Source organism: Rhinolophus ferrumequinum, chromosome 19 (genome assembly GCF_004115265.2).
Source record: "Rhinolophus ferrumequinum isolate MPI-CBG mRhiFer1 chromosome 19, mRhiFer1_v1.p, whole genome shotgun sequence".
In the NCBI taxonomy this organism is placed as follows: Eukaryota; Metazoa; Chordata; class Mammalia; order Chiroptera; family Rhinolophidae; genus Rhinolophus; species Rhinolophus ferrumequinum.
The window spans coordinates 50,764,850-50,836,938 of NC_046302.1; the positions used below are offsets into that span (position 1 = coordinate 50,764,850).

The following is a 72,089-nucleotide window of genomic DNA, read 5'->3' on the forward strand; positions in this document are numbered from 1 at the left end:
AAATATATACACATGTATTTAAATTCCTATTTTAAAAAGGATCATATTGCATATATCATGTTAAACTTAATTTTTGTATTCAATATATTTTGGATATATTTCTGTATCCATAAGCATTTTCTATAAAAACAATTCTTAAGAGCAGCACAGTATTCATTTACAGAATGCAGCAGGATTTACATAAATCATTCCTCATTGTGTATTTTTCACTTGGTTTTCTTAAAAAAATTTTAATGTATCAGATGATGATTTGAGATAATATTTGAGGGTTACTTTCACCATTAACTCCTCATATCTACCTTCTAGGCTTTCTATATACTGTCTTCATAAGCAAAGATTATACACGAGGTACAAAGATATTGCTGAGCTATGTCAATGGATTTTCCAGACAATAGCCTTGAAAATCAAACTTTTACTTGCATATAACTGAATTGAAAGAGATTAGGCTCTTTGAGTTTCTAAAATGTGGCACTAAATATGCAGGGTACAAACCATGAGAGAAGCAGAATATGTGGTGAATTTGGTACACATATGGACACATTTCTGTTAAGTATGTATAGAGGATGGAAACAGCTTAAGCACAGACTTCAGATCAGCTTTAGTAGATATGCCAAAGAATATTCCAAAGGGGGGTTTTCAATATATACTTCCACCAGCAATAGACGAGAAGTTCCTGTTGAAATGTCTTGCATAATTTTCTATTGGGTTGTTTTTCTTTGTATTACCGATTTGTAGAACTACTTCATATATTCAGAATAACAAATCTTTGTTATGCATATTTATTGAAAATATTTTCTACTGGTCTGTAGTTTGTCTTTTTGCTCTCTTGAAGATGTCTCTTCAAGATGATCAGTTCTTAATTTTAATGAAGTCAATTTATCAATCATTTTTTAAATACCATTTTTGTTCAAAAAATTTTTGTCTAAACCAAAATTAGCAAAGTTAACAAAGGTATTCTCCTTTGTTATCTTCTAGAAGTTTTAGTGTTTAATTATTTTCTTTAAGACCTATAGTTTATCTGGAACTTATTTTTGTGAATGCTGTAAAATACAGGTAAAACTTCATTTTTCAAGAAAAATATGGTTACCCAGTTGGTCCAGAACCATTTATTGAAAAGCCTCCCTCCTCTTCCTCCACTCAGTGGTGCCAATGGTTTAAATCGAGATCAAATTGGTTGACCTGCGTCCGGCTTCTCTCTTCTGTTCTATTGGTCTATCTGCCTATTCTTGTATTAATGTCACTCCCTTAATTACTGCAGCTTTAGAATTTGGCGTCTGCTAATATAATGTTGCAAGTTTGTTTTTATACTTCAGGATTGTCTTCTTGGCCCTCTTTATTTTTATAAACATTTTAGAATCAGCCTGTCAGTTTACATATACACATAAAAAAACTTGCTGGATTTTGTTTGGAACGGCAAAAAGCTCTGGAAAAAAATTTTGAGAATTGGCATATTTACAATGTTAGTTTTCCAATCCATAAATATGATCTGTCCTCCCCTTTTAAGTTTTCTTTTATTTTTCTAAAAAAAATAAAGAAATTGTGTTCTGCAATTTTAAGAAATTATGTTCTGCAATTTTCTGTAAGGAGGTCTTGCACTTGCTTTCATTTTGGGTCTTTTTATAAATATCATCAGTCTTTATATTTTCTAATTCAGCAGTGCAAATGCCAGGGCAGACTATGAGATTCAGAGTCATGGGGAAGCCTGGTGGGGAGAACACATTTCTGTGTAGTCACGGTTCTGTTTTGATTTATTTGTTGTGCTTTTCTCTTGTAGTGGTGGTTATTTTCCAAAGCCTTGAGGTAGTTTCAGGATTTTCTGCGGCCAGGCATCCAATCAATTCTTGACTATAATGACCCTCTTTTATTCACCAATCCATAACAAAGCCTCTCTCGGAATTCACTCTTCTAAAACTTTGCTGATGATGTGTATCTTGGTAAAACTTCTCGTACCCCTGGTTTTCAAGGCCACTTTGGCCAGGCAACTACTCACTCTAAAGACATGTCTTGTCATGTCATGAAATCCCCCTTAATGGGCTTTCTACCCTTATACCCAAATTAATTTCTAGGTTCCATTGTCACACTGCCACCAGTCTGCAGCAACAAAGGAGCTTCCATAGAAAGCCACTCTCTGATGGTCTTGCCAACTCAGCATCTTCCCTCCACTTCTAGCCTCTATTTTCATGTCTAAGCAGGGTATGCAGGGTCAAGGTCACTGCTCCTTGTGATAATGATTTGCAAGTGAACTCTGGCTGTCTTTCCTTGACATTTCGGGTACTCACCTAACTCTTCCCTAGCACTGGTGGTGATGTAGTTTTCCTCATTAACATTTTAATGTAATTTCTCTGAACATTATATTGGAGATGGGATGAGGGGGTGAGAATTAAATTGGTATTTTCAAGCCTCATGTATTTCCACAGCTTCAAAACTGCTTTTCTAGTCAGTACATCAGAATAGAGTGAGCTATAGCTTCAAAAACTCTTCCACCTTCTTCTGGTGTTGAATTTCCTTAATGTGGACAAACTGTCTTACAAAATTAGAGGGACATCCAAGTACAAGTTTCTCTTGGAAAGTGATGCTGATACACTGATTCACGTTAAGAAATAATTACAAATATCACTGCTTTTGTGGTAAGAATGGCTTTTGTTAGTGATAAAGGGGTCAAAACACAGGGAGAATTTGGAGGGCATCAGGCATTTGAATAGGAAGGGGTGAGGAAGAGGGGTGCATGTTCACTTGTTTCCGAAGTCTAGTCTTGGTAGTGAGTCTGATTTTCTCTGAATCCATAGGTATGTGTGTGTGTGTGTGTGTGTGTGTGTGTGTGTGAGTGTGTGTGTGTGCATGTGCAATGAGGGATGCAACTACCTTCAAGTAGCTCATTATATTAAGCCACACGACCAGTAATTCTTACCCTTTCTAACCTGGCACTTCACCTGTGGCCAGGGCATCAGTAAGATGAGAACTGATTATCTGCCAACAAAGGCAGATGGAAATAAAGAATAACAATGGTTCATTCATCAGTGACGCTGGCTTTAACATGAGGGATGCCTCCTCATTCAGAACACAGACTCTGAATCTCCATGCTCCATTGTCACAGGGCAATGACTGGATTTAACAACAAAGGTAAAGTGACACTAATTTTGTGAGATGGGATTCTCACTGTCTATACAGATCATGGTGTAATACAAAAATGAAAGTATGTTTTTCAAAAGATAATTTGGGAAATGTCCTGGTGTGCATGAAGGATATTTATAGTCATGGCCAACCAAAAATACTATTTGGGCAACAATTAATTAAGTATATATATTTTAAATGCTTACCAGGTTTCTTATGGTGTTGAATGTAAAAAGCTTGCTTTCAGTGCTGAGGAAAAGATCTTGTAGCAGTGACAATATAAAATTATATATAATAAGTGGAAAATTCTATGAAATGAATGAGGAAAGAATATTATCAAGCAAAAAATGAATATGAAGTTACGATAATATGGAAGATAATGGAAATGGTGAGATTTGAGGTGGACCTTGAGTAATAGGTAAAATGTAAATAAAAAAATATTATAGGTAGAGTCCTCATTAATCATGGATTTTCCAGGACTATCTCAATCTGTTACTATAATAATAAAAACTATATTTATTAAACGCCTGTTATGGTAGGTCCACTTATATGTGGATTTCCCCCCAATAAATATGTCTGATATTGTAAGTGTATTTTCTATTTCCTATGATTTTATTAATAACATTTTTTCTTTAGATTACTTTATTATAAGAATATAGTATAGAATACATGTAACATACAAAATATGTGTTAACCGACAGTTTATATTATCTGTAAGGCTTTCAGTCAACAGTAGGCTATTAGCAGTTAAGTTTTGGGGAGTCAACAGTTATATGTGGATTTTTGAATACATGTGGTCAATGCCTCTAACCCCTGTGATGTTCAAGGGTCAGCTGTATATAGTACTAAGTATTTTACATTTGTTACCTATAATCCTCTCGACTGTAAGTTTGGAAAATGTTCCCCATTTTCCAAACGAGCAAAGCAAGACATAGAGAGGCTGAATGACTTGCTGAAGGTCACCTGGGTCCAAGGTGAGAAGCTGAGGCCTTCCCACTACACCACACCTCCTGTGTTCTGCCAGCAAGAGTGTACTGCCCAGAAGACATGCCCTGATGTTCAGTTCAGAGTATGTGGTCTCTGCCTCGTATGTGGGTTGGCAGTGTTTCTCTAGAGTTGCACATGGCCATGTGTTATTGACAAACCATCCTTATGTCGCAAGCTTATCATGAGATCTGGGACTTGAGTCACTTCATCTTTCAGGTGCACCACTTGAACCTTAGCTACTGATGGCCCTGGGAGTGGAGAAGGCCCGGGCATCTGGCCTCTGTCCCGGAGGGAAGGCAGCGTTGTCTTAAGTTCTCTGTGCTGCTTGGGCCCTCTTGCCTCTGGCTCACGCTCATGTTCACGTCCTCCCTGTGTTCTGTTCTGCTGGCTCTAATTCCTGACGCAGCCTACAGCCTGCCCTCCATCCAGGGTCCCACAGTTTAGATGAGCATCTAAAAGAGAGTCTTTAGAATGTTTTGCTTCTGTGGACTGTTGGGTTTCCATCCTCATGATTAAGTAGTAAGAGGAGTAATAGACACCATGCATGGCACTGCTCTATGCTTCCAGCTGAGCAGGGAGCACAGCCTTCCTGGCTTCCTGAGCTGGACAGGGAAGCCCATTTGATGTCCCTTTCCTCTTCATGCAGTCTGGAAGAGGGAGGGACTTTTCATGCAATGCTGTCACTGCTGCTGCTGCTGTTATTGCCAACCTCTCCCTTGGGGGTTGAGCCAATGGGAAGTCTGAGGTATTTTCCTTGAACCTTGGCAGAAGCGAGATGGGAGGAGTGAGAAGTCTTAGGAGGAGGAGGCAAGAGGAACTGGAGTCCAGCAGTGAAGGCCTCCGAACTGCAGTGGGAGGAGGTAAGTGGCATTCTTTTGCATGCTGGGTTATTCTCGGCTTCTCGGGATTCTCAGACTCCCGCAAATTGATGGGCAGCCCCTGGAGCTATCTGTGGGAACAGTCATCTTCCTTTGAAGTAGCAGCTTGGCCTCTAGCATCTGGGCCCCTGACAGTCAGACACCCCCTTGCTGGGTAAAACCATAGCCTCCTGCACTTCCTCGAAGGCATTGAAAGCTCCCCTATCCGATCTCTATTCTGAGCAGTGATGCTGTAGAGGGATCTCTGACATCAGAAGGACCTATCACACTGGCCAACATATTGGATATAGGAAAACCAGCTTTGTTCTTTACCTGATGTGAAAGTGTCTGCCAACTGCTGAGCAAATCCTGACACGTATAAAAGATAACTTATACAATGAGTGTATTTAGTGCTTGTGTCTGTGCTTTCTATCCCTGGGAGTCATGATGCTGCTGAATAAATATGTGTGAATGAATGAAATGAATGGATATTTACAAGCTAGTTCCCCTCCCCTTTTTTTTTAATAGCAGATGATCTAAAACCCTGGGGACAAATTATATGTCAACACCCAGGTCAAAAACAAAAGCTAGAGACCACAATGTCATAATGATAATAGTTCTCAAAAAAAGTCTGCTAGCTGTGAGACACTCCCTGTTGGTGAGATTTTCATTATTATCAATGATACTTAGCAACTTTAACAGCAAAGGTGAGAGGCTTGAGTTTGTTATTGCTGTTTTTAGTAATAACAGGCACTTTTGAGTACCTGATAAGTTTATTCAGAATCAAACAAAGGTTCTCCAAAAAGTGCAAAGCTGGGTACAGCTGAGCTTTAGAGTATCTCTGTGCTTAATTGCCTTCTACAATAATTTATAAGCTGGATACCCCTGCTTGTGTTTTGTGCTCAATAACAATGAAGTAAAGAGTGGGCTTCTCATGGGACACAAGGAGAGAAAAAAGGACTATTTATATTTGTGAGGCCCTAACATCTGGGGTGGTTGGAACACAAATGGTAACAACAGGAAAGCATGCATTTAATCACAGTTGTATCTGGAAGATTTTGACCCAAAGTCTGTGGCAGGGTTTTCAATGCTAATATATATGTAGAGGAATTTATATTTATATTGATAAAAAAATCACTTTGATTCCTCCACAAGGATTAAGTAAAACTATTCTGGAAGTTTTTCTTATAAAGAGGTGTCAAGTCTCCCAGTTGTCTGAAAACTGCTTCAGAGATATTTATAGGGTGGAATGAAACACTAAGTCCCTCACCCAGGAAGTGTGCTGTTTTAGTCATGTTTAATGAGTGAAGACGGGGTTTGAGTTTGCTACACAGCAAATATGGATTCCCTCCTTTATTCTCTGAGAACTAATCAGCTTTTGTGTTCCTCTCTGAACTTGGTTGTATTGCCACAGGTAACGCTGACTAGAAAACCAGTAAAGAGATACAAACTCCACAAGTGACATTTTGTAGGCACAGGCCTGCTGTCTGAGAATGATTCTCGGAGGAGCCAAGACCCCAGTCAGCGCTAACGCTGCTCATGAGGGCCGTTCAAAGAGAGGCTGGAGCAAGGACAATGGCAGTGGATGTGGATTTCCGCTCCGAGCCCCTCCCCCCAGCCCAGCCGACCTCCCTGACTTCTGTCCTTCCAATGTCTTTATAGTTTCCCTGGGCCCCACAGGGCTTAAACTGAGGTGTTGAATTGAGATGGCATTTCAGGCCATAGGTAGAAGTTTTCCATTTTTCCGCCCTTATTTCTCCTGATATGATGCAAAACACTGTTTTCTTCACTCCTCCTGTTCTTCTCATTTCCCCCTTGTTTTCGATTTTTCTTTTTCCTTTTCCTGTGAGAAGTCGTGAGAAATTTTTGGGTTACAGGAAGCATGAATAGGGACTAAAATTTGGGATAAAATAAGAATGATCCTAGTTTCTTTCTGTTGGTGTCCTTGGTATATAATTAGCCTGTTTTAATGGCCGATGCTGGAGTTTGTTGGGTAGGCTGAGCAAAATTCACTTGGCAATAGCATCATTTTAAAAGAGGAGTTAGGGAGGCAAACTATGCTTAATAGATCTGCATTTTGGAGAACTTTTAAAACGCTTTTCAACTATTGACAAGAATTACATAACCTCATGAATAAAAAGGTATCAAGTTCTCTATGTAAGGCCATTATAATGGCTTACCAATATGTTATTACCCATCACCAAAGGGGGAAACAGATAATAACAGCATTTATTGCGATAAATATTAGGGAGTTACACATGAATCTTTGAGGTTTAGAAGTAGAGGATGCTTTTTTTCTAGCATCAATGCATATGGATGTTATGTCATGGAAACATGCCTTAGGGGATACAAAGTAAAGACTAGAGATATTTTCTCACACATGTTGTTACCTGTTTTAGTTTCAAGTATGAACACCACTGCATACCAGGTCCTATAAAATCATTACCTTTTGTGTGTGTGTGTGTGTGTGTGTGTGTGTAATGTTTCACCAAACTGGTTAGGAAGACTTTTTTTTTTGTATAGCATACAGTGACTTGCCATTTCTGTCCATGGGATATGGAACACCAGCTTGTGAGTGCTTTGTTCTCAGACTCACCTGTGGGACCCACAGAGGGATCCAGGGACAACCCTGAGATGTAACAAGAAGCTCAACCTGGTCCTTTGTTAAAGCTTTTTAAAGCCATTCATTCTTATATGACATAATGGACTTGGGTCTCCACTCTGTCCCAGTTGGAGTCAAGGTGAAGGATAAACAGAGGTCCCCTGCTGAGTATTTTCTGAGGAGCTGGAAAGGAGATTCTGTGAGATTAGAAACCATTAATTATTGAGGGCAGTTAAGCCGGTCACTGTGTCTTCCTCCCAGGCTTCTGTCCTACATTTTAGATTCTGCCAGTTGTTTCCAGAGTCCTGAGGTGGACAGTGTGTGTGTGTATGTGTGCGTGTGTGTGTGGGTGTGTGTGTGTGTGTTGTGTGAGAAGAAATAGAAAAACTTACAAGGACCTTCATTTCTTTGTAGTTTGTATTACTGTGAATTCAAAGCCTTCTTTTTCTAAATTCTCTACCTCCTCCCACATGAGTCACCATCACCATTTTGAAAGTTTCTGTTCAATGTTAAGAGTTGGAAACACAGAAAGTTGTTCTTTCTTTCTAAATTCTGTCCCAGTCATTACAACATGTGTACCCTTGGATAAAAGACTGAATAGCTTTGAATCTCAATTTTCAGCTGCAAAATAGGAATAATAGTAATAAAATAAATAGAGATAATATATCAATGCTTGTGAGGGTTGACAGAGGCTAACTTGCTATTATCTTTTTCTAGATTTTATTGGTACAGTAGTTTTCAGTTATAAAGTCAGATTTAGGTCTGTCAAGAAATCAACTGTGTGGTTTGCCAAAGCCTTTAACCTCCTACTTGACCTCCAGAGTGCCATTTAATGCTTTAGGGTATGGGTTGGCAAACCTTAGCTCTTGGTCCAAACCTAGCTGATTTTGTAAATAAAGTGTTATTGGAACACGACCATTTCCTTTTGTTTACTTTTTTGCTATGTCCGCTTTCATGCTACAAGTGAAAAACTGAGTCACAGATGGCTGTATGGCCCACAACCCCCATATTTTTGTCATCTGTCCCCGTACAGAAAAATTTTGCCAACTTCTCCTCTTGAGAGTTTCTGATGCAAAACATTCTCTAAACCAATACACTGCATTTCTACTAAGTAAAATACCAGTAGTGCTCCCCTTCAAGTTCACAGTCTAGTTTGCCTTCCTGATAAGTTTTACTTTCTGAAGGATCCTTTCCTGTTTGCTTGTTTATCTCTAAACTGCTCTCTCAACTATAAGCAGCTTTACCAGGAGGGTGTGTTGTCTTCATATTTTAATAATCATTTCTTCATACGTGGTGTCACTGTCACATTGCCACATTCTCATAGCACTTGGTCTCTCTCTCTCTCTCTCTCTCTCTCTCTCTCTCTCTCTCTCTTTCTCTCTGTTGCACACACACACACTTCCTACAACTGCCATTACCAACTTTGACCTATATAGTAGACAACAAAAGCATGATCCGTGTGACCTTAAAATGTTCACAAATATAAACCCCTAGAAAATTTTAATACTACCATGACCATGACTTATCCCAAATGACTAACTGTGCCCAGAGCCAGACACCATCCACAACGATTAGCTCTTTTTTCTCGGAAATTTGTAGACTTCCTGACTGGTGAAAAGTGGCACATGGGAGTTAAATTTCATAGTGAACAATTTTTAAATTTTTTTTTGCTTTCTAGAACAGAGAAGTTAGTATAAAGTAAAGCTGAAAGTCATGAAGTCATTTTTTAAAAGATGCTCCCTGATTCACTGAAACTTTCAGAAATCTAACCGCTGTCTAGCAACTGGTTGTAAATAACAGTGACTTATCATCCAGTCTCAAATCTTGTGTATCTGGCCCCTGGAAAAGGAGTATCTGACTGTGGAAAGATGCTTCAGGGACAGTTCTTTATGGCCTGATCCCCTCCATAGACCAGATCCTGATATTATCTGGATCTCTAGTACACATAACATAGAGCTGAAAAGAAAACGTACTTGGAAACCCCCGTGTCTGTGTGATGGGCCCACTCCCTCCCACCACCTCCCTCTCTCCAGGAAGAACCAACATGATGAGGCTTCCACTTCCTGCCTTGGAAGAAAGCCTGCCTCTGCAAAGGCATTCCCATGGGGTCCAAATACACTTAACACAAAGATAAGAACGTGGCCTTGTGGTCAGGGCCCAAGAACTTGTGGTCAGGGTCCAAGGGTTTTACTATTAAGCCCTAAATATTTAAGAAAGATTTCAGAGGGATGTCAAGACTTGAGTGGAAACATCACTGAATGTGGACCTACTTCTGGTCAGTGTCTATCAAGTAATTTTGATTATGATGCCCAAAAACATTGTAATTGATTATATGCGAGTGCTCACATGAGATAATACTTGCCCTTGCTGTGAGCAGTACGCTGTGATCTGTTTTATTCCATGCATCTGCTCTGATGTATCCTATCCTATATTATCACATTTTACTATATTGAAGTAAAAAAAAATACTGGTATCCATCCATTAAATTTATTTCATATCCTCCAGTGGATTGTAACCTGCTGTTTGAAAAACAGCGTTCTAGGTGACATGAACATTACTGACTCTTGCCTACTAAAGCTGATGGCTGAGAAGCAGTATGTATTTTTCATTACACAGAAACACGACAAAGGGCCATAACGAGAGCACTCTAGCCTCTCTGGGCATACTCATTTTTTTGTTTTTTCTTCCACAACTGATTATTTTCAAATTCTGATTCCCTTTTATTTCATTACCTAACTTTGTTCTTACTTTCTTTTCCTCCTATTCTTAATATATATATATATACACATATATTTCTGCCTTGGACCTCTAGTTCCATTGGTCACTTGAAGCGTGCCATGTTCCTTATGACCCTGGAACACTTGCCTGGGTAGCTCAGCCCTTTCTGCCCCTCCAGCCGTGAGCAAGTCCACCTTGTCTCACAGGTCTGGGTTTCTCTGAGACATATTTCCCGCTCCCTCTAGTACTCAGTGAACTCTATTCCTTGGTTGATCAGACATCGCCCCCTGTGGCACTTTCTATGCTGCCGTGTGATTACTCGTATATTGTCTCCCATCCCAGACTTTGGGCCCACTGGAGGCAGGGACTGTGTCTTCCTTTGTGCCCGTATAGTGTGGCACAGGGCCCAGCATCTCACCAACCCTCGATGAAAATTTGTTACACCAATGAGTGGATGAATGAAACCACAGAGTGGAAGGGGAAAAGGTGGAGGATTTGAATGGGTACCTTTATTAAAATAAGTTCTATTATAGTTAATGTTCTTCTTTGGCTTTGTGCTCAATGCCAACATGTTCACGGAATTTCCCTCTGATACAATGGTAATGCTTTCTCTTCTCTCTGGCGATACAGTCTTTGTACCCTGATTCACATCTCACCTGCCCAAGGCATTCCTCTATTATTAGTCTGATTTACAGATGGTTATATTCACCAGTGTGTGTGTCAGGTGCTAAGAGACATGACGGCCCACTTGATATGCTTATGGGATGAAAGGAAACGGGAGGACATCATATATGTTAAGAATCCTAGTTTCCGGCACATTCATGAACAAGCTACATGTGTTAAGGATCTGACTTTCATGGTTGTCCTTGGCATGGTTTTGAACTGTCAGCTGGCTATCTCAGCCAGTTCACATGGTAGTTGATAAATATAAGCAAAAACCCGCCCATTCTTCAGCAGATCAAATATCAAAGAGGAATTAGTTTTCCTTATTATGGCATTTTCATTTTAGATTTTACATTGATTTAATTGGATTAATCCTATGTCTATGGGACATAATTTATTGTATCAACACTTAGTTAGTTTAACTTTAATACAGTTGATGGACTTCAGCTAACTTAACATGGGACAGGCTACTTCTCAGAATACTCACCACCAACAGGAGATCCTTTTGTCCCCTTTTATCTCTGTAATTTCATTTATTGAAGAATTATTTTTAGTGTCTACTCTGCTGGGATAGAGGTTATTGTAGTGACACAATAGATGTATCTAGACATGGCATTCATGGGGCCGAGAGTGTAAAGGAGAGACAAACATTTAATAAATACATGGATACATAGTCAGGAACTCATAAATGTTGAAGCGAAGGCATCTGAGTAAAGAAGGGAGGACCTAACTTAGATTAGGGTTTGAGGAAGCATCTTTGAAAAAGTGACATTTATGCCAAGGTCCTAGTTTTCATTCCTGGTGGTGGAAACCTGAAGACTTTGTGGAGGAAAAAGCTCACTCTTCTGAGTAATTTCAAGATCAGCATGTTGGAGCTTAGTCATGTATTCAGTTCCTAGGGACATTATAACAGATTAACACACACTTCATGGCTTAAAGCAACACAAATGTATTCTCGTACAGTACTGAGGGTCCAGATTCTGAAACGAAAGCAGCAACAGGCCAACGCTCCGTCTGAAAGCTCTAGGGAAATTCCGGATTTGCCTCTTCCAGCTTCTGGTGGCTCCAGACTTCCTTGCCTTGTACATGCATCATTCCACTGTCTGCCTCTGTTATCATGTGACTTCTTCCCACGTCTCTGTCTGAAATCTCACTCTTCTTTGTCTCATACGGTCATCCATCATGGGTCTCAGGGCCCAAGTGGGCAATTCAGGGTGATTTCATCATGAGAGCTTTCACTGAATAAAATCTACAAAGACAGACCGTGTTTATAATTAAGGTCATAGTCACACGTACTGGGGGTTAAAAGTTAGATATCTTGTTAGAGGAATACAATTCAACCCACCAGAGGAGGCAGGAGGAGCGTGGAGAATGGGTGGGCAGATCACGCAGGGCCTTGTAGGCACTATTAAGAACATAGGAAAGCCTGTGAAGTAACATGATGCACCTATATCTAAAGACAATGATTCTGCATGACGGAGAGAACAGATTGGGGAGAGCAAGAGTGCAAGAGGTGAGAGGAGGGCGGAAACTATTGCAAGAGCTGAGAAATAATAAGTGGACAAACCTCAGATCTGTTTTGGAGGAAGAGTTGTAGCACTTGGCAATGGACGGCATAAATATGGGAAAGATGGAGCAGTCAACGATCACTCTCAAGTTTCATACTAGAAAAACTGGGCCAATGGAAGTTCCTTTTATACTGAGATTGAGATGGGGAAGACTGGAGAGGAAGACTAGGTTTGAGGAAAGTTCATGAGGGCAGATTTTAAGGTGAGAAGTTTGAGATGCCTGTGAGAAGTCAAGTATCCATTGGAATATAGAAATTAAAGGAGCAGTTAGGTCTGGAAATATAAATTTGGGAGTCCTCAGTGGTGGATGGCCTTGGAAGTAATGGAAAAGGTGAAATTTCCTGGAGTGAGAGTGGGAAGAAAAGAGGGATCAACCTTCAGAGCATGAAGGGAACAGGAGGAGGCAGCAAAGGAGACTAAAAGGACGTGGTATATGCTCCACTTGACTTTCATCAACCTCAGAAGAAAACATCCGTGGAGCAGTGGTGAGGGCAGGAGACTAAGAGTCAGAGGCCTGAGTTAGTTTTGTAGATGTATCTGACACTCACTTGTTCTGTGATTTTAAGCATTTGCTCTCTTTACAATCTAATGCTGTGAACACCATGACTTTTTAAAATAGGCATGTAAAATAAGGGTTTTCTTAATCTTCACCTTTTCATGTACAAACATTTAAGAGAAGAGTCACTTAATGTGATGACTTATTTCACTGCATTCAGCAATACATTCTAGATTCATTTTTATTTCTCAATGATCATGTATTTGGTCACAAAACAGGAGTTACACAAATATAACAAAAGGACATTTTAAATTAAACATTGACTTACTCTTATGCCCATAACATAAGCAGATAATTGTGAGTTAAGAGGTTGATAGGATTTGTTTAAGGTTAGGTCATATACTGATTTTTAGATTGCATCAGAAATACAATGGGGGGTGTGTCTAGCTACTGTGCTATTGTGTTAAACATATTCCGTCACCTTGGGGTTGGGGTGAACTGGGTTAGTCACAGACTCACTTTGTAATTGTTTGTGCAAAGAATAGAAGGATGGGTGAAAATCCTGTTCTACAAAGAGACCAGGCACCTTCACTAACACCATATAATCCTCCGCTTTTCATTATCAAAACATTCACAGAATTTTTCTGAATTGTTACAGGAAGTTGTTGAAAGATTTGTGTATCTTCCATGCAGCATTGTGCTTCAAATTTTCCTGCTATTACTTTTTTTTTTTTTAAAAAAAAAACAAGCTTAAATAATATGCTAACAAGTGGAAACAACTAAGGCATCTTTCAGAAAGTAATTTGGTCACTAGAATAAATTGTTCTATAGGGTTTCTGTTGTTATTACTAAAATATTTTAAAATCGTCAACCTAAAAGCATTTTATGTTTGAGCTAGTCTAATTTTTAAAATTTAAAAATTGATAAATAATCTACTTGAAATTTATGAGTGGGTCTAAAAATAGGCTTTCTTTCTTTTTTTGTTTAATTTTTTTATTACGTGTGTTTTTCCTGGACACATCAGATCCAAGTCAAGTAATTATGTCAATCTAGGAGGGCGCAGCTCACAGTGACCCACGTGGGGATTGAACCGGCAACCTTGTTGTTAAGAGCACTGCGCTCTAACCAACTAAGCTAACCGGCCACCCCCTTGGCTTCCTTTATTTTAAAACAATCCTGGTGAAGTCACAGCCAGAAGCTAAATTTGGTAATATTCAAACTCATCGGATGCTTGGCCTAAAGGATGATTAGTGGTCCAAAATTTAAGTAGTTGATGTTAAGGTGTTATGGGAATATAAAGAATTTATGAAGTACCTTAAATAATAGGAAGTCAGAGAAGGAGTTTACGGGCGAAAAACCCATAATCTAGGTGAGTTGTAGCTTTCTGTGACACCTTTGATTTGGGTTTAGTCAGGCAGATATTAGTGGCCATTGGGCAAAGAATACTTTTCTTTGTTAAAGATCATGTCCTGTGAACGTACGCTCACTAATTTTTTTTTTTTTTTACTAAATTAAAGACTAATTTTTGGTGACTTAAATCCTAACATCTCACCATGACAATGCTGTGAGAATTCCATGACTTGGAATTCCTGGGACATATTCCAGGCCAAGGAAACCAGAAAAGAACAAGTTTGTCCTGTGTCTCTAAATGGGTCACTATAAAGAATTGCATTATAATACAATTACAATTGGGAAGTATTTCCCATGTTATGAAAACAGAAACTCTGCATGCCATTTATATGGTATGAACTAAATTGAAGGCAGGCCCGAGAGTGAAACTTACCCAACCTTCAGGGTAAAAGAGAAGAATTCTCCTAAGAGTTGGACTCCTCTGAGTTCTGACTCTTGTGATACGCTTAGAGGAACTATTTTCAATTACTTACAGCCTTGGTTCCCAACATCTGGAACAGAATCATGTGAAGGCAGGTGGGATTTGGTTAGCCAATCTAGGAAGAGGCTACCTACCTCTCTATTCTTTTCTAGCTCGTCCCCCCAATTGCTTGTGTGTAGGGTTTCTAATCCAAATTTATTTTCTCTCAGATTCATATTCAAGTAAACATTGAGTGACTGAATGGTTTGGGCCTTTCTCGAAGGAAGTCAGCCTGTGCTTTTTGAGTTCTGGCTGTCCCCATCCATTTCTACATCCCGAGGTACAGTTTCCTGCTTTTCCCAACCTGCTGATTAAAGGTCCTGAGAAACCTTTATTCTAATCTTCCAGGAGGGGCTGTACCAGAGCACCAAGGCTTATCCTCCTTAAGTAACACATGACTTAATGTTTTTAAAAGCTCAGATATTAATATTACTATACTCTGTAGTGGGATGTTTTTCTTGAAAAATAAATCTAAAATTCCTGTGGAAAAATGAAATAAGTGAAAACAGTCAAGAACGTTTTGAAAACAAGAAGCAGTTTTGAGGGAATTGCCATATCAAATACTGGCGTATACTTTTATGAAACAGTTTTAATTAACAAAAAAATAAATGGGCAGATTAATGAAACAGAATACAGCTCAGAAATTGACTGTTACCTAGTTAAAATTTAGCCTGTGATGAAGGGGAATTGCACATATTTGAGGGAAAGAGAGTTTAAAGACATAACAGTAGGATAATTGATTAACTATTATGATTATTATTAAATATGTAGATTGTCACTTCATACCAAAAAAATTATGGAAAGAAACAAAATAAAACAAACCAAGATAGCAGAGAAAAGACATGAGAAATTAGGTGCTGGATCTCAGAGAAGGAGTTTTTAAACATAAGAGCACTAGAAGAAATCATATATTTTTAACTACATAAAAATTTAAAATCTGAGTGGGGAGGAGGGAGGAATGCGGTGGAGCACGAAGGATTTTTAGGGCACTGATACCGCTCTGTGATATTATATTGGTGGCCATATGTCATCCATTTGTCCAAACCCATAGAATGTACACCACCAAGAGTGAACCCTAATGTAAATTATGGACTCTGGATGATAATGTCATGGCAGTGTAGGTTTATCAGTTGTAACAAATGTCCCACTCTGGTGAGGAAATTGATAATGGGCGAGGGTATGCATGTGTTGGGGTAGGAGGTATGTGGGTAATCTCTTTACCTTCCACTCAATTTTGCTGTGGACTTAAAATTGCTCTAAAAGTAAAGTCTATTGAAAGGTAAACAATGTATGTGTGTGTGTATGTGTGTGTATGAGAGTGTGTGTGTATGTGTGTGTGAGTGTGTGTGTATGTGTGAATTGCCTGTTCATGTCTTTTCTACATTTTTTTTTATCAAGTTTGGTATTTTGTGCTCCTCATGTTTAAGAATTCTTTGCATATTAGAGCTATAAGCCTGTGTCTGTTGTGAATATTGTCTCCAGTTTCACGTGGTTTTGGTGTGTTCTGACATGCACAAATTCTAATTTTTATTTTGTAGTCAAATTTGTTAATCTTTTATTTTCTCTGGATTTTGAGTCATAGTTAGAAAAACCTTTTCCTTCAGAGATGTTAAAGAGGAATACTTCTATGGTTTTATTTCTTACATTAGATCCCTAATTCATTTGGAGTTTATTTCTATTTATATGGGGTGGTACATGGATCTAATTTTGTCTTTTTCTAAATGGCTATTCAGTTGTCCTAGAGTTGTTTATTTAAATATCCATCTTTATCCTATTGATTTGAGATGTTGCCTTTATCATATTTTCACTTTCCACAGGTTTTTGAGTATAACTCCAGACTTTTCATTGATTTTTATGTGTTAATTTTATACCTGTTAATTCACAGAATTATTTAGCTGTTTGGTTTGCTTTTATCATTAATTATCTGTGGTTTTCTTACAACATTTGCAAATACAGATAATTTTGCTTGTTTTTTGACCCACTCTTATTCTCCTGATTGATTTGCTAAAAAATTCAGTGCAATGCTGTGTGGTAGCCGAGCTAGTAGTCATCTTTTGTTTTTTTAAGTGTTTAAAAATTTTTTTATCGTGAATGGGTGTTGAATTGTGTCAATGGCTTTTTCATCATATGTTGAGATAACCATATGAAGCAGTTCCCGCTGTTTCTTATTTGAAAAAACATAAACTTAGTCCTAATTTTTTCACATCGTAAAATGGGAGATTTAGACTTAATGCTCTCTAAAGTTTCCTTTAGCTCCTTATATATCCATCTGCTAATAAAGAATTTGATTTATGTTTAGCTCCCAAGCCACTGAATTTACAGATTTAATTAAAATTTATGTGGACATTTTAAAATTACACTGCAAGTACAAGCGTATTGCTAGAAAATAGTTTTAAAGCACCCATTGAGAACAATAATTTTAAAGGATAAAATAAAAGCTGATAGAAAAGCAAAATACATCATTTACGTTTAACTTTGCCACTGCAACTTATTAAAGGTAAAGTTTAATAAATCTAAAGACTTAATATATTTATTTTTCATAAAAGATAATGATATTCAAGACGAAGTGAAAAAATAATTCAGGTTATCAAATGGGACAAATTATTGCATAAGTAGAAATTCTGAGTTGGAAAGTGAGCTCTAATTTGCTTCTTAAGAAATTAGAATTAGATTATATTTGGGAAACCTCCCTGTCTCAGTATGTTCATAAATATTATAGGACTAAAAGAGTTGAAATTAAAAAGGTCATTAATAAGCAATAGTGGTGACTCAGTTCTGCAGGGATTACCATTCATTGATCTGTTATGATCATGACAAGGTGATGAAACGGCATGGCACAAATAAGTGGAAACCAATAAGGCCTCCACGATTTGTAATTCTGATGAGAAGAGGTCTTCGAAAGTTCCAATGAGTGCATTCACTGGAATGTCCGAGGAGAATACTATATCACAGTATTGATTGCCAAGTGAAAGGGAGGGTTATTCATTTCAAAAGTAAAAGAGAAGGAGAAGAAGAAAGTGGAGAAGGTAGAGCAAGAAGAGAAGACAGGCTAAATATTTACATGTAAATAAGAAATGTAGACTAATTGAATTCTTTTGTGCCCTGCCCATAGTGAAACAACAAAGAACACATCAAGAAATAAAAATAGACCTAACATGCAAAGCATTTAGAATGACTTAACCATGACACAACATGCAATTAAGCGATGGAACTTGCTACTACAAGATTTTATTCAAATAGATAACTTAGATAGGTTAGAAGGATTAGATATGGGAAGCACAGTTTATATTAAAATTTCAATGACTGCAATTCAGAACAAACAAACAAAACGCCAAACAAATGAAACACAAATGACTTCAGCTTCCAGGGAATATCGTAATATATTTTAGGATGTGCAAGAAATTTCCCTTGTGCAATGATTTATTGCTATTCTTATATATGAATTTTAATAATTACCTCTAAATATAGTGCTGCTGAATAAAAGGCAGAAATATGGTTTGAAATCATTGCTTGTCAAAGAGGTAGGTCATAAATGGAATAAGTCATAAATGTATCATAACAATTAATTTTTCCCCTCGCAATTGTGTAAAGAGAAGCTTCAGGGCGGAAAAGGTGAAAGAAATCTTGTCAGTGAATAGAAGACAGTTTAATGTGGTGAGAATTTTGGAGGCCTGCTGATTTTCATGCCAATTTTCCTACCACCCTCTCACCTCTTGCTTCTGCCTCTCTGCATCCTCGTTACGCCTATCCTGTCAATGTAAGAATTTCCCAAGGAGTCTTCCCAATGAGTTTTTCTTCTTCTCGCTCTGGGCTCTGTCTGGGAATCTTATTCATGGTTTTAATTATGACCTACGTGTGCAAGGTCCCCAGATTAGCGTCTCTATCACCGACCAATTTCTTTTTATCTACAGACCTGAATTTCCAGCTCCTTTTTCCAATTGGGTGTCCCAGGGACACCTCAAATCCAATACACCCAAAGCAGAACTTATTATTTCTCCCACTCTGTCAGGCATACTTCTACTGCCGAATTCTCTGTCCTTGTAAATGACAGCGTCATCGTCCCAAACAGCACAAGTCCTCCATACCTCGACGTTGCCTTAGGAGATATTTGCCAGCTATTCGTACATTAATTTCCATGGGCTTTTACTTAAGTTGTTCTTTAATCTGGAATGCTTTTTATCTTGATTTTCCAAGATCCAGATCAAAAGCTTGCTCATTTGTGAGGTCTGCTTAAGATTGCTCCTTCCGATAAATTATTTTTTCCTCGGTGCTCTCGTTGGCTTGCCTTTCTGTCATAACACTTATTTTACTCTAGGTCATTTCATTCGTTCAATAACATGTATTAAGTTTGAGTATAGTAAGTATCAGATGCTATCACATACATGAGGGAAGAAAGAGGAATAAGTCTTGGTTTCTGGCCTGAAGGATCTTTTAGTATTTAAAATATAGGCAACATATATACAGCCTTACAGTAGTGGGCACCTACATGTTAAATTTGATTAAATATTTTTTAACCTTCAAAAAGTGGGGGAAAAAAGTTGTTTAGGTAGCTGGAGAGCTACCACAAATAAAAACTTTCTGTGATTGGCAGTCACCACATCAAAGCTATGTGGAAAAAATATCCCTTTTCTTGTAGAATGAACATGAGTATGACTCTGAGAAAGCAGTGCTTGTTCCACTAAATACTGGGGTTTCCGCTGATTAGTTATGAAATTAATCCCCAGGAAGGTTGGACTTCCACATTTTTGAGCAGAGAATGATTTTGGGTCTAGATAGACCATTTCGTTTTATTTCCCAGCCTCCTGCTGGGAAAGGTGAACATTTTTGTTCACTTTATGTCATGTTTTAGGGCTCGTGGTTCATTAGTGGTTCATAATAATGGGAGACTAGACTTCAGGTAAAGCCTTCATATCACTGTTAGTGATGGATATTTCAGTGGTAATAATGAAGTAGGAATATTTTTCTGTGAGTCCCCCAAATGATGTAGATGATGTTGGATCTGCCGGCAGTTTCTGGGTGTGGGCCGGGACCGTGCCTTGTGAAGCCGAAGAATGGAAACACGGACCAGGGAGAGGCAAAGAGTTGTAAAAGAAGAGTTTATTAGAGGCAGGAGAAGAGGTTGCAGCTCTCGAGTGGGAGGGGGTCCCGAACATGGCTGCCCAGTGACTGAGGCAAAAGCTCTTATTTTTATACCTTCCCTTGCCTGCTTGGGGAAGGGGGTTGGGGCCTTCTAATGGAATTCATCTGTCAGGTTTGTCCTGTTTGCTCATCCTGAAGGGATTAATGAAATAAACCATTCCTATCTGTCAGATCTGCTCCTTTGTCTGGCCAAAAGGGGTTTGAGATAATTTATTAACCTCAAGGCGTGGTCTCATATTTTTGTCCTGGAGTGAAGGAGACATTCCAGAACCTGGAGTTTCAGGATATTGCTCCTTTTTGTTTATTCCACCAGGGACCCCTCCATCTACCTAGCAACATGCTAACTAACCTGTCTCGATAGTAGAGAAAATGGGTCATATGATGGTTTGGTACTCCCCCAAAGTACCTATTTATAATTGTTCATTTAATTGAGGCAAGGAACCTACAAGAAAGATGTTTATGCATGGGCATCTGTGGGTAGAGTGGGTGAATGAAGAGACCCAGAAGAATCTGTTATTCACTTGGTCCCAAGGATAAGCATCAGCCAAAGAAACTGTGTAGATGACAAGCTCTGGAAGATGTAGGTGCAGAAAGTGTCTCTGCTAGATCCTGGCAATAACGTATAAGAGGGCGAAAGGAACTTCCTTCCCTTTTCTTAATGGGACCAAATGAAGGTGCTGACCTCCTGCTTGGCTTCTGTGAGGGCAGCAGGGAATAGTATTCTTGTGGGGGGACACTGGCGCTCTCTCCTTGAGCACCAGCTGCAGTGACAAAGATGAGGGAGCCTCAAGAATCCTGGAGACCGAGGACACTGGTACCAGAACAGAAGAGAAATGTGGAAGGCCCATGTGGTGGCTGTAGGGAAGAGCAAACTTGTTTACTTGGGAACCTTCAAACATCACAGCAAGCGTCAGTCCTGGGTAAGTAAGTGAGGACAAGAAACAGCCAAATTTAGTTTATTACAATTCGTGCTCATGTACGGATGTGACCTGTGGAAATTTGGGTTATCGTTGTATAGCAAGGAAGAAGAATGTCTACGACACGCTGGTTCCCATGGCTGAGTTTCCTTCTCGGACTTTTGTCACTTTGGCATTGGTTAGCTGTGCATGAACTATTGTAAACACAGTAGTGGGAGGGTTTTCTGAATTAAAGTGGAGAAGAAAACAATGGTGAGAAGAGCTTTAATTATGGTTGACTGGTACTTCCAGGAGGATTATCCAGTTTGTGTGTCACTCAGGTCCCTTGCCTTTTACCTACCAGCCATTTCACCACATGAAGGTTCTTTATCTGTACAATAGATAGATAATAGCAAGGACATGGAATGAAAAATATTTCAGTTTGCTCTAGTCCATGATTATTGCAATCAGAATACAGAGTACAGAAAATCCATTTGCAAGCTTACATTTTCCATATCAACAACAACCTTCTCCATCAGAAAATTTACTACAACTACTAACTCAAGATTAACTTTCATGGATTATTTATAACTTTATTTCCCTCTATTATTACATTACTCATTCACCATTCATGGAAGTGAGCAATAGCTATTTGATTTGATTTTGGATAAACTAGCAGGATCCTTCTTTCTGGGAAAGAGGCAAAACTAGACAAAATTGACAAGCAACTGTAAGATGACAGTACCTTCAGATTCCAATAGCTTTTCACAATAGATGACCCAGTCATCTGGGTAAGCATTAGCTAAACCTTGGGAAACATTCAGCTAGAAGAACCAGGCTTGCTGTTGCTTCTGTGCACAGCAGGTGCAGGTGGGTGCAACTTATAGCTCAACGATGTGATGCCAGCATCGAGGCTGGAATGCTTGCTCCTGGATGGCATGTTCTAAATGCAAAGGTGTCAACAACCAACTGTCCTAACCTACCTTTGCCTACACCTGGCCATTTTTCAAGGGGAAAACCCACTACAGTGAACTCTAGCCTGTACTATAGCAGGGAGGGTCTGGGTGTTGCAGACGTGGTTTTCCATTGCCAGATCAGAAGGGTGGAGAAGAGGCTGGCAGGGTAACAAGAATGAACTAACACCCCAGCTCCTCTCTGAAGCTGCTTAGTACAGGTAAGCCTCCAGAGAAGCCACGTGAGGTTACTAACCCGACAGACATGTCTCTGGAAAATTCCAAGTCAGAGAAAACTGAGAAGACAAGGGAGTGGGGGAAGGATGAAGAACTGTACAAAGAGAAGTCAGCCAAAATAATTCGGGGTCCAGATGGACATCTGAGTTTGAGGAATGATGAAAATAGTGTAATAAATTCTATTTTAGGTCCCCATGCCAAGCACGTTTACACAGGAGAGGGCTGAAAGAAATGAGACTACAAGAGCCCAGTGACAAATTGCAATAAAACAGTGCTGTAAACTCAGAGCCACTGCTGTCTTGCTTTAGTCTGGTTAGGCTCCCTCTCACTGGCAGTGGGTATGTTGTGAGGCAGGCTGGTGAATACTGCAGACCCTGACAGTCATTTGTCTGGCGACATTGCACCTACTGGCACTGTAAAGAACAGAGAGGAGCAAACTATGTCTTCATATCTGATTCACACACAAATTGAATGAACCCAGTAACTACCACCTTAGTCAGATACTACTTTGAAACCTGGTGCAAAGGCGAAATGCTTATAAACTTCGTTAAGGACAGCACTTACTCTGAGTCATAGGGGAACCATCCCAGAAGCTAGGTTTACACATCATTAAGCAGGTGCTTGGGCAGGGTGTAGACGGCAACTAGGGACAGCCTTTAGAACCTAATTCCAAGGTTTTTAGATAAAAAATCAGTTTCGAAATGCTCACTTGGTTTCATTAGGTCATTGTAAGTCAAGCTCCACCTCACCTCCTTTGTCACGTTCCTAAGTGGATGCGGAAAACATTTTCTGTGATCACTTTGAGCAAGGAGAACAGATGCTCGTCACTGTTTCTGTGTCCCAGATGCTGGTGTGACTTTATTATTATTATTATCATTATTATTATTATTATTTATTATTGTTTGAAACAGCTTTTTTTTTTTCATTCAAGCTTTACCAAATGGACTGTTCAAAAAGCAGATACAAGAGCAAGAAAATGTCACAGGCAATCAAACTTGTTCTGTCTTGTACAGTGGTTTTCTTTTTGAAAAGAATACACATGTGAACTTCTAATTTAAACATTTTCCATTTGTTTCCATTTTATTTCCCTTTTCTTTAAAGTTAGAAACAATAGATACATTATTGATTCGCATATTCAAATAGGCTGCAGTGAGAGGTGAGCTCACTACTGAATGTTGAGAAAAACAAAAAATGGCCGATGATCATGTGAGCAGATGCCTGAAATCTCTCCAGGTCCCGTCTCTGGAGGGATTGGTCTTCTGGGTATCACCACCAGCCAGGAATTCTTGTCAGGTTTTGGGGCTGCTGGGACCCCTGGTCTCTGCTGTGCACTCTGTTGTCTGTCAGTCCTGGTTTTATTTGGCGTTTCATTCTTTACCTCACTGCCACTCACTGTTTTTCCTTGGCTCAGGGTCCCAGCCCATCCTCCATCAAAACCTGCTCTCAGGAATAGATCAATTAGTGACATACAATGCACTGTGATCCTATCTCTGAGACATCTTATTTCTTTATATGTTTTGATTGTCTTTAAAACTACGAGATATAACTTGGATACACAAAAATGCATTCAATACATGCCTGTGGTTTAACAAATAGAACATTGCCACATCCTCGGAAGCCTTCCTTCCCCATCCTTTTACCGACAAAATCTCTCCTCCCCACTAGAGGAAAGTAGAGGCAATCATTTCCTTAACATAACCTGCCCACCTATGTAAGTCTCCTTAAAAATACAATTTTGCTTGGCTTGATCTTCTCGTAAAGGAAACTGTACTCTGTATTCTTTTGTTCCTGACTGATTTGGTTCCTAAGCCTTACCGACAACTGTAGCATGGGATCCCATGACTCCATGGCTCATGATTTTGGGTGTCAGTGAGCAGATGAGGGCATATTTTGGGTGTCAGGAATACATTCTGTGTCTTAAGACAGTGAGAATTGAATGACTGGGTGTTGGTGTATAGCGTTTTGAGGTACCCTCGGTAAGCAATAGTGTCAGGGAAAGCTCTGGGAACAGTGACTAAGGGGTTTCCAGGATGCGGGACTTTCAGTGCTAAAAGCAGGAACGTCCCAGGCAAACTGGGTCACATTAATTACCTTGCTGTCTACTCTTCACTCTGAGCTTCCACTCACAACTGCTCATTACTCCAAAAAGCTCTTGTCACTCCTCCTGTAATGAAAAACCTTCTGAGGCCGCCATTGTAGTATTTGCCTCAGAGGAATGGAACTATCACACTAAAGGGATAGCAGCAGTAAAATCCCAGATTCCAGAAAGGAAAATGCTATATACAAATGGCTGAAGTGATCCAGCTTCTCATGTTTCAGGATAACAACATCTAATACAATATAACAGGGACAAAGTGTGCAGGCAGGCGGGGATTGAAATTATTGAGGGTCTGTTGTGCACCAAATACCGTGCTGGTGACTATATACTCACATACACATACGCATACATAAAATACATACATTCATGTATGTTAAATGAAAATCCAATTGATCTGAATTCTTATTTTATGGATGAGAGAATAGGGGCCCAGAGAAACTAAGTTACTCGCTCAAGGTCACACAGCTGGTAGAGTTGCCAAGCTGGGAATTCACTGCCATCTAGTACTTTATCCTTCATCTATTTCAAGTTTATATATGATCTCAGGAGTGAGGAGTCAAAATAAGACCGAAGAACTTATCATGGAGCACAGCGTCTCCACCCCACCCCCCCCACTCTGCCTCCCACTTAACAGGCACAGAAACTCTCAGATGCTTTTTACAAAACAAAACAAAACAAACAAAAAACCCCACTTTATTGAGGTACGATTGATTTGTGGTGATGGTTTCATGAGTGTATCCTTGCCTCCAAACCCAACTGCTTTTAATGCTCCTTCTTGTATCTTCCTCCAGACTTGTAAATAACGTGCCAATGCTGCTCTGTTTTGCCTTTCACTTTCAGAGACTATCTATAGACTTCCTTCGGATAATGTCTCTTGGATACTCTGTTCCCTGCCCCACCTCCTCCAATCTCCTCCTAATACCCCTACAGAGACACATCATAAGCTTTGTTTAGCTCAATACGTAATATTTAAATCATTACAACTAAGGGAATATTATCCACAGCTGAACTGTAAAGTGTGGCATGGTATACATTTCGCTGTACAATCTTTGTTTTCTCTGGAGTTAATAATTATAATTTTTTCTCATTTTTTGTTGTTGATTTAGTTTTCAATGTCCGCATCACTAACGTGTTCCCCCTCTGATGAAGGTAGAGATCTCTCCATGTGTTCAAAATGTTCAAATATGTCTGTCCCTCTGATAACATATTCACCTTAGAGATCTTCAAATGGTCAGGATATTCCACTTTAGGATTAAACAATACGAAGGCGGGAGGAGCAGATGCTTGTAGGAGAAGTGTGTAAGGTACAGTCAGAAACACTACGTAAAGTGAAACTGTACTCCTCCTGAAACAGCTCAGTTACCTCCTCAAATACAGTGATCCCCAATTCCCAGCCAGAGTAGCAAGTCCCCCACCCCTGTTCTCAGCTCCCTTCACTTCTCTAGAACTACACTGAAGCCCCTCTGTGATAGTTAAATTTATACATGCGAGAGTATGAAACCTTGAAGGTGAGGCTCTGCCGTATTCCTCCTTAGATACCAGAGTCAGAGGAGGAATTAAACAAATAACAATAACAAAAATCAGTGACTGAATTAGAAAAGCATACCTTTCCATATAAGAAAATACCAGCTGTACCACAATGTATGAAAGTCTACATATGCTACATGAAAATACTACGTGATGTTCATGTCAAACTAAATAAAATTTAATGCTGAAAATTGATTCATTAAAAAAAAATCTATTTTGACTACTTTGAATTGAATCTGTAGCTAATATTCTACCCATTTCTTTTAATTTGCTCTATAAAGGGCCTGAATGCAATTCTATCTTAATGACATTATTTAAAACTCCCAGGGTCATCACAAAAGGAAGAAGGGAGTGTCTGAGTCAGAGGCTTTATATTTCAGAGTAATGCAAGGAACTCTTTCAGACTCACCCAACCAGCTGCTAACTTCCTCTATGAAGAGAGTAAGGTAAATATTTCTGAAGCCCACAACTTAAAGTCTGGCCAGACACTTTGAAAGAGAGAGAGAGAGAGAGAGAGAGAGAGAGAGAGAGAGAGAAAGAGAGAGAGAGAAAGAGAGAAATGAGTCATGGCTTCTTGTCTGTATTTGAGAGTCTAAACTCCTCAAACAATATCAAAATTGTTGCTTGGTCCTGTTCTCTGCTTCTCTGTCTTATGACTTGTCTATGGCTGGCTTTCTGTGGTGTTATAGAGAGAGTGGCAGGCACCATTCTGGGCAGGGGACCAGAGATCAGTCTAACACTTCATGTTCCATATTGGAATAGATGAATAGCATTTGGGGAATTCTGTGCAAATCTAGGTTTTATATTTACAGTGTTCTTATTTAAGGCCTTATGGGTTGAAATAGACTAATTTTTGAGATTAGAATGGAACTCTATTTTAATTGCATAATTAAGTGCTCATCTGATTAGGGATTTATCAAAATTTGAAGCGATGTTATTAATAGAAATGGAAAGACTTGAAACTACTTCTATAGAGGAGTAATTCTATAGCATCTCATTTAACTTACATGGTGAGAATAAAAATTAAATATGTTCAATAGTAGTTATTCATGTTTTCACCCATATGTGTATATTGGTTTGGTAAATACAGGAGTTTTTTTTTTTTTTTTTTAGTAATGTACCATGAAGTATGATTGTTTTTCCTTGTACAGACAAAACATTTTGATCAAACATTTAGGCACATAATTTATCAATTAAATATAATAAGCTTGTGTCCATGAAATATTATCATTATAATTTTATGTTTTATTGAATGTGTTTTGTCCCTGGTTTTTCTTATGCTTTATTTAAAAAAATTATTTTTCTTTCTTTTTATTAGACTTAAAAAAATGCTCTAGTGAGAGCATATTTATTCTTTTGTTTTGACATAAACAGTTGGTTGACTATAGGAAGAAAGAAGTAAGCCATTTCTTGGATTGAAATGTACCTTAAGTAAGCAAGTAAGCTTCTGGCTTCTGTGGACTTCTACATCCTGAAGTCTGACGTTTGGGATTTAAAAACCTTCACAAGTTGTATTAACTTGAAAACTATAAATTAATTACATATCTCTATATTAAGCTAAAATGTTTATGTAAGGGACATAGGAATATGGTATATTTTTAGTGCTATGAAAAATTAATCGAAAGCCAAGTTCTTAAGATATGAAAAGAATTTTCCTTCATTGCTATGTCTGGACAATGGCATAACAAATAGTATCATACTGACATCTTTCCTGTATCTTAACATAATTTATTTCCCTTTTCACTTTTCTTAAGTTGTTTAACTAGGACCCAAAGCATCAGGTACTTGTTGATGGCTTGTTTGAATTTTGTTTATTTCTGTTGGTGTTTTGCTTATTTTTCTTAAAAAAAAGTTGCTGTGGAAAATAATTATAGGAGAAAGAAAGATCACAGTTGTGGTACCAAGTTAATATTTGTTTATCTGTCACCTGATGGAAACCTAGTGTGTAAAACAATTAAGTCGACCTTGAATATAGTTATCTATTTGCCAATGGCATTCAGACTTATATCAGATGAGAAGAAAAGAATCTTGCTTTCATTTCTGGTACTTACAGTGTAACTTAATAAAGATTATAAGAATCATGTGAGGTGAACATACTTTTTGGTATTTATTTTCAAAGTGCATGAACATGTCTTTACAGGAACGCTTAAAGATATATTATCTCATGCCACTTATTATTTTAAAGCCAGTGCTTGAGAATTTATAATGGCCTAGGAATGTCTCAGTTCATGTTTCTCTGTAATGATTATTTTTCTAGTATGGTTTCTGTTCCATAAAACTTACTGAAGTGACAAAAACATATACTTGATTGGCTGAATACACAAATTCCTGTGTAGCTTCTCTTCTCTTCAATACAATTATAGTTTTGTGAAAAGTCACCAGGATGATTAAAAGATTAGAAAATGAAAATTTGTGGTTATTGCTTAGAAAGTGATTTAAATAATGATTTTGAAAGGTTTTTCTTTCACCCCAAGGGGTAAAATAGGAAAACATAAAATTTTAAAGCAACGTAATAAATGGAAGCTTGACCAAAAAAGAAAAAAAAATGTGTAACAAAAAGTGTTTTTGGGCTTTGGGGTGTGATATTTCCAGACCCCATTGGACCAACTAGGCAGGTTCCTAAACAAGGTCATTTAAAAATCTTTCAGGTCTTATAGTAAAGATACGAGTCCACATTATGTAAAATATATTAAAATATACCCACAGTCTTCCATTAAATATAATTTTCACTGTAAGTAGTTGGAAAGGATTATTATGATTTTGCATTTAAAGTTACTGTCTTAAGAGTGATTAATTTCATTTGCTATGATGTTCAGCAATCAACATGACATGTTGGAAACTGTTCCAAGAAAATCTAGCATATAATTTCTCCATAAAATTACAGAGCTTTGTATGACTGCTAAACTTAATATAAAAGTTATCGTATGTGTCAGTTTAATGAATTTACTTGTGTACTCATTAATTTCAATCCTGTCATTCCTTTTTTCACCTTTTAGAAGCAATACTCCTTTTTCAGATGTAAAATATGATTTTGAGTCCCTGAAAAAGTTTGGGGCCTTTGAAACTGCCAATATTGCTCACTGGATTTGATATGAAATCAGTTAAAAATTTTCTGGATGGCTATTAGAATAACATAAGTGTTCTTTCTTGGAGTAAATGGTGTGCGGAGTGAGAATAATTTTCTGGCTGGGGGAATAGCTGAGAAGAAGGACATGTAGTGAATTAAAGGAGCTGAACTGGACTTTAAACAGCCTCATTTACGGTCTCATCCTCAGGGATGCTCTCAGGGCTTGGAATTCCGAAGTGCAGAATGTAGGTTCCTCAGGAACACTCTGGAAATGTGCAATTTGTTACCTTCCAGGACAGAACAGATTATTACCATTTTCTAGAGAATAATGGATGTAGCAATTTTAATTCATTGACCATCTACAATGGGTCAGACATGATATAGAGTTGTTTCTCAATTTTTTTTTAACTGAAGCTCCCGTTTGATAAAATAAAAATTAAAAACTTATTTTGAAAAAAAACTTAGTTTTAATTTTGAAAGCCATTAAGTTTTTATGACTTCAACAAAGTTAACACAAAGGCAATTTTAGAATATTCTTCTTTCCAACCATCCCAATCCCTCACCCCAAATGCCCTGATGTTTTGGTATGGTGCTATTACAGGTGTAAGAGTGGAAGGACTTATGTTTTCCTGTCCTGTAAACTGATCATCTCATTGAATAACATGAAACTTTAAAGCTCAGAGAAGTTAAAGCCTTGACCCAGGTCACACAACTATTAGCAACAGGGTTGGGATTAAGACTGGGTCCCTTAGGGGTCCACAACTCTTGGATCCTGGCACACCATCAAGAGTAGTATCACAGAACATTCAAGGAGCATAATTTGGAGTATCCATGTTAATTCACTTAGTCTGGGACAACCCTGTCTGTGAAGTTGGGATCAGTTTGAGTATTGTGGAGAAGGTCTGCAAAGAAATACAAAAACAGATTCCTGAAGAATTTCACGGTGGGGGCAATGCTCTGTATTTTGTCCTGGATTCTAAATTTGCTATTATACCCTCGATTCTCTAGTAAGACAGAGACCTCTATGTTGGGAAGTCTGCATGTTTGTGATACATAACACCTATGTGAATCACATTCCTACTCCAAAAATAATAATAAAGTGGTTTCAAAAAGAATACATACATGTATAGGACCAGGGATGCAGAATATTTGAAATTAACATGTTGCTAAAAAATGTTAGGATGTACGATTACTTTAAGAATGTGTATGGAGGCTATAGTGCAGAGAAGGGATAAGGAAATGATGTGGTAAATTTCCACATGGTTAACTTTTTAAAAATTACCAGTTTAAAAAGCAAGCATGAAAGCCCCTTTAATAGACTGACTTTGCTCTATTTCACTTGGAAAGCCGAAGTGATTTGAGAAGAGGCCCCATGAGCGTGTCTGCTTAGGACTTGAAAATGGAACAAAGGCCACTGATGATAGAAATGCCACATCAAGGGGAAGAGGGGGTCTGTCCTGGATACGAGGGCATGGCGGAAGCATAGAAACATCACTAAAGAATATCAATGTGAAAAAAGGAATGTGTCATAATATTTTTGCCAGAAGAAATCGTTTTAGCATGTTGGTAACAAAGATACTGGACTAAAGGAACTTTTTCTATATGTTCTAAGTTATTTGATGGTTACATCCAAGGGTGAAGAAATGGAGCTTCAAATTTAAAAAGTAAAAGACTAGAAAAACCATCAAATCCATTTCCTCGTTGTTCTCTAGGCTGCACTCCACTTCACGATGGCCTCCCTTGCGGCAGCGAATGCAGAATTTTCCATCAACTTGTTCCAAGAGATGGATAACAATCAAGCAAGTGGAAATGTGTTCTTTTCCTCTCTGAGCATCTTCACTGCCCTGGCCATGATCCGTTTGGGCGCGCGAGGTGACTGTGCTTCTCAGATTGATAAGGTCAGTTTTGGTTGTGGCTTCTGCAGTTAATCCTTGGGGCAAATTGTTTTCCCCAAGAGAGTATTTTATGGCACTGGTCCCACGTAAATGGAGACCTTGCGATGAGCCCCTCTCCAAGTGTGAAGAAGGCACACAGCTCAGAGCACTTGGTTTTCAGCTGGGGGATAGCAGGCATATTTTCAGAACTGCAGCTTTGGTTCTTCTCCTTAGTCCAGTGGTTCTCGAAGTGTGTGTCCCGAAACGTGTTAGAAATGCCAAAGCTTGGGCCCCCACCCAGACCCACTGAATCACAAACCCTGGGGATGGAGCCCAGCAATCTGTGTTTTAATAAACTGTCCAGGTGCACACGAAGGCTTGAGACCCACTGCCCGAGTAGACATGGGTGAGAAAGAAGAGCTCCAAGGAGATTCCAATGAAGTCCTAGTTTAAACAGTAGTGACCTGGGCACAAGTGACATAATAGTATATGGTCACCAGCACCTTTAGAAAGTATATATTACTTTACTCTTGTGGAGTGCCCTGAGCCAGGCTGCATGGGGAAGTGAAATGGTCACAGGTTACCTCCCTTCTCTTAGGAATTTGTCATCAAAATTCAGAAGCGGGAGAGACACCGGATCCAGGCTGCATGTGGAGGGCGTTGTCACCCCTTCGTGCCCACTGGTTCCTCCCATTAAGTTTGTTCATAAGTGAGGACAAGAGGAGCCTGTCCCTGCTGTCGCCTTTGACACCTAAGTACATGCTGAAGATTTGTGTAGATAATTTAAGCTAGAAGAATGCGTTTCTCTCTCTGGACAGCTCAGTGAGTATTTGTTGCTAAAGAACAACCACAGAGTCTAGGAACGCCATTTCCCAAGAGCTGGAGTTGTTCACAACCACAGTGCAGGGAACCTTCACTTTAATGAGATGATAAGAACAGCCAACAGTCAGGCTTTGGGATAAGCTCTACTGATATCTTATAAATCCTCCCAATGACACAGAAGTAGGTAACATTATCGCGATTTTAAGAAGGGGTTGCCATGCCATCTCCGTGCTAGTAAACGACAGAGCTGCAGTTCAAACTCACTGTGATCTTCTAAAACAGGGTTTCTTAACCTCAGTCCTACTGACATTTCAGGCCAGATAATTCTTTGCTTTGAAGGGCTGTTCTGTGCATCGTAGGAGGTTTATTAGCATCCCTGGGCTCTCCCTACGAGATACCATTAGTGCGCCTCTTCTCAGTTGTGACAATCAAAAGTGTCTCCAGCCTCTGCCAGGTGTCCCCCAGGAGTCAGAAACAAGCCCCCCAACTGAGAACCATTTGCCGTAAAGCTACCGAAAGGAAATGCAGCCCAAAGTGCATTATTGCAAAGCCTTAGTTATTTTGAAGTTGGTACTTTGATAAATAAATATAAAGCCTTTGGGGAAAAAAATCTAGCAACTAATAAAACGGTATCCATTCATTAATAAAAATACATAACATTTTAGGATCAAGTGAGGTACTTGGTGTCACAGAAACAAAACACTGGCACGGGAATTAGAAGATTAGTTTCGATTTCTGACCTTGGGAAAACGATTTCATCTCTGTGGGCCTCAGTGTCCTTACTCGTAGACTATGGGGGTTGATTTGATAGTATCCAATTTAAAAAAATAGTTTAAAGATTGTTCCTATTCTGTAAGTTAGACAACGATGTGTAAGCTCTACACCTATGACAAAAACTCACCTTTAGCACAACAGAAGACACAGCTATTTCTTATTGTGGGATTTCAGGTCAGGGTCTGTCACTGGTTATTGCTCGGTTTGCCTCCTTGCCCCACCGGTGCCTGGTGGAGCAGGGGTCAGCAGCTCATGGGAGATGGGTCTCGGGGAATTCAAGGAGCTTCTATTCTGCTGGAGTGTTCTTTCACAGTCACTTTTGATAACTCTTTCTATTATAATCACCTATAAGACATATTCAAGAGGGAAAAATGGCAACTACAGACACATTCATATAATTTACTTGTACAAATTTTTAGTCTGCAAAATACTCTCTTGGAATTTAATTTTCAGCCCTGCCCACCCTATTTCAGTTAGTTTCTCATTGCAATACCATGGCTTGACACCATGGCTCGTGCATGTATATTTTAGATAAATCCACTCGTACTCAATTCAGTTATAACTTATGGCATCCATCTTTTTGTATCTTCTAAGCACTACCATGGACAAATCGTCTGTTTTCTTTTTGGTGCTCCAATGGTCATTGTTGGGCCAATACAGATCCCTTTAAATTTTTCCTATTTGAAAAATCCTTCCAGATGACTATGAAATATCTTTGTTTATGGGCAACTAAATGTTCTAGACCTGTCTTGAATTTTTCCGGCTCAAAGAAAGGTCAGCCACTCACTATGAAGCCCTGATTCCTTTACCATAAAATATTATTAAAGCCTAGAATAGGCATGTGTGACCTTCAATGGAGTAATACGGAAAGTGCTTTCCATTTGAGTGAAAGAACCAGAAAAGTATATTTATTTACAAGGTCATGTGTTAACGTTCATATTTTTTTCTCTAAAAAATAATTGTTTTTACCAAAAACATTTGAAAAAGCAATTATAATATATTACTTGTTCTACCACTTCTGTGAGAAGAAATAACAGTTTTATAATTTGGCAAGACTACACAGAAGCCCAGTGGGAAGCAGATGGTTCATAGTCTCCTTTTTTTTTTTTACCCTTAATCCTAATATCCTGAAATTTATTACATTGTGTAGGCCCATGATTTTCCTTTTTTGTTTTGCCATCATCTGAATTTGTTACCAGTTATAGAAAAGAAAAAGAAATTCTGATTTTCTCACATAAGGACATCAGAGGACATCAGAGGACTCCTAGCATTTCAAATTACGATAAATATGTTCTTTGAAATTTTATTTAATATCTATCACATTTGAATATTTACTAGTATCATTATTGATCTTTTGTAATGGTAGTTTATTGTTGAATGTATAATTTCTTAACATTTTTAAAAATATTAAAATAGATATGTATTACCTGGGTATTATACCAGTTCAGTTTACTGAAAGTTAATTAGGAATGTTCAGAAAGATAACCAAGTTAATACAAAAATAGATTAAAATTAGAAATAATTAAAGAATTGTGTTAAGTATCTATATGTGTTAAATCTTTTTTCAAAATTAAGAAGAATGATTTCTGGAGATTCATATAATTTTTATAACATTGTCTGGGTTCCACAAGAGTTAGCTCAGAAAAGAGGTTAGGATGTTTAAACTTTACCATGGTATTTTATGTTACAAGTATATCCGTACATCCCCAAATGCCAATATATCCAATGGTTATTTATTAATACTTTAGGACTTTGTTTTTGAAAAAAGAAAACTGTAGGACATTTTAAAATTTGATATCACTTAGGAGGAATTTTGGTCAAAAAGGAGAGTTTTTTCTTTCTTTTTTTTTGGCCTCAGAAGACTTCACATTAATTAATACGTTTTTTTAACAAGGTAGTGAGTCAAAGGTTTAAAACTCTGAGAAGCAGACATCTTTTAAAAGATTCTTCCACAAAGCCATTTATATTTTACTAAGATAACATCACACAATAATTAATATGACTTCAAACATTTTCTCAGCCTTCCCTTGGTTAAATCTTTTCCACTGAACTGTTTCAAAGATCATAGAACCACCTCTAGCCCCTCATCTTGGGAAGGAAAGATACAAAGGGACCACCCAAGTTCAAGATTAGTGGACACAATCTGGCCAGTGCCTCTCTCCCTCTCCATCTTATATTGAGGTGACTGATGGTGACAACTTCCTTTTACAACCCTTCTGTTTTCATTTTGTGTCCTCTGAGAGGTTGAACTTCATCTAGTTTCTAAGACAAATGTTACAAAGCAGCAAGAATGAAAAAACTATAATGACATAGTCCAAATTATAAGGACTCATGCTTTTATTTGCTCCCCTTGTAACAACAAAATAAATAATTCCATGGAAATGGGAGGTCCTCGTTGAAACTGCCTCTCTTAATGACGAGTTACCAATGCCGTTGTTCACCAACAGAGGAGTCATAGTCACAATGAAATCGACCACAAAAGTGTGAAGCAGAATTGTTTAAGGACCCTGGCGTATGCTACCCCTCAACTCTGTCAATTGGAAAGAGATAACTACATTATTCTTTAAGGCATTGGAAATCTTCCGGTTTCGTCAAGGCAAAATGAGAAAGAGGGCTGATCTTTTTCATGCTCTGTAACATCATAGTACTGGAGGGAGAAAATGACACCCAGGCTGCTAAAAATGGGGCCTTGATGCCCACAAAGACCCCAGCTGTGAATTTTAGATTGACTACTAATTTGTATGTCAACTTGGCCTTTTTGTGTTATCTCTCACTCCGTCTTATAGTATTTTTTCAGATTCAGAGGATGTAGACATTGAGGTAGGTTCCAATTTTCTGTGACCTATTAATAGTGACACTCGTGGCCTTTTAAAGTTCTAATATCTCTTTCTGAGCTGTTCCATTTTCCCTGACTAATAAATGGTGCTGTTGATTAGGGTTCTGAAGCCCTGATTTCAGAAGCCCCCAACAGAGCTACTGATAGCAACATTGACTTGTTTAATTAAATTCCCATAGGTAAATTTTTTACCCAGTGTTAGAATGTCCTTCTCCCCTTCTGCCTATCCCCACTCCCCACTAGGGATGTGGATCAACTATAGCACATATGGGCCCTTAATGAAAACCTACATCTTTCTATAGAAAATCCAACCAATAAGATTGTAGGAACACAAACTGAGACAAATCCCTATTGCCAGGCAGTTATTTAGATCATTCATCCAATTGGTTGGAGGAACATAAGTTAAATGAGTCCTACTTTAGCTTCATACTTAGGATTTCCCAGAGAATCAATAAGCCCTTCTCCCTTTTATGCCTTGGTGTGCATGTAGGTAGCCCTCATCTTGCCTCCCACATGATTAAACAAAGTTTTCGTTTTTTCACTTGACCTCTTTTTTCAATCCTTGTCCAGATTTAATCAGTGGTAATGATTAAATTGCTCCCCCAGGAGGAGCCAACTAAAGTTATTAAACACATTTCATTTGTAGCCATTGATTTATTAACTCTCCCAGTGTATGATGCTTTCCCCCAATGAACCAACCATCGGCTTTAACCAAGTCAGTAGGGCGGCTGCAAGTTTCTTACCTGCCTTTCTGCCTCTGTCACTCACACACACACACACACACACACACACACACACACACACCCCAGGAAGTCTCCTTCCGTGTTTGACTTCCCTGGTCCCTTGTGTTCAGCACGACCTGCTAACTGCTTTCCTTATCCCTGTTTACAGATGCTTCATTTCAATGCTGCGTCAGGACATGGAAATGCCTCTAATACTCAGGTAAACACAGCGTGTTCTTTTCGGAAAAGAGACTGTGGGACTAAATTTAGCAAAATTACTGTCTCTCTGACATATTTAATTATGTTCTCTATTCTTTTAAAGCAAAAGAGCATGTCTCATTAAGATTTCTGTATCGTGGGTATTTCAAATATAATTTTTGAGAATGTACTTGTTAATTATTCATTTACCAATATTTCACTTGTGTGTCATGTCAGCTAGACTTTGGCAAGATAGCATGGAACTACATGTTTTGCTTTTATCTTTACTCTTCACAGCCAATTTACATTGCTGAAATGAATTATGTAGTAGACATATTAGGCAAATTCATTATTTTCTGTTAATAATTTTATTCTAAGGTTAATAATTGAGTGTAGTAAATTCTTTAATTAACTTAGATCATAGACACTATTATGAGAAAGGGTAAGAAATTGTAGATGTATGTGGCATTGTTTGCTGCTTTTATCGTGTTAATATTTTTTAGTTCTTTTCTGGTACATGTTTTATTTTCTATGTAAACTAGGGTATGCCTATCATTGCAGCCCAAGAATACAATTTTATAATTTTTTTTCATAACAGCAAAGACTCCAATCTCAGCTGACAAGAATTCTCTCTGACATAAACACATTCCACAAGGATTATGAACTTAGCATTGCCAATGGGCTTTTTACAGAGACTGTGTTTGACATTCACAAGGTAAGTTCAGCCTCCTGTCTCAGGTTATTTCCACTCTGGACCTGAGTCTTGCTCTATCCAGCATCTGAATATAGACTTGCATCTTTCTACTGAGTTATACAAAGGTGATTTTTTGTTTTTATTGTCACTACTAATTAGGTTCCTAGGTGTCTTCAAAATATCATCATAGTTTTCAAAGAACAACTTTACTCCACCCAAGTGATCCACATATTCAGGCTCCAAACCAGAAGAGAACTTGTCTCTGAGCAGTGATGTGGAACTGTCATTAGGGTGGGAGGGGCAGACAGCCCATTTGGGGTTATCCACGGGCAAGAGGAAAAAGTCTGTCCATTTTCCCTCTGAGCTTTGTGTCTACTGAGACAGTTTTGTATCTCCAGTGCTGAGTTCACTTTCTTTTTTCTCAGCTATGCCCTTTATTCTCTCTTTCCAGCACTAACCAACTTATCTTTTCAGTAAGATCATTTATAACAGAATCCCTGGTGAGTGACATAGCCAGGTAAGGCCAGCCATTGGCAGAGGAGCAGTTCAGACTTGACACAGAGGTAGGGAATGGGGTCTTGGGGTCAGCAGACTCAATTTTGGTATTACTATGTGGTGTTTGTATTTCAATTCATTCATCATTGTAGCCTGCTCACCGAAAGAGCCATGAGACCTAGAATGTACTCTATATGCTGCTATGCTCAACCCATACTTTAGAACCATCATTGCCATGACAACCAGAAGCCGGTTAGTACTATTCAAGCAGACGCAGTGGCCATGATTCTCAGGGCATGTTTGTTCTTCCTTTGAATTCTCCTTTTCTCGGGCAACTGTGAACCTCTGGAATAATCTCCACTTGCGTCTTTCCAGCTTTCTGGTTCCACCCAACCATTATTGTTTCCTCTGTCTGTCACCCACTCAAATTCTTTGTCCCTTTCCAGCACCACTCCCAAATTGTTTGGCAGCCTGCCAATTGTGAAGCATTGGGCCACTTTGTTTTTCAATGTTCCCAAAAGAATCTTATGCAAGCATTACAGTGGCCACCTGCATGTGCAACCCCACATTTTGTGTCTCTGGTTCCATGCATACTGCTGTGGCCCTGAGGACCGCTAACTCTGTCCAAATGGAAGTAGATGAGTCTATCATACTACTGCTTATGGCAGACTTCCATGCTCCCTTTCCTGGTACTCTGTGTGTACAGAACAATGAACCTGGAAGCACAGTAGAGGTGAGATCAGATCAAGAACATGGAAGTGGAGGCACTGAAAGTTTGCTCATCCTTTAGCAACATGAAGATGATGATGATGACACATGAAGTTTGTAAAGCACTTGGTTCTTACAAAAGCTATCTACTTGATCTTCATTAATTATATACGAAACTGAAGGTTAACATGTGGAACAAAAGAGTGGGACTTTACCAACATGTTTTTAATGTAACTAGTACTCTTTCTACTATAACTTGATGACCATCAGATATTTGCAAAAGTGAGAGATGAGTAACTAGTCTAAGCGTCATGATTCCATAATGGAGATTTCATCATTGAAAGTCATTTGTTCTTTAATTAAAAAAAAATAAAAAAGAGAGGAGACCTCATCAAAATGGCAGCATGAGGTGAGCCTCTTGAAATCTTCCCTGGAATTTACAACAAGGGAACAACTATAACTCCACAAAGGACTCCCTGAGCAGCAGACAGGCAAGACTAAGAGGTTCACTACTGAAAACATCTAAATGTGGGCAAATTGCTCGAGTGGGGGAAGAGGGAAGAGAGAAGTGCAGAGATGGGGCCGTGTGGGTGCAGGACGCAGACCTGGCTCAGTGCTCCGAGCTCGCTGCATCCCGGAACTACCGCAGCTGCGGGAGAGGGAAGAACTCAGACTGCTAGGGCTCCGCTTATGGCCCACAGGGCTGAGGGGGCAGCATATAACACGGCTGAACCTAACGCTCACGGCAGAGACCTCGGAGCAAAGACTGAGGGAAGAAGGCTGAAACGGTGATTTAAGCCCTCACTGCCGAGCAGAGAATGGAAGACTTAGGCACTGAGACTAGCCGCCTCCTTCCCACACTCCCAGAGCATGCCCTGCCTCACCTGCCCAGTACTAGAAGCAGAATAGCAGCATGTCAGAGCAAAAAAAAAACCAGAATATTTGCAGTTCTGAGAACTGGTCCACAGACACGGACTTGCAGCCCAACTAGTTCCGGCAAAGGGGAGGGATCCATGGAAGCAGGACTAGCTGTGGTGGTGGTCACTGCCATTGCTCTGGGCCACCTCTCACAACCCACCTTGCTCCTGTCCCCACCTATCTGGATGGATCCCTGCACCCTAAATGTAAATGGACTGAACTCACCAATAAAAAGGCACAGAGTAGTAGATTGGCTCAAAATACTAAACCCAACCGTATGGTGTCTCCAAGACACATCTCAGCTACAAGGACAAGCATAGACTCAAAGTGAAAGGATGGAAATTGACACTACAAGCAAATGGTATCCAGAGAAAATCAGGTGTAGTCATACTGATATCAGATGAAACAGACTTCAGTGTGAAAAAGGTAACAAGAGGCAAAGATGGACATTTCATAATGGTACAGGGAACTATACAACAAGAAGATATAACAGTCATCAATATTTATGCCCCCAATCAGGGAGCACCAAAATATGCCAAGAAACTACTAACAGAACTAAAGGGAGAAATTGACTAAAACACAATTATACTAGGGGACTTAAATACATCATTGATAGCTATGGATAGATCATCCAAACAGAAAATAAATAATGAAATGGCAGCCCTAAATGACACATTAGATGAAATGGACATAATTGACATGTATAGACCACTTCATCCTGAAACATTAGACTATACATTTTTTTCTAGTGTACATGGAACATTCTCAAGGATAGACCATATATTAAGACATAAAATCAGCCTCAGTAAATTTAAGATGATTGAAATCATACCAAGCATATTCTCTGATCACAAGGCTTTGAAATTGGATATCAACTGCAAAAAGAAAGCAGGAAAAGCCACAAATACGTGGAGATTAAACAACATACTTTTATAGAACGACTGGGTCAAAGAAGAAATTAGAGGAGAGATCAAAAGATACATAGAAACAAATGACAATGAAAATACATCCTGCCAGAATTTTTGGGATGCAGTGAAAGCAGTTTTGAGAGGGAAATTTATATCATTACAGGCCTCTCTCAAGAAACAAGAAAAATACCAAATAAATAACCTCACGTTACACCTTAAAGAACTAGAAAAAGAAGAACAACTGAAACCCAAGGTCAGCAGAAGAAAGGAAATAAGAAAAATCAGAGCAGAACTAAATGAAATAGAGAACAAAAAGACAATAGAAAAAATTAATGTGACAAAGAGCTGGTTCTTTGAAAAGATTAACAAAATTAACAAACCCTTGGCTAGACTCACTAAGATACAAAGAGAGAAGACACTAATTAACAAAATCAGAAATGAAAAAGGGCATGTTATCATGGACACCACAGAAATACAAAGTATCATCCAAGAATACTATGAAGGTCTATATGCCACCAAATTCAAAAAACTAGAAGAAATGGACAAGTTCTTAGAAACATATAGCCTTCCTAGGCTGAACCATGAAGAACTGGAAAATCTAAACAGACCGATCACCAGTAACGAAATTGAATCAGTCATCCAAAACCTTCCATAAAGCAAAAGTCCGGGACCAGATGGCTTCACTAGTGAATTCTACCAAACCTTCAAAGAGGATCTAATACCAACCCTGCTCAAACTCTTCCAAAAAATTGAAGAAGAGACAGTACTCCCCAACTCATTTTATGAGGCCAACATTACCCTGATACCAAAACCTGGTAAGGATAACACAAAAAAAGAAAACTACAGACCAATATCTCAGACGAATACAGATGCAAAAATCCTAAACAAAATTCTAGCAAATCGAATACAACAATGCATTAAAAAGATTATTCATCACGACCAAGTGGGGTTCATCCCCGGGGCACAAAGATGGTTCAACATCTGCAAATCCATCAATGTGATACATCACATAAACAAAATAAAGGGCAAAATCATATGATTATATCAATTGATGCAGAAAAAACATTTGACAAGATACAACATCCATTTATTATTAAAACACTTAATAAAATAGGTACAGAAGGAAAATACCTTAACATAATAAAGGCCATATATGACAAACCCCCAGCTAATCTCATAATTAATGGTGAAAAACTGAAGCTCTTTGCTCTATGTTCAGGAACACGACAGGGTTGTCCCCTGTCACCTTTGCTTTTCAACATAGTGTTGGAAGTCCTTGCCAGAGTAATCAGGCAAGAGAAAGAAATAAAAGGCCTCCAAATTGGGAATGAAGAAGTTAAGTTGTCATTCTTTGCAGATGACATGATGCTATATATAGAAAACCCTAAAGACTGCACCGAAAAGCTGTTAGAAACAATCAACGAATACAGTAAAGTTGCGGCTACAAAATCAACGTACAAAAGTCCATTGCATTCCTATATACTAACAATGAAATTTCAGAAAAAGAAATAAAAAAAAAATTCCTTTTGCAATTGCAGCAAAAAGAATATAATACCTAGGAATAAACTTAACCAAGGATGTGAAAGATCTTTATGCTGAAAACTGTAAGACATTTTTAAAAGAAATTAAAGAAGACACAAGGAAATGGAAAGATATTTCGTGCTCATGGATTGGAAGAATCAACATAGTTAAAATGGCCATATTACCCAAAGCAATATACAGGTTTAATGCAATCCCCATCAAAATCCCAATGGCATTTTTTAAAGAAATAGAACAAAATATCATCAGATTTGTTTGGAAACACAAAAGACCCCAAATAGCTAAAGCAATCTTAAGAAAAAAGAACAACACTGGAGGTATCACACTCCCTGACTTTAGCTTATACTACAGGGCTACAATAATCAAAACAGCATGGTATTGGCAGAAAAACAGACACATAAACCAATGGAATAGAACTGAGAACCCAGAAATAAAACCACATAAATATGGACAGATAATTTTTGACAAAGAAGCAAAAAACATACAATGGAGAAAAGACAGCCTCTTCAATAAATGGTGCTGGCAGAATTGGATAGCCATGTGCAAAAGAATGAAACTGGACTGCTATCTGTCACCATGTACCAAAATTAATTCCAAATGAATCAAAGACTTAAGCATAAAACCTGAAACAATAAACTGCATAGAAGAAAACATAGGTGCTAAACTTATGGACCTTGGGTTCAAAGAGCATTTTATGAATTTGACTCCAAAGGCATGGGAAGTAAAAGCTAAACTAAATGAATGGGGCTAAATCAAACTTAAAAGCTTCTGCACAGCAAAAGAAACCATCAACAAAATAAAGAGGCAACCAACTGAATGGGAGAAGATTTTTGCAAACAGTGCCTCAGATAAGGGGCTAATACCCAAAATATACAAGGAACTCATGCAACTCAACAACAAAAAAAACAAACAACCCAATTGAAAAATGGGCAGAGGACCTAAAGAGACATTTCTCCAAAGAGGACATACAAATGGCAAAAAGACATATGAAAAAATGCTCAACATCACTAATCATCAGAGAAATGCAAATAAAAACCACAATGAGATATCACCTCACCCCAGTCAGAATGGCTATCATCAACAAGACAAATAGTAACAAGTGTTGGAGAAGCTGTGGAGAAAAAGGAACCCTCATACACTGTTGGTGGGAATGCAGACTGGTGCAGCCATTATGGAAGGCAGTGTGAAGGTTCCTCAAAAAATTAAAAATAGAATTACCATATGACCCAGCAAACCTAAGTATCTACCCAAAAAATCTGAAAACATTTATCCATAAAGACACATGTGCTCCAGTATTCATTGCGGCTTTATTTACTGTGGCCAAGACATGGAAACAACCAAAATGTCCTTCGATAGATGAATGGATAAAGAAGTTATGGTATATATACACAATGGAATACTATTCGGCGGTAAGAAAAGATGAAATAGGACCATTCGTTACAACATAGATGGATCTTGAGAGTATAATGCTAAGCGAAATAAGTCAGACAGAAAAAGCAGAGAACCATATGATTTCACTGATATGTGGTATATAAACCAAAAACAACAAAAGAACAAGACAAACAAATGAGAAACAAAAACTCATATACACAGACAATAGTTTAGTGGTTACCAGAGGGTAAGGGGGGTGGGGGGTGGGAGATGAGGGTAAAGGGGATCAAATATTTAGTGATGGAAGGAGAACTGACTCTGGGTGATGAACACACAATGGGATTTATAGATGATGTAATACAGAATTGTACACCTGAAATCTATGTAATTTTACTAACAATTGTCACCCCAATAAACTTAAAAAAACACAACTTTTTTCTCGATCACAAGATGGGGAAATCTCAGTTAGCTCCCTCTCCCTGCAGTAACACACACAATCAAAAATCTTTAATTCAACAACTCAGCCAGGTGACCGCATCCATGCAGACCACAGAGAAAAAGAGTACCACCCAGGGCACTAAAGGTAGAGGATGGTCCCAGACTCCTGATGGGAAGAGAGAACCACAGCTACGAAGGACACAAGAACTATCGGAGGAATACTCTTTCCCAACCTGGAACCCTGCAGTACTACATGTAATCAAGGGCCTCCCAAAAGACTACATCACACATGCATTTTTCAAAGGCCTTCAGGTACAATGAAAAGAGTGCCAGGCTGAGCCAGGTTTGCCTGAGTCCTAAGTCTGTCACTTTATTGATCTGTGTCCTTCAATAATCAGTTGATATGTCTAGACCTCAGTTTCCTTGTTGATAAAATGAGAGAATTGTACTAAATAATATCTGTGGCTCTAAAATTTTATGGTTTAATTTGTAATTTTGAATCTGCACTATGCATTGAGAATGGAAATTATGCATAGTATTGTTGTGGCAGTTAAAACTAAAGTGCCACTAGTGGACCATCTATAGTGGACCTATAAAGGTGATTACCTTTATAGAGGTAATTTAATAGTCAACAACAATTTCATGAGCACTGACCAAGTACAAGAGCCATACAAAGTATCATGGGGATGCAGAGATGACTAATGTTGGCTTAACATTTAAAAACCAATAAATATAATTCACTACTTGAGAGGTTAAAGGAGAAAGGACTTACTATTGATTCAATCAATGCAGAAAATAAAATTCTCAGCAACTAGAAAGGGAATTTTCTATAGAAAATAGTCTCAGTAAAATACCAAATATTTTTGCCCTAACAGTAGGAACAAGATGAGGATGTTTTCTGTAACATTTCTATAAACATTTTACTGGAGACATAACCAATAGAACTGGAGGTCACAGACAGGAAGAAAAGTATGTGAGATGTATTTGGATTGGGAAGGAGGAAATAAAACCATTATTGCTCACAGATAACGATCATGTATGTAGAAAATCTGAAAGATTTTATAAATCAATTATTAGATTTAATAGTGAGTTTAGCAAGGTTAACATAAATTCATTCATATTTCTGTGCATTATTCATAATTAGAAATAAAATTAAAATAAAAACATCTAAAGTGGCATTCTAAAACATCAAATACCTAGGAATAAATCTAATGAAAACTGTTCACAAAACGAAACGAGTTGTTAAGAGAAATTAAAGAAGAATTTAAAACAAAGGATACATCTCGCTTATGGATAGAACACTCAATATTATAAAGTTATCTATTTATTTATAGATTTAAAGAAATTGTTTTTGGAGAAATTGACAAGCTGACTTTAAAAATTACTTGGAAAGACAAAGAGTTAAGAAAATTCAAGACGATTTTGAAGAAAAGGAAAAACAAAAACCAGAGGACTTACATTATTAGAAATTAAGGCTTACAATTATGGTCCTGACTTCACAGAATTTACTCTCTTGTGAGGGCTCAGGAAATCCCAAATGTAAATAATTAGGATTTGCTGGCCTTTTTGCAAAGACAGACCATAGACCAGTGGAATAGGGTAGAAGATCCTGAGACAGACTCATACATAGAGATACTTAATTTATGGTACATGTGACACTGCAGAGCAATGAGGAAGGAATGATGTTTGTAATAAAAGGCGTTGGTTCAATTGGCTATCGATACAGAAAAATGTATCTCGACACCTATCTATATAAAAATAATCAATTCCAGGTGGAAACTGGACATAAATGTGAATGGTGAAATAATAACGTGTTTAGAAAATAAATGTAAATTATGACCTTTGATAGGCAAAGATTTTTCAATCTTTGTTTTAGGGTACATAAAACACTAATCATATAGGCTAAAGCAGACAGGATAGATGGTATTAGAAAGAAGAATTTATTTTCATTAAAGAGCATCATAAAGAGAGTAAAAAGGCAAACCACAATGGCAGGACATATTTGCAATACATAGAAGCACAAAAACACTGGTATCCTAAACAAAAAACTCCTACAAAACAATAAGAAAAACAGAGAGAGCCCAGCAGAAAATCTTGAACTGGCATTTTACAAAAGAACATATTTAAATGGCCAAAACACATATGGACAGTCAATCTCAATAGTTTTATTCCTTGTCGTTTATATTTATGTATCCTTTTAGGGACATAAGCAATAGTGCTTGAAGGAGATCAGCAAGACATATTAGCTGGACTAAACAAAAATTACATAAATAACACACACACACACACACACACACACACACACACACACACACACACATTCTTGGTGGCCCAAAGCTCTTCTCTGATTTTCTGGAAGTGCTGACACCCTGTACTCCTCAGCATCTCTGGCTAAAGGAATGGTTCTTAAAACTGCTCTTTGAAACCAGTGTCAGAGTGGATGGGTGGATGGGTTAATCAGGAGATGAAAAGAGTCTTATTCATGGAAATTACACCCAAAGTCTTCTTTATAGAGGTAATCTCATCCTGCAGGCAGATAGTGGGCAGCTAACCCATCCTCATTATTAGGGTTGAAAAGCCCTATAAAATTTATCAGGATACCTTCTGACAATACATATAATTTGTAATGAATCTTATTTTCCTCAATTATAAAAATCTTTCCCTCAAAATGTATATGTGTGTATTTGTTGTATTGCTGACGTGTTGATAAATTCAATTGCTATGAATTCTTTTTATTAAAAATAAATATTTCTTGAGCACCTATTTTGTGCAAGGCAATGTGCCAGGTGCTGGGAATACAGTAATAAGTAAGGCATATATGGTCCTGACTTCACAGAATTTACTCTCTTGTGAGGGCTCAGGAAATCCCAAATGTAAATAAGATGCAGGAGGATATCAGCTGGTCAGAGAATGTAAGAGAAGGGACTATTAGAGGACATAAGGGACCTACCTAGAGAAGACTGTGTCAAGGAGAGGAGGCATCTATGCTTGGAACTAGAAAATAACGTAAGAACTATGGGACATTCCAGGCAGAAGGAATGCTGTTAACAGACCTCCAGTGAGAGGGGACACATGGCACTTCTGAGGAGCTTCAAGTAGTTAGGTATGACTAGAGAGCAGAATACAAAGGAAAAAGTGGCTTGAAATGCGGGAAGTGGGGTGCCTTATAGGCCAGGTCCAGGGATTTGGCCTTTGTCTTAAGTGTAGGAAGTGGCTTGAAGGGTTTTTAGTAGGAAGAAGGTGACATAAGCAAGGGAAATGAATTAGGAGGCTACTGAAGTACTTACGGTAAGAAAGCAGTACTTATGGTAAAGCCAAGGAGGTGGGCGTTAGCAATCCATTTCAGATCAACTTAAGTTATACAGTATGCTTGCTCTGCTCGTCCAATCTCAAGTTCTCCTGCTTGCCTTCCAGCCACGTTTCCATATTTCTAGGCATATTTTCTCATCTTTGAGGCAGGAGGGAGTCTGACTAAGAGAGTGAAAATGAGAGACAAATTCAAGACTGTCTTTCTTTCTTTTAAATTGATTGCGGTGACAATTGTTAGTAAAGTTACATAGATTTCAGGTGTACAATTCTGTATTACATCATCTATAAATCCCATTGTGTGTTCACCACCCATTGTCAGTTCTCCTTCCATCACCATATATTTGATCCCCCTTACCCTCATCTCCCACCCCCTTCCCCCCAAGACTGTATTTCTTATCTGCTTAAGTTGGTGGTGATTTGTAAACATGAGAACTGCACATTATTTATAAAACTGTGTATTATTTATATTTACAGAACTTTATTGAGTGTGCTGAGAGATTATACCAAGCCAAAGTGGAACCAGTTGACTTTACAAATGATGTAGAATACACCGCATATAATATTAATAAATGGGTTGCAAAGGAGACACATGGTGAGTGCAAAACCGGGTTTTTCTCCAAGATTTGTCAGTTATATGTGAATACTGAGAACTGTCCACTTGAAGTTAGGATCCTTTTGCGCATATAAGACTCCTCTTAATCCAAAGTAATGATCGCTGTTATTTAAACTTGCTTTAGTATCATATTTGTCTGCAATGTGGTTTTGAACAATCTTAATAATTTGAGTGTTTTATGCTTTACAGAAGTCTTATTATAATCTTATTTGATTGGGAAATAATCTTGTGAGACAAATAGATTTTATTATGGCCATTTCATGAATCAGTGACAAGCAAAAGTAATTTACTCAGTTTTCCTCAATATCTTATACCTGGTTAGTGAACAAGACTAAGAGTAGTTTATAGGACATTGTTTTCAATGACCGTGGCATATTTCATTCCAATGATCAGTCTAGCATCTTCCTTCTTGGACTGAAGGATCTTATTACAATGATGACATCCTACTGCCTAAAAATATATATTTTCATATCATTGCTTTTTCTAAAGGATGACTAGTTTATCTTTAATTTAAAAGTTATTTTCATTTATCAAAATAATATATATGGCTCAGGTAGCACCTTCCAGAAAAAGTACATCTTTACTGATAAGTCTCCATCACAACTTAACACTGAATTACTGCTAATGTTCTGGGTTAGTACAAAACAAATAAGGAACTCTGTTCATTGTCATTTTGTTAATCAACTTATTCCGAAGCTAGCCATTTCTTTACCTAAGGCTTGGCCTTGATTTACACTTTGAACAATATACATGTATTTGCTGAGTCTGGCTCTGTCTTAGAATTATAAGACCTGTGATTTGTACTCTTACATGCAAACAGTCAACAGCATCCAGTTAGTCCTGGGAATAAGAAAACAGTGGCTCAATTTTCTTTCTGTTCATTAATTCATCATTACACCAGGAGGGGTTACTTTGACCGTTAGGCATTACATGTTTCAAATATACTAGTCACAAACCAAGAGGAACTACACAATTACTTTTGTAATAATTGAGTGGGATTCTATTTAGTGTTTAGTATTTTTGAAGGTATCAGGTTACTAATACCTTTTTCCATTTTGAGCAATTATTTCTGTTCCTTTCTTTTTCGTGCAAATCTATGTATCATTCTCATTTTGATAAGCATATGTACTCAGACTCATTTGGGAGAACACTTCAACTGCTGCCATTATTCCTACAAGCCTTCACACAGTACCAGAATCATCCTTTAAAAGGCAAATCCGACCCATCATCACTGTGCCCTTTTTTGTCTTCCAATGAATCCTGAACAATAATTTTCCATTGCCTTCAGGATAATCCAAACTTCTTACCACACATTCAAGGTTCTTCCTTATCTGGCCCCTGCCTCCAACCTCTTTAGCTTGACTCTTCCTAAAGCATTGAAATGAGTTAGGTTTTCCCTAAATACACTTTGTTCTTCCAGGCTTCCATGTCTTTGAGCAAACTGCCCCGGCTTTAGGGATGTTCTCCCTGCCCACCTACCTGGCCCTCAGCCTGAGCTGGTGGCCCAGCCAGAGATGTGTGCCTCTAACCTGTGATTCCACAGCACACTGAGCAGGTGGCTACAGCTGCGTTTGGTGGCTGCCCCCTGTCCTGGAGTCTGAGCCCCATGGTGGAATGGACTGTGTCTTTATAGCTGTGATTCAAGTACCCAGAAGAGTGCAAAGCATTTGGCAAAAATCTCATTAATGTGGAATGAAGGAATGAATTAGCTTTTTCAAGAGAATGCGTTAAATTATCCTTGCACTGCTGTGGCCTCTGCAATGAAATAAAGGCAGTTTGGAGCCTGTGAGCAGGGAGGGGATCTGGGCATTGTCTTCCTGGGTTGAAATCCTCTTGCCAGGATTTCTCGTTGTACAACTTTACACAACTTACTGAACCTCTCCTCGTTCCAGTTTCTTTAACAGGAACCGGAAGCAATCATAGTGTCTACCTCCCAGGGCTTTTGTGAGGATTAAACCAAACATTGCACATAAAGCATGTAGAAAGTGTTGGACAGAGTCATTGCGCATAGATTACGACTGATATCATCATTATTATAGTCACGTGATAAGAAAAATATGCTTACCTTGTCTTTAAATTTTTAAAATTTACATTAAAAAAGTAACTTTTTTTTCCTCAATTTATTTCTCGAAAGGCAAAATCAGGAATGTCATCGGTGAAGGTAGCATAAGCTCGTCCGCGGTGATGGTGCTGGTGAATGCCATCTACTTCAAAGGCAATTGGGAGTGGGCCTTCGCCAAGAACGAAACCTTCACTTCCCGGTTCAAGTCTTCCAAGGTATGGAAATCCATTTAATTTAGGAAATTTTTTTGCCAATAGTATTTTGTTACAGAAATGGTGGTAGTTACATAGACAAATGCTGAGTTCACCATTTCTTTACTCATGTCTTCTCCTTCATTCATAACACTGTATGGTTCAAATGCTAATAAAATAAACTTTCTACTTTCCTGCTAAATGCAGGTGAGGGAACCCAACGGGAGGTGTCCTGTAAATGGATAGTTCTTAAAATCTATTTGAAATTGAGAAAAGTAATAAAATATGAGTTTGTTTTAAAATATTCTAGTACGGGGCATATAAGAAGAACATAGGACAGAAGGGTAAGTTTTTTTCATGATTCTAACTGTGAGGTGCACAGAGTCATTTAATAGCAATGATTTTTCCTGAGTGAAAGCAGATGTGTTTCCTTTTACAAAGAAAAAAGTTATGTTTAATAAAGTCATGCATTTCTAAGTATCGGTTATATGTGTTTCTTCATTTATTGCTTTTTGATCTAAAACATCCTAACCAGACTTCATAAAACACGTTCTTGGTTTTTTTATACCAATTTGTACTCAGCAGTCTTAGTATAGTAAGAATATCAAAGGCCTTGGAGCCAGAAATACCACGTTGGGTCCTTGCCTTTCCTCATGGGAGCTGCCTTGTTTTCGGCAAGTTAAGCGCTGTAGACCTCCCAGTGAAATGAAGAGTGATTCCATGAACCCACCTCTAGTGTTCCTTTCACTCACTCCATCTTTTACGTTGAGATAGGTAGAGAAATTCGGATTTAACTTTTAAACTTAGTTTTATTTTTCAAGCGGAAAATGCTACTGAAATGTTCTTTCCGCACGTTCCCACATCAGAAGTTTAAGACACAGGAGTGCAGAATGCTCATAGAAATCACAGATCATTGGATGAGTGAGGAGAGGGGAAATAAAAAGCCGCCTAGGCAAGCTGCCTCCACAGGCATGGAAGGAGGAAGGTATTTGGGAGGCTGTTGAGTACAGAGTAGAACAGGAAGTAGGATGACCCTTCGGCTCGCTGCAGGGACAGTCCCCTGAAACCTGCATGGAGTGTAGCCAGCCCTGCACTGGGTCCGTGACTGCAGGAGAGCCTTAGAACCTTGCAGAGCAAATTTATAATGCAAATGTCTCAGAAATATTTTGAAATTTGTATATGAGGAGATAATAATATAATAAGTCCTCATGAAAATGCAGCTCTGTCTTTAGTGACATGATCTGTATACTTGCAGTAGGAAGGATATTAGGCAGGACTAGAATTTTAGTGATGGGGCAGGTATTGCTAACAACGCGTGGAAGTGAGGTTTTGTTTCTCGTTCTTTCCTTCAACGTCTCCCCAGCAGATTGTAATGGTTAATTCATTCCCTTCCATGAAGATACACCACGCCTAGCTCCTGCGCTGTTTGTGGGTTTTTATTTATGCTCCTAAAGAAGTTTTTACTTAAATAAGTATTCATATGTAGTAATTGTTTAAAATAATCTTCCTGCCTCTATCATGCCCCTTATAATATAGCTATAATATGTATAGCTTCTAATAGGCTAAAGAATCTATATCACTGATGTCAGTTTGGGTTTCATCACTTTAAAAATTGGTGGAATGACATCTTTGCTAAGAAGTCTCATTTCAGTCTTTCTCTAGCATAACTCAGCTGTGTGATTCTTCCCTTTCCCTAGTATGGAAATGAGATATTGTGGCTGTGACATGCCAACCCCCATTGTACCAGGCTCAATTTGGCTGATCTGTTTCACTAGGCAGATGCCTTTTCCCCTTCACTGCTCAAGGTACATTCTTTCTGAGGTTTGAACTCTCAGTCAAAAAGGGTATCCTTTCCAGAGGGAGAAGGACCTTTGGTTCCAGCACAAATAATTATCTATCCTCCCCATGTAGAACTTTCTGTACTAAAGGGAGATTTGACAGGACAGATGACAAGTTTGCAGAATCACAGTATCTTTTAGGAAAAAGATGGTTTATTACACGTCTGTGGTGTTTCTGAATACACAAATGGTATCCTCAAGGTTAGAGCTACTGTGTTAATTTGAGGGATATTGTTAAATATTTTGCAGGGATTAAACAATTTTTTTTATAAGACCTCATTCTTGAATTCTGTAATTTTGATGGTATTAATCTATATTTTACTTCTGAAGAGAGAAAAAAAACTATAGCATTCATTTTTAATTGAAATGCTATTTAATAATTATCGATTACTTATATAGACATTTTCAGATAAAACATTAAGTGCAAGGTACTGTTACAAGTGCTAGATATATTTGCTCCCACAATCCTTACAATAATCCTATGCAGTAGAGACTATTGTTATCCCATTATGTAGATGAGGAAATGGAGGCACAGAGAGGTGAAGTAACTTGCCCAAGGTCACACAGCTGGGAAATTTAAACTCAGACAGTTAAAGTCCAAGATGTGCACCAATGCAACCACTATTGGTAACATGTCAGGAAAAACCTACAAGATCAACTGCAAGATTATTCTTGTTGTACTTGGTCAATAAGTGAAATAAAGTGGGATTATTAAAATTTTTTTGTGATTTGACTTTCAGTGTCCTGGGAAAGCAGTCACCATGATGCATCAAGAACGGAAGTTCAATTTAGCTGTCATTCAGGACCCGTATATGCAGGTTCTCGAACTCCGATATCAAGGTGGCATAAACATGTACGTAATGCTGCCGAAGAATGACCTCTCCCAAGTAAGTTACCACTGTCACTACCGCTATTGGGGGAGACTTTTGGGATACGGTTAGCTGTGGGTTCATCCATCAACTTTAAGATTCCGGATGGTTGGAATATTAGGAATTTAGCCACTTGTTCATTTATTTGACAAATATTTAAGGAGTGCCTACTATGTGCCAGCCATTGTTATAGATGTTGAGATTGCCTTACCTCAGTTTAGCATAATTTTAGTTAAATAGCTGGGAAATTGGAACCCTCTCAAATTTCAGCTGTGGAGGGAAAAGGGCATAAGTTCAGGTCTTCCTTGCCCTTGGCCGTGAAAATGGTCTTTCATGTATTATTGAAATTTTGATAGACTAAGTGTCTTCAGGCAGGAATGAGATGATGGAATTTTGAAGTCCTAGCTCTTTAAGAATTAAAATGTATGGTCTCACTCTGCACTGCTGTGTCTCTAGGAAAAGAGACTGCCCTGTGACTGATGTAGCAAAAGCAACAGACCAGCACAGTGCAAGGGACAGATGGTGGTGGCCATGCACAAACATCATCACTATATCTCAGATCCCAATATTCTTTCAGCCCTTCGTCTGCCTAGCCTCCCTGTGAATCTGGCCACCTGAGTCCACAGCCTGCAATCCTAGAAGCCTAGATCACATCTCCCTTCTCTATTTTTCCAACCAAAAGGAATATTTATTGAGCACCTACTATGTACCAGGCCGTGTGCTGTGTGCTTCATTTATATTATCTCATTTACATGAATAGCAAGTGAAATGTCATAAAGTTGGCATTTTTAAATCGAAAGTGACGCAATATAAAATATTGGTACTCAAATAATTCGCTTGGTAATCTTTATAACAATGAGATTTTAGCACACATCAATTATTTTAACTTCAAATAATCTGCAATGATAAAAAAGAGTAGCCAGATAAAACTAGTAGTAGGTAACTCAAAGGGCACATTTGTTCTGCACTTATTGTCCGAGTTTTCTTCTGCATCAGTATATTGCCCTAATGTGGGGATCAGACTGGTGTAAGTCTGCATGTCTACATAACCCTGTGTAACTAAATAATAAGGGAGTTGGCTTTGCAGTAGGCTAAAGGAGAAAACAGTTCTAACTCAGAATGAAAAGTTGTTACAGGTTAACCTCAAACTCGATAACTTACACACAGAAAATTTAAATTAGAATAAGTTTGATTACATACATTTGGATTCTTGGTAAAAATACAGGTAAGGTTGAATAGCTGTGTAAATCAGTTTGGGATTCCAGGGAGCCTGCATTTGATAACAAATGCCCATATGTAAGATTTGTAAAGCGTGTGCATGAAAAATCTTCCCATTATAAGTCTGGACTAATCTATGGCCAGTTCTCAGGAGCTGGTGAATTTACTATGTGACTCATTTGGGGGCAGCAAGGCTATTGGAGAGAGAGACCTGGGCTCAGGCACAGCTCCTGACATTCTCCTGAGTTTTAGCTGTCCCGTGTGTTGAGTAGGGGAGTCGACTTGGGTCCAAGCCTCCCTGATGGTGTGGGTAACTGTGCTGGGAGATGTTTATCACCCAAGTCCTTGTGGCTAGAGCTCTGGGTTCCTTGCCTCAGGTCACCTGGGGTTCTATGGGTTTACTTCTGCAAGCTATGCAAACATGAGCATTTTCTATGTCTTTCATGATGAAGAAATGGTCAGGAAACACTTATTGAAATGACTACTGAGTTCCTTTCTCCCTCTGATGGTCTCTGTTTTCCTAATTCCTTGGCCCGTCCATTGTCTCACTTTGACTGTATATGTTCACACGTGGGCAGAGAACGGAAATGCCCTGGGCCACAATTAAGTCACACCTTGTCATAGCAGAACGAATCAAACATGTGATTTATTGAAGAGTACTTGAACTATTTGTTTTAATCGTTTCCCATTTCCAAGCTCTCCAGCACCCATTCACATACTTATACATACATACATACAGTATCCAGGGGAGGGTAATCATGGAAAACCAAATATCTTTGTACTTGTTGGGTCATCTGTTTCTTAACCCTATCATTGTAAAGTGCCTTTTAAATATGCTTACAGATTGAAAAAAAGCTGACCTTTCGGAACCTAATGAAATGGACCAATCCAAGACAAATGAGCTCCCAGTATGTCAAAGTGTTTCTTCCTCGGTTCAAGATAGAGAAGAATTATGAACTCAAAGGCCATTTAAATGCCCTCGGGCTGAGCAATCTCTTCGATGAATCCAAGGCTGATCTCTCTGGCATAGCCTCAGGAGGTCGTCTATACCTGTCAAAACTGATGCACAAGTCCTACATAGAGGTCACCGAGGACAGCACAGAGGCAGCTGCTGTCTCAGAAAGCAACATGGTCGAAAAGCTACTCCCCGACTCTCTGTTATTCAGAGCTGATCACCCGTTCCTCTTTGTCATCAAGAAGAATGACATCATCTTGTTTACTGGCAAAGTCGCTTGCCCTTGAAAATCCAATTGGTTTCTACTATGATAGTCCCAGCAACACCAAGGAATCAGTTTAGTTGTTGGAAGCACGTGGTGTTTCGTTATTTTACTTCCTTCTGCCATTGGCCAGCAGATGATTTTGGTGACTTGAACCTTCTCCGACACCTGGTTGATTATCCTGATCTTTCTCTTAGCATTTTTATCACCATCTGCCTCACCCATGTCTAATTTCATTGTCTTTCTATCCACACTCATTTCCACCTGTCTGTCCCATAGCCACTGGCACACAGATCTGGGCATGGCGTCTGGGACGTGTGGAGTGCTCCACAGGTAACGGCACTGTAGGAGCAGTCCCAGGCATCTTTGTTGAAACTCTATAGGTATCACAGATATTCTAGTTTTATTGTAAATGATCTAGGAAGTAAGCCCTGCTGCTAGGAATAAGTGTGAGGGGTAACTTTCCCTTGCTGACCTAAGAAGACATTAGAGATGACTTTAACACATTTGATGCGAAATCAGTGTCTAATCTAAAAGTGAAAAAATATGGTTTTGGGATGGGGGTCAACCAAAATATTTCATTGATAACTTTAAGTGGATGTCTTTTGGCCTTTCCTTGATGGAGACTTAATATGTACATAGTTTTTTCAAATATTAAATATCTTTCAACTGTTGCCAGTTGTTATTTACAGTACATTATTTCATATGCTGTATAGTTTACAAGTTTTTTCTCTATTTATCAGAATAAAGAAATACAACATAACTGTACAGTGCGATTTTTTTCCCCTGTGATCAAATGTGAGACTTTCTTTGTTTTCTAGGCCAAACAAGTAAGGAATGAAAAAGAAAGAGTGCTTTTAAAATAGAAATCTGATTTTGTTCAATGTTGTTAATTTATTACACATTGAAGTTACTTTTAGAACTACTTACATAGGCTGATGAGCTAATTTTAAATACTAGGGTTTAAATTCATAAGGGGATTAGCATATATGAATATTTATAGTAAGCCATAGGTAGCTTTACAAAACAGATTAAAAATAAATCGAGAATCAATAGACAATGTGGAACTTACTAGTGACCTATAGCCTGGCTCTGTGGTGCTTAGTGCCCGACCTGGCTTTCAACAAATAGGGTGGAATCCATCACTATGGCATGAGAGAGTCTATGTGACATGATTTGAAAGACGTAGAAAAGCCCTGGACCGCAGTAATTTGATCACTAACTTGCCACACCTGAAATGACTATGATGTCTTTCAGAGACCTTTACAGGGAGTGAATTTAACTGGTATGCACTGGTATGTTTCTTGGGAGAAACTAATTTTTCTGATTAACTCTATTCCCACCTACTGCCATTCAAAAGCAACACACCTAGACTCTGTCGTTAGGTGGTAAACATACGGGAATGGGACACAGGAGCTTGCATCCTGACGGCGACCATGCAGAGCAGAAGCATGGGCGCTCGTCTCTGCTGATCAGTTCTCTGGGAAAACCATGTGGGATTCCAAACCACTTAGGTTTGAAGCCAGCATTGGAGAGAGTGAGAGGCATGTCTGTAAGGAAATAGTACAGAAAAACTAAATACAGGCTTTCCCTATCATTTTGGTTGACTGGACCTGTCCACATATCCACCTCATTGGTAAGGGCCCCAGCTCATGCAGAGATGGGCTACATCGTCAAGTCAGGATCTAAGCTTAATTTGGTGGAACTTCCACAAGCTTGAAACAACTTCTGAAACTGTGGCAGTTGGAAAGAATTGACGTTTTTGGCTGAACATTGTCCATACACATCAGGCTCAATGCTAGCAAAGGTAACAGCTGTTCAACTTCTCTCTTAACACTGAGCTTCATGCTTCTGGGGCAGGATTCATGTCTGATTTGTTTTGTGTCTCCACTTCCCTACAACAATAGTTAACATATGTAGGCACTCAGTATGTGTTTAGAATGAATACAGTCGTTTGTCCCAAGGGTGTGATTTGGGATGGAAATGAGACCTCAGGGACCAGTTGGTATAAGTCCAAGCCATCGATATTGTAATGAATTTCTTTTTATCCAAAGATGACCTTTTATTTTTAGGGCCATGTTTCTTCAATCTGATTTAACCTATGTGTTTCCAAAGCTCTTCTCCTCTTACTCAAAATGCTCTTTCTACGTGATCTCATCTGATCACATGGCTTCAATAGTAATTGATGACACCGATCTATATGTTTAACTTCATCCAAATGAACAACTGCTTCCTGATTAAGTCCACCTGAATGTCCTAGAGTAAAACTAAACATGTCTGAGATGAAACACATCATTGTCCTTCGTGAGTCAGCTATACCCTCTTGGGTGCCCCCTTTTGATTAAGGACAAATGTCAGTTATCTTCCTAAAACACAGATGAAACCAAGTCAATCTTCTTTGTGCATCTGAAGCTATTGAGTGGCAATTACTTATGTCAATTCAAAGATGGGTCAAAAACCAAAACAAAACCAGGGAAAACAATTCATATTCCATGGCTGACGAGGTATGATCTACTGCTTCTCTTCCCAGAGGTGAAATCAAGGCCATCTTGCCACTCAACAGCCACACGTCTTCTGATCAGTTGGTCCTGGTTAATGCCATCTCCTTCAGAGGGACCTGAACTGTGCATTTTAGAAAGACCAAACCAAAACAATGCCTTCCAGGCTGGGTGATGTAGTCTCATGATTTAATTTGTTTTTCTCTTAAAGGTAACTCTCAAAATTTTTGCCCTTAAAATATATTTAATTAGTTCTGGACTTAGGGAAGTAAATTAATTTCCAAGTGAATATCCTAGCTACATACTTAATAAAGTGCAGGTTTAGATTTACAAGACATTTTTAAAAACAATTATTGAAACTTTCTTTTAAATTTTCCATAGTACTTTTATCATAATTTGAAAGGAGACGTGCTGTTTTTAGCACTATCGTTGTAAAATTAAGAAGTGACGTAAAATACAGATTTTGAAAGATTTTACAGTAGCTTTGGGCTTTAGGCTAAGCTTAAACCATTATTAGGCAAATTACTAACTGTAAACTGGAAATGAAATCAAGTGATGGGAACACTCCTGGAATTAAGAGGCAGGTCCTGAAACTAATAATGTAATATTGGATGTGAACAGTAATTAAAAAAAATTTTAAAAAGAAAATATTCAGGAAAAAAACAAACAAAAACAGGCAAGTCATTTGCAAAATGGGTGTGATCTTAAGCAAAGCAAAACTGGTGAACAAGATTCACAGTCCAAATAGAAGGTTCCAGGTACACTGTCTTTCTACCCATCAATCTCGCCAACTTCTTTTATTAGTGCCCCAAAAGTGCTAAATATCAGGCTGCCACCAAAGCAAAATATGTTATTTAATATGAAAAAATGGACGTGGCTATTATACCTAAGTCCCTAAGCTGTCAAATGGATTTCCTCTGTCAAATGCATTACCAACAAATGTTTGAAATTATTGGTCAATTTAAAATTTGTTAGAGTCAACTGTAAAAATAAAGAGGGTGTATACTTCTGAATAAATATTTTTCATGTACAAGAAATAGTGAATGACTTTAAGGAAAAAAATAATACTCCAGCCAAACGTATCAGTCACATCTGGAAGTACGTAGAACTCTCATTTCAAAGAGTATTGCCATCAGATATTGAGGTCATAAAGCAAATAGTGAAATTATAGATATTTTATAGCTGTGCTTTTTTTTAAAAAAATTAAGATTCCAAGGCCACGTTCCTGAAGCTTCTGATTTGCAAGAAGTGCTTGAGTATATGTATTTTCAAATAGCCCCTGTAGGTCTGTTCAAGGATCAGCCCAGATGGGGCACCACAGTATAAGGAAAATGGAGTAAAAGATTTTAGCAGAATTCATAGAGATGCTTGAAATAGTAAGCATACCCCAAAGCAAACATACTTCCTAGAGGAAACAGTTAATGAAACAGAATCTTTAATTTTACAGTAAAATCTGGTCCATTTGGTTGAGATATACAATGCAGATATCTTTCACCAGTTCAATAGGATTTCAAAGAGAAAACCATAAAATTTAGTTATACTCTTAACTAAGTTTCCTTAAAGTTGCCTCGTTATGTGGAACTCCCTTAGCACTTTATTACATTCTCAGCTAATTCGTAACTATTTTGTCTGCAACTCAATGCTTCAGATTACTCAGATTTCACTTGAGCTGGAGAGATTTCTAAATTATGTTCTTGAAAGGACCTATTGGACTTTTTAAAATGGTCATCCCGATAAGATCTTCTGGTGCATATTTCTCAGCTCTTTGAAGTGAATTAACTGCTTCTGGGCATCAAAAAAGGACAGTTGAATAAAAACTATCTGGTGGCAATCATTCAGAGAAACAGTTTTGAGTATTTTTCCCAGATATTTAAAATCCAAATTGTATCTCTACTTTTAAGTAGAGAGCTGGGGACACACTTCAGTTTACAACTAGTTCAATACCATTGCTCACGTCAAATCTTAAAAAAACAAAAACAAAAAAATTATTATTATTCAACATTAAATTTACTGATATAGTAAACCTAATATTAACCATTTACCTTAACTCACTTGATCGGTAGCTTCTATCAGGTGAATCATTCCAACGATGGTGGTTTATTGTAATGAGATTATTTTTCAATCTCCACTACCTCACGGTTTAGATTTTAATTGCTTTGGGTTGGATACAGCAATTATATTTTGACAGAACTGAAAAAAATATGTATAATGTGTAACCACTGAGGAAGTATTAGTAATATTGCACTATAAACCATTTACTGGTTGCCTAGAGTATTTGCATTGAGTAACTTTGCACGCCCTGTGCTATACAAGTGATGGAATGAACCCTGATAACACATTCCCAGAATCTATTGTAAGTACCTTCCATTGTCTAAGCTGACATCTGAGTCACCATAATTTCCAAATGAAGTACTGCCAGAAACAGCCAAAGAGGTACACGAAGTCAATTAATGCAGGCAGAGCCAAAGAAGTCAAAGAAAGGTGAGGGGCAGGGGCGAGTAATCAATATGTGGAAACATTTCAACTTTGTTTATTTTCATTTCAGTGTGGGGATTTTTCTTGTTAAATTTTTGCATCTATGCCCTGGATCAGCTATACAGGAAAAAACCAAACCGAAACAAAACCGTAATTGGCGGAAGTGGGACTCATAATTGTTTTTGTGAACTATTTTCTATAAAAATAAAATTCTGGGAGTCTAATCATTAGTGCAAACAGAATACATAAAGGCTGAGTACTAAACCAGTGTGTCTCTAATGTAAAGAAAACAAGCAAGTAACCCCTCCCCAAGGCTTTCTTTGCCAGGGACATGTTTTTGGAGGGTGTGGCAGCCAACTCTACTGACGGAAGCCCTTTGGTCATGGAATGCCGTCCCTGCTCTTCCCAACAAGTAGAATCCTGAAGCTTAATTGGCCATGATTTTTTATGTGGTGCCTTTGGTTCCACTCATGAAATAAATGTTATTGGTTAAAAAAAGAGATATTCAAATAATTTTAGTATTTCTTTCCTAAATAAATTTACTAAATGCATGATTTTGTCCCCGAATGAATCCATTTATTATACTTTGTGAATTCTACATTGGGTTATGTCATCAGTTGCCTAATCAGGTGCCTGTTCTAGTAGTAGTATTTTTTTTCCCTCTTCTAAAATTCAGATCATTTTAACTTTTTTCCTAGACGTGTACTTCAATATTGATTAGATTATGTGGGGTGTGATTTCATCTTTACTCAAGTTCTATTTCTCAAGTTCCTCTGCCTTCTCTCTCTGAATTCTGTATCACTTCACCCCTCACAGTATACACATCTCCATACTCCTCCTCTCAGACCATTTTTCTGCCCTTCTCCACTCCTCCATCTTTATTTTTTCAGCTATGTTGACTTTCTGCTTCTCCTTTGGGAAAAGAAAATTTTCTGGGGTCACTAGAATGTCAATTATTTCTTGATAGACTTACCCCCAAAAGAAAAACTGAAATGTTATGCAATGATGCCATATATTACTCAATGATTACTAAATGATGCCAAACATTATGTAAGAATAAGACATTTTCTTTCCACTACAATATATTAGAATTTCATTTTAATCATAAAATCATTGCTGAATATATAAATAGTTTGTCATCTTTGATTAGTATACATTTTTTAAAACAGCATAGGGTCCATTTGATAGACAGAAACACAATGCAATCAGAATTGATTGCAATTTCTATTTCCTGAAAATAGGTATAGATAAGAATGTTGCATACAGGACACACCAAGAGTGACATAAACTAACCACCACCCATGAATACACTAAATTTGTTAACACCCAAAGATAGAAATTGTGAATAGAATTCTGTGAATTTCACCTGCCTGATATAGACAAATAAAAGAAAACAGTAGACAAATCTCCACTTATTGAGAGAGAGAGAGAGAGAGAGAGAAAGAGAGAGAGAGAGAGAGAACTGTGTAAAATGGAAAAGAATATACCCCCAAAAAATCATTAAGAAAAGTAATAAAGAAAATTTGGAAATCTAAATACCATTTAGAATTACTCCTAACAAACACGATTTTTGAAGATGAATGCTTAAACAAACAAACAAACAAACAAACAAACAATGGCTCTGGTAGATAGCATGGATTAAAGAAAAATGCCTTTACTTCAAATAAAAAAGATATGCTTCAAAAGAATCTGGAATGTGTGTGGAATACACACCAACAGGGAAAAATAACCATGGAGTTATATAATAGCATGAATAATAGGTGAAACAAATCCTTATTTTGCATTTGATAAACACATTTCATTTCTATTCATCAACATTTATATCTTTACATGCCTCATCTTGTATAGAGCTTAGTCGCTCCCTTAATGTATAGTTACATTTAGATCTATATATGAATCAACGAGAGTATTTGACAAGTTAGTAAGTCAGTCAGCCACCACCTGTTGTTTGAGCTTCTGTAGGAAACATGGCACCATCCAAAGATTTCTCCATCTTCAACATAGCAGCAAGGAGACCTCATTGCACGCGAAACTGAAGCTCCCTCACACAGCTGTCATTCCAGGGAGGAACGCCTGAGGGCTGTTCTGTGTGCAACTCTGTTCTTGTAGCTATGCGCTGGGCTATTGTGTCTCTATTTTAAGAAAAATATGGCATAAGATGAAAGATAAAATTTGAAACAAAATATTTTATGAATGAATCTCTTTCATCTTGACATTAAAAAATTGAGGACAAGAAATGTGGGGAGGATATCTGCCAAAACAACAAGTAAATTATTAATCAACACTAAAAATAAGCTTCACTTGCCACTGCCTTAGACCAAGACGCCTGGATGCCCAAAGGACCAGGAGTAAGCAGTTGTAATTAACTTTATGGCAGCAATTAAAATTTCAGAGGGAAAAATTATACATTTCTATATGGAGAATAATGTCTGAAAAATAAAATTTAAATGTTTTTCTAAGTTGCTGTTTGGAAACAAGTATTCTCCTTAGGAAATTGTTTCTAAAACAGAGAACCATAAAAGCTATGGAGTGTAACTTGTGTAATCTCACATTTTCCCTGGGGCAACATAGAAGTTTCTAAAAAAAGAACCATCCCTCCACCCTGTGACTATTCTACAGAATTTTAGCAACCCATGACACGCAATTTACCATCACCCTGATGAGCAATTTTAATAAAGGCAACAGAATCGAAGAGTAAGCAATAACAATAATAAAAATTAAAACAAAAATAAGAGAAATGGTATTTGTTTGCCTCCAATTTTAATGAATAATTTTAACTGGGTCATGATTTGCTTACGTCAGAGGCTGGCACTAGTGTTTCTAAAACTATATAGGACTTTTGATCTATGAAGAAATAAAATGAGAAGGTTGAATTGAGGCAAATGCCTTGAATTCATACAGCTCTCCTGAAGAACTGAAAACTTTCCTGCGGTGGCCTCACATCTTCCTTTTCGTGACACGTGGCACTTTCTCTTTAAAGAAACAACCCTAGCATATGAGTTTAACTTCTAAACTGACCAGTTATTTAAGTTATAATGTTCTTTTATGTTATAACTGTATGTGAATTAATAAAATACAAGCTAATAAAGTGAGAAAATGTATTTAAAACTATATTAATATTTCCTTTAGCATACAGATTTTACAGATAAGTCAGAGTTTACTCTGCATAGCTCTTTTGCAAAAAGCTTCATAGAATCTATAAATAAGAATTCATATACTCAATCTTGTTATATTATACATTATTATAATATATTACAAATTTATTATTTAATAAGTACTATATTCTTCTTGCTATATATTTTGCCAAACTAATAAAGGAATTGGGTGGGGCTATTCATGTGTATAAACAAGAAGAAACAGTGGGGAAAACACAGTGAAATTTTTTTTCTTGAAGCAGTGTTTCCATCAAGACTATGCTTAAGGTAGTGATTTCCTTGTAATACTGATGACCACTTCCCCTTTCACTGTGGCCATATTTTTTTCTCAGTGTGAAAATTCAGTTACAGCTCATATGCCACTTTTAGAAAATACAGTGATTGGGATGAGAGAAAGAATTTTCAAGTACATGATTCAAATGTTGTAGTCCCATTTTTAATTATAGCTTTCAAATATTTATCATCCAGTAACTTGAAGTGGGCACAGGCCCCCATCAACACACTCTAGAATCAGACAAGATTAGAGAGAATTGGTAAATATGAATGACAGCACCAAATAAAAACTGATGTCACTTTAATAAAGACTATGATATCACATAGTCTCTAGGTAAGACTAGGAAAGGAAATTGTGCCAGAATGCGCACATACTTTCCTTTTCATGTGGAAAACAAACAAAATGTAAATTCTTTGTACTATTAAATTGCTTTTGTTTATCACAGCAGTTCTATTGAAAGAAAAATTATGAGTTTTCTCTATTTCATAAGGTGGAAAATCCTAGATATAGAAATGTAGCAAGGTTTGTTTGTTTGTTTAATATTCTTAGGCTCAAAGAATGAACAGGCAGAGCCCTTGGATCTCAAAAGTGCAGTCCTGAGGGAATTCTTCAGTGAACTTGAGCCTGAGGAATTTTCAGTTACCAAATCATTAGAAAAGACCCATCTGTAGGATGGTGGATAGAAATATGAATACAGAATAAAATACAAATTTTTTCTTTTTCAGTGATAGCAAAAAGATACAATGATTTCATTTTAATGAATGGCAATATGTTTTGCTCCAAGAGTTTCCCTGAATTAAATATTACATGCCACACATTCATGAAGCAAAGTGCTTAAAGTGGCAACCCACACTTAGCCTAAATATAGGCGTACATAGGTTCTCTGAGAGCCTGACTGAGAATTAACTGATATAAATTTCAGTGATTTCCGGGGGTGGGAACGGGAGTGCGCAGAGGGAGAAATATTAATATCGAATAAAATCACATGGAATTTTATTGTCTTCATCTTTTGAAGTCCATCCCTGAATTCTAGTAGGTTCACCTGCTGCCAGTGGCTGTAGCTGCCTGAATGTGGCTTCCACATCTGGGGGTTCAAGAGCCCTGTCAACATGGAGCCCATGCCTTCTTCAAACACAGTGTTTTCTCCTTTGGGTACACTAGGAATCGTCTAACCAAGCTTACCAGTCATTCTGTCAATAGATGCTTGTTTCTATTATACCTGTTGGGTGCCAGGCACAGGGCTGGGTACTGGATCAACAGTGAGAACAAAAGAGACCCAGCTCCTGCCCTCACGGAGCTTATAAACTTTTAACGAGCAATTATAGGTGTGCATACAGTTATTCCATTTTGATGAGCACTATGAAGGAAAAGTGTAGTGTGTAAGGAGAGAAACCAAAGGGAAAATCTTCTCAGAGTGAATTCCTGGAGAAGGCCTCTCTGAGAAAAATAAATGAATCAGAAACGAAATCCTAATTTGGGTGAATATCAGAATTCTGCCTGGACAGTGTGGATGTTACCATAAAATCGCTTTCCCTGTGTGCCAAAGGAGCTGTGCATAGCAAATGACTGACCATATTCATCAGCTCGTCTGAATGTTCTGTGGTTGTTGGAAGATTACGGTACACCTCCATCCTTCGGGTAAGTCACTGCAGACAGTCAATGCCCAAACTAAGCACCACCGATGGACATGACTGGGCAAGCTGCGTGTCTCATGTGGAGCGTGTGTAAGTGGCTGAAGGGTCAGGGGTTTGAACATCTCATTCTGTATTTTAAAATTTAAGGCTGCTCATCTCAAAGAATGAAGAAAGGGGGTCCAAGGCATTGTCCTCTGTGTTAAAAATACACTTGTATATACACTGGAGTCCTTCAAAAGCATTGGAGCGGAAGAAAAATTTTACCATTGTCAGTAATGGTCAAAATAAAAGACGAAAACTTTCTTCCTTATTTTTCAACTGCCATTGACTGACGCAAAAACTCTTCCCCCTCCCCTTTTGTTTTTGAGAAGTTTCAAAATTGTAGAATGAACATCTGCATACTCTTCATCCAAATTCACCAATGTTAACATTTTGTTACATATGTGTTTATCAATCACCTATTTGTCTATCTACTCTATCTATCTATCTATCTATCTATCTATCTATCTATCTATCTATCTATCTATCTATCTAATCTACCATCTATCTATACGCTTCACGAACAATTTGAATGTAAGTTGCAGATACCGTGATACTTTTCCTTAAATTCTTTAATGTGTCCCCAAATAAGGACATTTTCCTTAGTACTATAATACCATTATCACACTTGAGAAAATTAACCTTAATCAAACGTATCATATTTGGTATCATCTATGGTAATATATACATTTTCTCAATTGCTCTATAATGTCATTTATAGCTATTGTGGATTGGGGGAATCCAGGATCAGTGAAGGATGTCTTCATTGCTTAGCTTTTTCATTGGGCATAGAATATTAATTGACATAATATATATCATGTATCATATATGCGTATATATTCATGTATTTACACTGCTATCTGCAAGTCAAATCCAGCCATGCAAGGTTCTTCCTCACTTTGCCCCATTTCCTATTTGTAGACTCCCTACTCCCTCAGTAGAAAGACCTGGTTCTCCAAAATATATTTACTCACTTCCTGCAATACATGCCACAAAATATTTTAGAATCAATGTGGAACTCTTTAACAGGTTGAAGATTACTTGGGAGGTGACGTTTCCTGAGTTCTTGCTGACCCCTAGTGTTTTCTTTGTTTCATCTGTAGTTTTCAAATGGTTATCCAAAAAAGGGTGGCCTGTTCTACATCAGGTTTTGTTAACCTCAGCACTGTTGACATTTTGTGCCAGATGATTCTTTGTTGTGATGGGCTACCCTGTACATTAAAAGGTATATAGATATATAGCAAAATCCATTGCCTCCACCCACTAAGTGCAAATAGCACCACTTCCTCCCAAGTTGTGACTGTCAAAACTGTCTCAGACATTGCTAACGTCCCTTGGGGGACCAAATCGCCCCAGGTTGAGAACCAATGCTCTGCCTGGACATGTAGTAGAGAGGAATGCTATTCCAAATGCTTTCTAAGCATAAATATTTAACTTTCTGATAACAAGCAGGAGCTATTTCTAAAAATTTTCAGTTTAGTTCATTTAATGGTATTTTCCAAAGTCCCCATGACTGAAGTTTGATGAATTGCTAGGCAGTTTTCCAATAAAATAATGTTAAAATATAATCAACGGTAGAATATGAATATGCCCTGAACGTACCATTTCCCCATCAAGATAAGATTCATAGAGAATTTTTGCTTTGAATTACCCCTTTCCCTGCTTCCTTCTAATAGCCCGAATAGGAGTCAGGGGTAACCTCTTTTTCAGTCTGGCCCAGTGGCCTCGTACAGGAAGAGGGTGGGAGTCAGAAACTCATACCCTCAGGAATATTTCCCCATTTTCAGGTGCTTGGATTCTACCTCTAAATCACTCTTGCAAAGTTTTAAATAAACCTTTTCCTATTAAATTTTATATTTTTGGATTTGATATGCCCTGAATGTATTATCCAAACTTTTCCTTTTAGATTTTTGTCTTCTACAAGTTCAAACAACTCATCATCAAGGCCTTCTATGAAGTCATTAAATAACATATCTAATGACTCTTTTCCTTGGGTGTGATATGAGGAGCCCTTAAAAACCCTCTGGCTCCAAACTTCAGCCAAAGCTGAAAATTGCTTATATTAGGGAACTATACCTCTGGGTTAAGGCCTGGGAAGCCTTGTTAAAATAAAGAAGTAACATCCTGCAGTGGTAATCAAAGTATCGAAGGCAACAAGACCAGGACTTGAAGCCATGGGGATTTGGAGCCTTAATTTTTCTCTCTGGCTCTCTGCTTCTTCCCCAGTGATAACAGGAAAACTAGCATCAGCTTCAGAGAGTTGTAAGGATTAATATGATGGCATATGTAAATGCACCTAGAACAGTTCCACGCACATAGTAGACCCTCAATCAATTATTGCTCTTGATTAAATTCTTCCAACATTCACTTTGACAGAAAACAACCTGAATAGCTAGGGGTGTCTGTTTTTCCCAAAGTGCTTCTGGCTTAAAATCTTCATGGAACCAGAGGTTCCTAATTTAAGATCTCTTTTGGACTCCTCTAATATGTTCACCTCTCATCAAATGGTAACTGTCACCATTCTCAGTCAGAAGACTACTCTTTTGGGGATTGGGGAGGCTCTTCTACTAAACCACACCGATTTCTGATTTGATGCAAATTAAATACACACACACACACTTCTCCCAATATATCCTAGGGCTACTTCACACAGTGAAGATGAGCCAGTGTATTGACCAGCTTCTTCAAGTATTTTTATGGCGTAAGCCTGACCCCTAGAGGACAGGCATTGCATGAACACCAGCAAGAGCCTATGTCAACTACTAGTAAATTAGGGAGTATTCAGGTGGTATACGGAAGGAGTCAGACAGATGTTGGGGTTGGCATGGTGTGAGTGTAGGACCTTAATTCTGAAGCAACTCGCTTGTACAGAATTTCATAGCCCCTTGATCTCGAAAGTATACATTTTTTTACAACCTTATGGATGCATGGTACATATAATAAACTACCCGCATTTAAAATGAACCATTTGGCCGGTTTGACAGTTTTGCGCACACCAGCATAATCAAAAAGAGACATTCCCTCATCTGCTTTTGAAATCCACCCTGCTTCCATCGCCATCCTCAGACAACCGCTAATCTGCTTTCCGTTACTATAGATGAGTTTGCATTTTCTAGAATTTTTTTTATAAATGGCAGGATACAACATCTACTCTTTTATATTTGGCTTCTTTAATTTAGCCTAATGATTTTGAGTGTGTGTGTGTGTGTGAGTGATTTGTTACTTTTTGTTGCCACATGTAGTACATTGCGTGGATGTACTACATCTTGTTTAAAACTTCTAGAAGAAAATATGAGAGAAAAATTTTGTGATCTTTTGGTCAGCAATGCTTTCTTAGAATATCAAATGAATAGATGATAAATGAAAAAAGATAATTGGACTTTATCAAAGTTAAAACATTTGCTCTTTGAAAGAAGCTATTAAGAAAACAAAAGGCAAGTCACAGGTTGGGAGCAAATATATATATATATATATATCAGATGAGGGACTTGTATTCAAAATAATAATGAACTCAAAGACAAAGTGTCATGCAGGGTCTCTGGTCCTGTTCCCCGCACCAGAATGCAGAATATGGTAAGGCCAAAAAGGAACACCAACAGAGCCATAGATAGGGGAGTGTGAGGACAGAGCCAGGAGTGCAGTTTCCAGGCTCTCGGCCTCACGTGGAAAGGTGCTGACTCAGGTAGTAAATGGCCATCAACTGTGATTGGATGGCCATCAACTGTGGCTAGTTGGCTGTCAGCTGTAACCAGTGAGCCATTGGCCACTAATATAACTGCCGTGGCTAGGCTAGCAGAAATGGGTGGCTAGCAAGAAGATGGTGGCTGAGCTAGCAAGAGCAGATTGCAGTTAGCACGGTGGATTGCAGCTAGCAAGTGAGGTTTCCTGCCAGAGAAAAGTGGACGGCAGGTTGCAGATAGTGTGGCTCCTGCTTCCTGTGTCTCCAAACCAGCTGCCAGTGAGAGTATAGTGGTATGGCTCCCCTATCTATGACTCCATGGGTGTTCCTTTTTGGCCTAGCCATCTCCTGCGTTCTGGTGTGGGGAGTGGGACCAGAGACCCTGCATGACGCCCCATGTGACAGGGAGTCATACCAGTATATTCTTGCTGGCAACTGGGTTGGAGATACAGGAAGCAGGAGCCACACAATCCTCAATCTGCCGTCTACTTCTCTGCCAACCAACCAACCAACCAACCAAACAACCCCTTACTAACTGCAATCCCCACTTGCTAGCTCAGCCACAGCAGTTATATCAGTGGCCAATAGTTAACTGGTTACAACTGATGGCCAACTAGCCACAGCTGATGGCCATCTACTACCTGAGCCAGCACCTTTCTACATGAGGCCGAGAGCCTGGAAACTGCTCTCTGGGACTCTGTCCCCACACAAAATTGCATTTTTAAAAAAATAGGCAAAACATTTGAGCAGACACTTCACAAATAAAAATATACAGTTGGCAAAAAAGCACATGAAAAGATGTTAAACATTTTTTTAAATCAGGAAAATAATAAATGTATAGTTTAATGCCTCTGGAACTGGGTTATATCTTACAATTGATGAACTTGCAATTGGTGGGCTCCTTTTCATGTGAAGTTAAGTTTTAGAAGCTAATATTTATTGAGTATTAAGATTTGGCAATGTTCTAAGCATTTTGCATGCATTATTTAATTTAATCTTTACCAAACCCTGTGAAGGAGGTAACATATTTCAACCTATCTTCTCTATGTTATTATTGTTATTAATTTAATCAAATTGTAGTCTTTTCACTAAAAAATACTGTCTATATATAAGTACAAAAATAGGGGAGTACAAATGAGGAGATTATTTTAGCCGAACATTAATGGATGAGGACTGTGGGGTGTGGGGAGGAGGAAGAAAGAGATGACATGATTTCTGGAGGGTTCACAGAGAAGCTGCTGGAATGGACATGCAAAGAATGAGGGGGACAGCATTGGGTAGCTGGGGAGCTTGATTCAGTACCATAAAAATAATTCCATTGAACTGAATTCACCCAACATTCACTGAATGCCTGCTTTACTCAAAGCAAAGGTAAAGATGACTTACTGTAAAACACAGCCTATAGAACAAGACGGACATGTAAAGCACTACCTGTTTGAATTTGAGGTGAAGGAACCAGGGGTGTGTGGTGAGAGGTTTGGGGAAGCTCTCATCCCAGGAAAGAGTCATATCAAGAATATGGAGATGACGTCATAAAAGTGGCAGCATGAGGTAAGCCTCTTGAAATCTCCCCTGGAATTTACAACAAGGGAACAACTATAACTCCACAAAGGACTCGCTGAGCAGCAGACAGGCAAGACTAAGAGGTACACTACTGAAAACATCTAAATGTGGGCAAATTGCTCGAGTGGGGGAAGAGGGAAGAGAGAAGTGCAGAGATGGGGCCGTGTGGGTGCAGGACGCAGACCTGGCTCAGTGCTCCGCGTTCGCTGCATCCCGGAGCTACTGCAGCTGCGGGAGAGGGAAGAACTCAGACTGCTAGGGCTCCGCTTATGGCCCACAGGGCTGAGGGGAAAGCATATAACACAGCTGAACCCAACGCTCACGGCAGAGACCTCGGAGCAAAGACTGAGGGAAGAAGGCTGAAAACAGTGTTTTAAGCCCTCACTGCCGAACAGAGAATGGAAGACTTAGGCACTGAGACTGGCCGCCCCCTCCCCACACTTCCAGAGCTCGCCATGCACTCACCTGCCCAGTACTAGAAGCAGAATAGCAGCATGTCAGAGCCAAAAAACAGAATATTTGCAGTTCTGAGAACTGGTCCACAGACACGGACTTGCAGCCCAACGAGTTCCGGCAAAGGGGAGGGAGCTGTGGAAGCAGAACTGGCTGTGGTGGTGGTCACTGCCATTGCTCTGGGCCACCTCTCACAACCCACCCTGCCCTTGTCCCCATCTATCTGGATGGATCCCTGCACCCTAAATGTAAATGGACTGAACTCACCAATAAAAAGGCACAGAGTAGCAGATTGGATCAAAAAACTAAACCCAACCATATGCTGCCTCCAAGAGATACATCTCAGCTACAAGGATAAATATAGAATCAAAGTGAAAGGGTAGGAATTGACACTCGAAGCAAATGGTATCCTGAGAAAATCAGGTGTAGTCATACTGATATCAGATGAAACAGACTTCAGTATAAAAAAGGCAACACGAGACAAAGATGGACATTTCATAATGATAAAGAGGACTGTACAACAAGAAGACATAAAAGTCATCAATATTTATGCCCCCAATCAGGGAGCACCGAAATATACCAAGCAACTACTAACAGAACTAAAGGGAGAAATTGATGAAAACACAATTATAGTAGGGGACCTAAATACATCATTGACAGCTAAGCATAGATCATCCAAACAGAAAATAAATAACGAAATAGCAGCCCTAAATGACACATTAGATGAAATGGACATAAATGACATTTATAGAGCACATCATCCTAGAACATCAGACTATACATTTTTTTTGTAGTGTACATGGAACATTCTCAAGGATAGACCATATACCGAGACATAAAACTAGCCTCAGCAAATTTAAGAAGATTGAAATCATACCAAGCATATTCTCTGATCACAAGGCTTTGAAATTGGATATCAACTGCAAAAAGAAAGCAGGAAAAACCACAAATATGTGGAGATTAAACAACATACTTTTATAGAATGACCGGGTCAAAGAAGAAATAAGAGGAGAGATCAAAAGATACATAGAAACAAATGACAATGAAAAAACATCCTACCAAAATTTTTGGGACACAGTGAAAGAAGTTTTGAAAGGGAAATTTATATCATTACAATCCTGTCTCAAGAAACAAGAAAAATCCCAAATAAATAATGGCATGTTACACCTTAAAAAACTAGAAAAAGAAGAACAAATGAAACGCAAGGTCAGCAGAAGAAAGGAAATAATAAAAATCAGAGCAGAACTAAATGAAATAGAGAACAAAAAGACAATAGAAAAAGGTTAATGTGACAAAGAGCTGGTTCTTTGAAAGGGTTAATAAAATTGACAAACCCTTGGCTAGACTCACTAAGATAAAAAAAGAAAAGACACTAATAAACAAAATCAGAAATGAAAGAGGGGAAGTTATAACGATGCCACAGAAATACAAAGGATCATCCAAGAATACTATAAAGGACTATATGCCATCAAATTCAATAACCTAGAAGAAATGGACAAGTTCTTAGAAACATATAGCCTTCCTAGACTGAATCATGAAGAACTGGAAAATCTAAATAGACCGATCACCAGTAAGGAAATTGAATCAGTCATCTGAAACCTTCCCAAAAGCAAAAGTCTGGGACCAGATGGCTTCACTAGTGAATTCTATCAAACCTTCAAAGAGGATCTAATACCTGTCCTGATCAAATGGTTCCAAAAAATTGAAGAAGAGACAATACTCCCTAGCTCATTTTATGAGGCCAACATTACCCTGATACCAAAACCTGGTAAGGATATGACAAAAAAAGAAAACTACAGACCAACATCTCTGATGAATACACATGCAAAAATGCTAAACAAAATTCTGCAAATCGAATGCAACAATGCATTAAAAAAATTATTTATCACAACCAAGTGGGGTTCATCCCAGGGGCA

The 72,089-nt window shown here is 38.3% G+C and overlaps 1 protein-coding gene across 2 annotated transcripts; it reads left to right on the plus strand.

Annotated features, from left to right (window-relative positions):
* The first annotated feature begins 4,893 nt into the window (after nt 1-4,893).
* Nucleotides 4,894-55,035, plus strand: SERPINB7 (serpin family B member 7). 2 transcript variants are annotated; one of them, XM_033087494.1, is made up of 8 exons: nt 4,894-4,958; nt 30,502-30,687; nt 35,987-36,037; nt 36,614-36,730; nt 46,870-46,987; nt 49,143-49,285; nt 51,840-51,986; nt 54,030-55,035. In XM_033087494.1, the coding sequence occupies exons 2-8, from the start codon at nt 30,520-30,522 to the stop codon at nt 54,426-54,428; spliced, it is 1,143 nt and encodes a 380-aa protein (XP_032943385.1). In that variant the 5' UTR covers nt 4,894-4,958; nt 30,502-30,519; the 3' UTR covers nt 54,429-55,035. The 2 variants fall into 2 exon arrangements, with proteins under 2 accessions (XP_032943385.1, XP_032943386.1); XM_033087495.1 differs by lacking the exon at nt 4,894-4,958 and adding an exon at nt 26,139-26,168.
* Nucleotides 55,036-72,089: the final 17,054 nt, after the last annotated feature.

Excerpts from the sequence above, each read along its gene's own strand:
- SERPINB7 (XM_033087494.1), top strand. The coding sequence starts at position 30,520 with ATGGCCTCCCTTGCGGCAGCGAATGCAGAATTTTCCATCAACTTGTTC. Across the intron at positions 36,038-36,613 it reads GAAATGCCTCTAATACTCAG|CAAAGACTCCAATCTCAGCT; the intron begins GTAAACACAGCG and ends TTTTCATAACAG. Across the intron at positions 49,286-51,839 it reads CCCGGTTCAAGTCTTCCAAG|TGTCCTGGGAAAGCAGTCAC; the intron begins GTATGGAAATCC and ends TTTGACTTTCAG.